Source organism: Rhipicephalus sanguineus, chromosome 1 (genome assembly GCF_013339695.2).
Source record: "Rhipicephalus sanguineus isolate Rsan-2018 chromosome 1, BIME_Rsan_1.4, whole genome shotgun sequence".
Lineage (NCBI taxonomy): Eukaryota > Metazoa > Arthropoda > Arachnida > Ixodida > Ixodidae > Rhipicephalus > Rhipicephalus sanguineus.
In genome coordinates this window covers 279,837,910-279,909,998 of record NC_051176.1, presented here as the reverse complement: position 1 = coordinate 279,909,998, position 72,089 = coordinate 279,837,910, and the positions used below count along the sequence as shown (strand labels likewise).

General features: G+C 45.9%; 2 protein-coding genes and 1 non-coding gene across 3 annotated transcripts; all 3 read left to right on the top strand.

Moving 5' to 3' along the window:
• Positions 1-705: 705 nt before the first annotated feature.
• Positions 706-1,424, top strand: LOC119382999 (homeobox protein not2). Its single transcript, XM_037650956.2, has one exon. The coding sequence runs from the start codon at positions 771-773 to the stop codon at positions 1,254-1,256; it is 486 nt and encodes a 161-aa protein (XP_037506884.1). The 5' UTR covers positions 706-770; the 3' UTR covers positions 1,257-1,424.
• Positions 1,425-45,544: 44,120 nt separating this feature from the next.
• Positions 45,545-64,340, top strand: LOC119379087 (grpE protein homolog 1, mitochondrial). Its single transcript, XM_037648258.2, has 3 exons — positions 45,545-45,700; positions 50,803-50,944; positions 63,348-64,340. The coding sequence occupies exons 1-3, from the start codon at positions 45,603-45,605 to the stop codon at positions 63,774-63,776; spliced, it is 669 nt and encodes a 222-aa protein (XP_037504186.1). The 5' UTR covers positions 45,545-45,602; the 3' UTR covers positions 63,777-64,340.
• On the top strand, positions 52,700-52,772 carry Trnak-cuu (transfer RNA lysine (anticodon CUU)). Its single transcript has one exon. It is a non-coding gene; the product is annotated as a tRNA-Lys (tRNA).
• Positions 64,341-72,089: the final 7,749 nt, after the last annotated feature.

Genomic DNA, 72,089 nt, shown 5'->3' with positions numbered 1-72,089 from the left:
CCTTGGCTTCGTCTGGTTACTTAATATCGAGTCGCCATAGGTTCCGCTGTTCTTCTCGCTCACACGTAATGCTCACGGGGCTCTTTCGTCGACATTAATGCCTAGGATTATTTCCCCAGCTGTAGCATATTCGAGTGTCCCCAACAGACATCTAACGCCTTACCCGCAGTTCGAGCGTTTCTCTTTTTCGGCCCTCAGGGCACCGTGACGGTTAAGTGGGAACAGCGGGTCAAAAAACTGCTTTCTCTGGAAGCAAAGGGGTCACGAGCACTCCCTCATCGCTGTAAAAAAGCACTCACCCAAATGACCCTAGCCCGCTTGCCGCATTAGGCGGCTTCCCTTTTTTGCGTTCCCGTAATGGAGCCAGCTGATGGGGTTCTCATTTAGCGGCCCAGGTAAACGGGTTGTCCCCTGTAGGCGAAGCCAAGGTCGCTTTGGTCGTGGTACGTCTTTGAGGTGCCGCGAGAAGCGCTCAGGTGCGGCGTTCTGAGGCCCCATTTCCTTGTGCAGTGCTCGTTTAACCGGCTTCTGCTCATTAGTCGATGTCCAAGATAGAGAAGACGAGCGGAGGGCCTCTCCGCGACGCCATCAAGGCCCACCAGCCGGGCAGGGTGCCCCGTCGGGTCGCGAAGGGAGCGCACGCGCGCGCCGCTCGATGGGCGGAGCTTGATCACGTGACTCAAGCGCCGCCCGCCATTGGTCGGCGGTCGGGTCCCCGAGCGTCAGAAAAACGTGCCGGTCGCTAGAGGTGGCCGCAGAGAGCTCGGAATATGCACAGCGAGACGCCCGCAACGACCGCCCTGCCGCCGGCTCCGTCCGACCAGGGCCCGCTCAGCGCGGGCCTGACGCCCCGCGGGGCCGCCTTCAGCATCGAGGCCCTGCTGGGCCTGGGACCCGCATCACCCGATTCCTCAACGCCCGCTCCGTCTTCCTGCTCCGAGAGCTGCGTCGGCGCCGAGGGCCGCCGACGACCCGACACCTGCAACGGCGGCGGTGGCGGCCGCCGCCAAGGCTCGGAGCCGCGGCCAAAGCGCGTGCGCACCATCTTCAGCGCCGAACAGTTGGAAAGACTCGAGGCCGAATTCCAGCAGCAGCAGTACATGGTGGGACCCGAGCGATTGTACTTGGCCGCTTCGCTGCGGCTTACGGAAGCCCAGGTCAAAGTGTGGTTCCAGAACAGGCGGATCAAGTGGCGCAAGCAACATCTCGACATGCAGAGGATCGCCCACGCCGCCTCCAAGCTCCCACCGCTGTGACCCCCACCCGAGTGAGAGAGATAGAGACTCAGCCTGTATATAAGATGTGCCTATATCTCCAGAGTGCGCCCAAGAGACGCTGTTTTATATATGAGCGGCCGCTGACCCTTGCCTTCCCTTCCTGTGTGTAAATACGCCCGGCCCAAATAAACCACGCTGATAAATGCACCTGCCCCGGTTCGTGTGCTCAGGTGATGCTGCGCCCAGCTGGCGTCCACGGTTCGCCGCGTCGATGCTTCCTGGGCGCAGCCGCCTCCTCTTCGCGATTCCGGGGCGCCTTCTCCGCAACGCTCGGCTGTTAATAGGCGCAGAACCCTTCTCGCACCGGCGTTGACTCGAGGAGGCGCCCCGAGACATACCTATATACGTAAGCTACTTATGCGTTACTATGCACTGTTGCGTTCACTATAGACAGCGGATGCTGCACTGTCGTCTTTATTTGCTTTAAACTGATTGTCTGCAACTATTTTAATCCGGTATCGATGAACGTATATTTGCGGTGTCTGCTGGAAGTTGAGCATTTCACGGGTCCCGCTCTGCTGATCTATCACCGATATCTATCGTTTAAGGGCAGACGCAAATAGCTCCCAGAAGTTTTATGAAGCATTTAAGCTAAGAAACATAAGCTTGAACTCTTCGTTGCGTGTGCGACAAATTTGCGCAGGGAAGCCCACCGCATTGATCGCACTTGAAAAGTTCAATTGTCGTTGTTCGCTGCACAGCTGCAGAATGCGAAGACAAGTGTCTCGGTCGCGACATCCTTGCTGGAAAAGAGCCGTGACCAGAAAAAGAAACCACTGTGCTCAAAATAAACGGGCCAAGGTGCTGTACTTCACATAACTGCGGTGTAACAATGCAGTTACTGCGGTTTTATGGACGCGCTCGAAATCACCGCAGCTTCGCATCTTAAGTACCGTGATCCGTTTATCTCTTTCGGTTGAAGTAGCTTAATTTGCAACACGCATTGTCGGATATTTTGTGCTGCGAACGCCTGTTATGACAACTACAAGTTCAAGGGACAAGCTTTCCCCATGTGAAAGCTTTTCCTTTTGGTTCCATGGTAAAAATGTAAAACAGCGCTTACTTCGTCTTGTGTTTAAGTAAGCGCTGTTTTACATTTTTACCATGGAACCTCACCAACTCGCCCAACTTGCGTGTCTTCTTCAGTTTATTTCCTTCTGGTTGCCTTGGCATTCACTTTTTGCTTTATTTCAGAATTCGATACCCCAAGTTAGCGTACATTTAGCACGCAGTCAGCGCTGGTCCTGTCTGGTCTTTCTTGTCGTCGTTTCATTTCGCTGTTTTTTGCTATGATCACGTACCAGCAAGCTCAATTTCATATGCTTTTAAAGCCAAGGAAGGTCCTCGTTTTGTTTCGACCAGAGAGAGAGAAGGGTGGCAAACTAGCCTGTAAGGACTTTTGATGACAGACGAGGTCGGGCGACCCGAATTTCAGGCAGAAATTGCGGTCGTCCGACATCATGGACGTAGTAGTCGTGCACACGAAGAGAAAAAGTTGATAATCCCCTTCCCCCCTATTTAATTCGTTTGGTGACTAGTATTTATGTGTAAAATGTGTAAAAAGAAAACATCCTATGTGAGGAAGAGCAAGCATACACATGGTGCTTTTCTCATAGTATACTTTCGATTCTACGCAAACGAGTGGATATTACGTGACCACGCTGCGCTAATTATGCGGAGATCCACTTAGAATCGCTCGGGACTTCATTTGTGCGTAGAATGCGTATTTATGTAAAGGCATGTCTTGTTTGTTAACCATGGTTACCTGTCACGAGCTCTCGATGCTTTGTGCATGCAACAAAGAATCGAGAAGCATGCACAGTTTAAGTATGTTTTCATTAAAGTTTCCATTGATAGTCAGCGCTTATGTTGTTCCTATGTCGCCTTCCTTCGTTTCCATTTTCAGCGCACTGCTTTTTATTAGCCGAGTCCATAGTTCACCACAGCTTGAAGAATCCACATTTCAGTCCCAAATGCGACCAGCCACCAACACCAACCAATTTCTTGGGTTCATTATGCCATCACCATGGCAGCGGGATACGTCAAAAAAAAAAAAAAAAAAGAACACCGTGCACTGTGCAGGTACTCATAATATTATGCGGATGTTTTCTTTTATCGTTAACAATATTTTAAGAAAGTCAAAAGTACCGTGTGGCATCTAGCGCAAGTTTACTCACTTAGTGGGATTACTTGAAGAATAGGACATTAGTTGCACAGTAAAGCGGAATGCTTAGTTGAATAATCAGGAAATTTTTCTTAATCGACTTTCAACTAATTACTCTAGCCTAGATATCGATATCCACGAAATGAAGCAAGTGATTTAAAAAACCGCATTCACTTGAAACGAATTTTGAAACTGTGGTACCAATTTTTAGGTAAAAGTGCTGTCAAATTTGCGGTAAAAATGTCCTGTTGTTCCGGTTATTTGATAAACAAAACTTCTTTTACAGCAGAGCTGTTTGCAGGTTTGCCGTGTGTCGTAGATAAAAAAATGTCATCATAATGAACCGGCACGCGCTCTCTTCGTCCTCTTCCTCTTCTGCTTCGCTTCCAGAACACGTGCGCCGATTTGTCCGGTATGGGATTCAATTACTCTGATGGGCGAGACAACGAGTAGATAGATAGATAGATAGATAGATAGATAGATAGATAGATAGATAGATAGATAGATAGATAGATAGATAGATAGGTTCTTGCGAAAAAATTCTAGGCGAGGCGAAATTCGAACCCGCGTCGCCACAATCCCAAGGCGAGTGTCGTAACCACTGGGCTATCCAGGCACGTTAGCAGAGCATAGCATAGCCGTGTATAGTATAGCATAGCAAGGGGGTGGTAAAGGGAAGTGGGGTGAGGAGGAGGGAAAGGAGGAAGGGAAAACGAGTTCAGAGAGAGAGGAATAAATAAATAAAAAAGAGATAGACATAAAGAGAAGCGGAGAAAAATTGATAGAAAGAAAGGGAAGAAAGAGAAAAAAAGAAAGAAACAGAGAAAGAGATAGAGAGACACAGATACAAGAAAAAAAAGACCGAAAAATATAGCAAGCATTGCCATGTATAGTATAGTATAGCAAGTAGTGGGAAAGAGAGAGGTGACAGGGTAAAAGCCAAGCCAATCCAGGACCAGCTACGTGGTGCCCGCCAGCTCTGCTGTGACCCAGCCTTGCGCGACTTAGTTCGAGCTGCGCTAATTTTTTTGTACACTCTGTAGCTCAAAAGTGAAACACCAGTGCATTCCGTCAGAAATTTTGGGAAGTCCTATCTCGAAACTGGTGGCATCCTAAGAATTCGCTCCTAATGGATGATTCTTTCAAAGTCACCGCGGTTGTTTCGTAAACAGCAATATGGGCTTTGAAGTAATAGTATAAACGCTAACTACCGAGACGTAGTTAATTGGTTAAGTACTCACTTCGGTTTTGTCGTAGAAATGATGTATTAATTTAGCTCAATAAAATATTGACACATGCCCCGTGTTATACGACAAAAAAAAAAGATGCATCGGGCATATGTCGACAAAACCCGAATAAACATGAAACATGTGGTTCCTCCAGTAACATTCAGTCTCAGAAAATCTGTTATATCATATCAGATATATCATATATATATATATATATATATATATATATGTGTGTGTGTGTGTGTGTGTGTGTGTGTGTGTGTCTGAAAATGGTATACAGGGAAACATTTGTGCATTTGTGAGGGTGGTTTATAGAAGGAACAGTCAAAATGATTGCGAATTGCGGTTACTGGCCTAAAGAGTCGGTGTCTCGCACAATGAAAAGACAGCTGCACTGATGAACTGATGACTGATCTAGCAAATAAAAGTTTTTTGTTTTTTTTTACCATAACTTCACTTCCACCTTCTAGACCCTTATCTCTACAGACTATGCAGTCACTATAAACATGAAAAGATATTCAGCGGGGGCACTAACGGGAGCTCAGATAAACAGCTGAGCATCCCCCCCCCTCCTCGACAGAGAAGTTCTGGCGCTGCCTTGAAAGGAATGGCGCAGTGAGCAACACAAATTAATTTCCCTTTAGAAATTAGAGCGAATATGTCTACTTCCTGCGTACTTTTTGGCATAACAAAATGATTTTCTTGTGCTCTCTTATACTCCGTGTACTAACGTAAGTGCCTTAAGAAAGCGCAGGTATAATAGGAACTGATTACTTGAATGCGTCTAAATATGGGAAAGACTGTGGAAGCATACAATTGTGGTCTACTCAATCGTATATGAAGGCATTCGGTGCAAAAAGAAATAAACGCATTGAAAGAGCCCCTTATGGCGCTTTGCAAACAATATCCTGCCATTGGGCCCCCGTATAGAAACTTTCTTTTTTCCCCATGCCTCTTGCTCCTTGATTCCTTACAGAACTGGCTGCGATCGGTCGGAATTTTATTTCCATTGCAATGTTGTTGGGGCACGATCCATCCTGAGGAAATCTACCCCAACACTCTAAACTTCTTTTACCAAACTTCACATAATGGAGGCTATTTGGATATAACAGCAGGTATTTTTCCAGATCTCCCATCCAATGATGTAGTGCTTCGTTGGACGCGCCATTAATCTCGATGATTCTCAATTTCATACCAAGCAGGTTATTCACTTTTTCATGCAGAGCTACAAGCGTGCATTGAACAGACGCGTTAGCTGGCCGAATGTTAACGTATCTGACGCGGGGGAGCTGTGACGATACTTATAATAGGGAGCATTCGTACGAATCTTGTTTTAAAGCGACGATGTTGGCCCCTTTTGAGGACTGTTCCTGACGGGGTATTGTCGCGTTATAGCTGCAGCGTGATTCCGAATGATTAGTTGGTTTCACTGTAAAATTGTTATAATTTAATTACCTCGTTTTCTGACATGTTAACGCAGAGCATGTTGACTGTCACGATAAGCAGCTTTCTGTACGATAATCGGCGAATAAAACATACAAATTTTACCAAAGGAGAGGTGCATACATTTTGAATGGTCGCTTGGTTGAGACGGGTTCACAGATGTCGCTGCCTTCGTCCTGACGAGTACCGTTTATTTGTCGTGGATAAATAGAAAGAGAGAGAGAAAAAAAAAGACTTGGACGTGGGCGTGTAGACAAAAGTGTGATCATACTTATTCGGTGATCAATTTTCGCGAACGGAGGGAGGGCGTGCGCCGTCGACAATCCAATTACGATACCACATTTCCGCACTTTCGGTCAACCTCAAGGTCTGTCTTGTCTGTTTTATTGAGAGTTTAGGGTCAGTGCTTGTACGAAGCTATCCATCATTGTGGCTGTTTGATCTACATCACTTTTGAGGGGGATGTGACTAGAAGAAGTACGGCATAACTCAACCTCGAGGTCCCGAGGCAACTTTTCTTTTGTTTTGCCCCTCCTTTTCGCCCTTCCCTTCTTCTCTGTCCCTCTAAGATTTATGAGCATTTAGCTGACTGTTCGTTCCGTGTGCTTTCTTCTGGTGTTCAGCTGCGTGATTATACTTTCTTGAGATATCGCAGATGAACCCAGTTCAGACACCGAGAAGCCGCCTCTCTTCTGCGTGCTCAGATATGACTTGAGCTATGAACCAAGCTATGATTCCAAGAGAAAGCAAACGCGCGAGGGGGAGACAGAAAGTTAGGCGGGCAGATGAGATTAAGCAGTTTGCGGCTATAACATGGCAGCAGCAAGCGCAGGACCGGGTTGATTGCCGGAACATGGGAGAGGCCTTTGCCCTGCAGTCAGGCTGATGGTGATGATGATGATGATGAATAGGCATTCGGGGCTATCTGCAGGTGAAGTCTCGAAGTGTCACATATAGATGAAGCAAATGTGCCGTACAATCAGTACAACATCACTTGGATACTGGGGAAATTACATTCTGGGGCCTTTACCGACTAGCAAATCGGTGTAGCACACATAATACGGTTGCACAGCGATATACAATAACTTTGAATCTGAGTTGCAAGGTATTGATGCCCGTACTGAATTTGAAAATGGCAAGAACGAATGATATTCATGGATCAAGCAATCAAATACACCATATATGTTGTTAGCTTTTACACTGCAGTCAGGGTACGCGACGTTTGGCTGAGGAGTCGCCGCAGTGCCATGAATAGGTAGTGTAAAAAAGTGAGATTGGGATCCGAAATGCCATCTAGCACATTTATTTTAATTTGCTCATCCATAAACTGTGTGCTGAGGGACACTAATCTAGCATAGAACAGCTGGATCTCTGCTCGCGTGTAGGCTCATAGGCTCAGCTACTATTTAAAGTATGGTTGAATAACAAAATCGAAAACCGCATCGACACAGGGTGAAAGATCTCGCGTTGTCCGCCATTTCACTTCAGGAACATCAAAATCCCCCGCGATTATTAATCAGGATCCCAAAGTATCACGTTCAGCGGGAACGTGGGTTTCGCGAGCCGCGTTGATTGTTTTTTGGAACCGCAATTTTCTTCTTATATTTAGAACGCGGGACGAAAGAAATTGCCGCTCATCCCATCTGACATGACTGGCCAGCGAAGCTCCTGAACACCATGGCAAACTCTTTCTTGCTCAACAACTGCTGCGTCTTCCGCTCAGCTTCTTGGGCACGATCGTCGTCTGTGGTGTGACGGCCACCAGGCCGGTGTTGAGCGATTCGATTTCGTTCCCTTCGCCGCTCATCATATCCATGTTGCTCTTCAGCAGGAGTCAAGTTTTTCTGGGCTGCGCATGGCCACACTGAAACAACAGTGATTTGGCTTACTATATATAGGCGGGTTTCCTTTTATATAAGCAAGTGTAGAGGTGTACTGTCTGGTGACGTCGTTCCCTGCTCCGTACGCGACGTGTCCTGTTCCGGAGCCACTCGTGCAGCCTTGACCTTTTCCGGAAAGCGCATGCAGTTGAAAGGTACGTGTCTCTCATTCGCAGGGTCATGCGATTTGATACATGTGTTGTGCTTGTTCATTAAAATTAAGCCTCTGATTTGTATGTGCGCTTGATTCCAAAGGAACTGCGGAAGGAAGTGCGCTTCTGTCGGCTTAAGTTTCTGCCGGCCGCTCGCGCACGCAATGGGCTTAAAAACTGCGAATTCTAGCCCTATATTGGGTGAAAAAGTCAATATGTGGCCGCAGTCAGCCCGTTATTGCAGTATTCCACGGAAAGGCCCACATTTTGTCATAATTTGCGACGACGCGAAATATTGCCTGCCGTGTTAGCTGAGAAGGTAAGGTGCGTGTCGCGTTGCTAAGCTTGAGGACGCGGGTTTGATGCCCGGCCATGGCCGAATTTCGAGGTGAGCAAAATGTAAGAACACCCACTTGTAAAATTTAGGCTTTAGGGGAACTTTTTGTTGGGCAAGTTGGTGAACATTCATAATTGATTTTTAAGGCGCAAAGGAGGACATACACAAGATAGGACACGGGACGGAGCGCCACTAACAACTGATTTTTATTAGCAGAAATTCACATACATATATGTCGTCCTCAACGCGTGCGCACAAAAATGTAATGCCATCAATGGGGCTGTTCTGGCTATTTGATAAACAAAACTTCTTTTTGTACACTCTATATATCTCAAAAGTAAGAGAAACACCAGTGCATTCCGTCAGAAATTTTGGGAAGCCATATCTCGGAACTGGTGGCACCCCCAGAATTAGTTCCTGTAATGGATTATACTTTCGAAGTCACCGCACTTGTTTCGTAAAGAGCAGTGTCGGCTGTAATTAATAGTATGAAGGTTAATTACCGAAACTTGGTTAATTGGTCAAGTATTCATTTTGATTTGTCGTAAATATAATGTGTTCTTCAGAGATTAGTTTAGCTCAATAGGTAAAATTTTGTCACATGCCACGTATTACGAAAAAGAAAAATGCATCGGGCATATGTCGACAGAACCCGAATGAACACGAAACTTTTGGTTTCTCCAATAACACTGTCTCAGCAAAACTGTTTTCACTCGAACACGCGCCGTTGCACGACAAAAATAGAAGTGCTCTCTTGAGGCCTCGTGTAGATTTTGCTCGTTCCGAGAGGCAAGGATATATATATATATATATATATATATATATATATATATATATATATATATATATATATATATATATAATATATATATCCATTGTATAACGATGTTTTTATTTGCAGTAAAGGACATGCTCTTGTTGGTCTTACATTTGCGCGCGCATTGAGTGAGGTCTTGTACTTGATAGTTGCCATTTACTGCTTATTTCCTAGCTTATTTTCTTTCTTTTATTTTTGCCTAATCAATACTATAAATAAGACCACTATACTACACTATATATGACCAGTTCGTTCGAAAGATTTGTTGCTTGCGGTCATAGTGTGCTGACTACAACTACTGCAAACTCATCAACATTCACTCCATGTTCTTCTCCTTGAATTTTTTGTATAACCCCCTTCACATAATGTTCTAATTGGAACCTGTGTTTTTTTTTTATTTTATGATGCTCCCGTGCTTGAGTGTGTGTGCGTTTTAGAGCGAAAGCTGTTATAAGATCACAACAAGGGCCGTTTTTGGCGCCGTAGTTGTCCGCCGCCGCCGCCGCCGGTGTCCGTAACCACTATCGCGCGAAATAAAAAAAAAAACTTAATAAGAGAAAGTATCCGAACGAGGTTCGAACCTAGGCCCTCTGCGTGAGAGCCCAGTATTTTACCTCCGAGCCATGCCGGTGCTTGAAACTGCCTTGCGAAAAGACCCTATACAGGCTTCATCTCGTGAAGGAACCACATTTACCTATGTAATGTAGTGTGGTAGAAGAGCAAAATAACAGGGGCGTAGCCAGAAATTTTTTTCGGGGTGGGTTCAACCATACTTTTTGTATGTTCGTGCGTGCGTTTGTATGTGTGCGTGCCTATATAAGCAAGCAAAATTGAAAAATTTCGGGGGGGGGGGGGGTTGAACCCCCAACCCCTTGGCTACGCCCCTGCAAAATAACAAGCAGGCGTCACACAACGCGAATTCTGTAACCTAGCGTCACACAATGCGAATTACGCAACGAGGGGGTTGTTGAATGCTTCCAACCCATTACAAAGGTCTCTGCCATAATTCTCCATCGTCATCAGCCACAGCATCAACAAAGTGCACATAGTGCCTTACAGGTGTTTAGCGGGTACCGCGGTTCTCCGCAGAATGACGAAAAATTGCATGGTGGCTGCTTCCCTACTTAACAAAATTATGATGATTTATAGCTTAGTGGGTTCCCAGCAAGTGCACTTCTAATGGTTGCTAAGGTAGCCCATAAGGCTCCCATGATCCATTTCCTCAGGGTCTCAATAAAGTTAATTCCCTCTCTATCTCTCTTTCTCACGTTAACGTATGTTAATGACAAGGCGTCACACAATGCGAATTACGTAACTTGTCGGTCGTTTAAAGCTTTCTTCTGGTTAACCTCCCTGCCTTTCACTTAACCTTTCTCTCTCTCTCTCTCTCTTTGTAACCTGTGATGTACTCAAGTGAATAAATGAAGAAATAAATAAACAGATAAAACCACCTCTGACGATGTGTACGCCGTACCATTAGTAGGTTAGTATGGTATGCTTGATGCATGATAACTTGTTAGCCAAACTTATATGATAAAATAAAAAAAAAGTACGTGTGATGCCCATAATTTGTGGGTGCTGCGTGTGTGTCGTTAATTTTAGCAAGTTCAATGTCTCGCTAACTAGTCACTGAGCTCAAAGTGCTGTCAAGCATGCAGCAGTCTGCATATCGATAACCCGTCCATAATACATATCGAAAATCATGTGCATCAGAACTTTCGTTCCTAGCGACTCGATCCTGGTTTTCTGGCTTCACTCTGTGTACGAGTCTCGCCAAGTTGCACCAGCCGTTACGTCGCCTGTGATGTGTTATATATAAATATGTGTCGGCAGCCCACCGAGCAGGCAGTTGCGCTTGCGCCTGCACAACTTTCGTCGCCCACTCATTTCTTTAGAAATCACGAGTGATGCAGGGACTAGCGGCACAGCATGTTTTGTTTCGTTACTGTTAACCGCGCTGGGCTCTTCTGCAACATGAGTCGTGACTACATTACACGGCAGGAGCGATGTTGTATATGCCGCTACAATTGACTGTGTCGAACATTAAGGTTTGGCGCTGCAGCGTTTCCGTATGATTACGGTGATTTTTCTCCTTGCATCTGCTCCGTTTTCTCGGGGCAGAATGAGATAGCGTGCGGTGAGGCACATCTCGGTACTCTAGTTGGATAACTCAGCTTCCTTAATTTCATGCGCAACGGCAGCGCTTGACAGTATCAGATTTAATCGACTGTGGCATTCGAGGCGTGCGATATAAAATCGATAATCGATATAGCGTATATATTTCGCCGCAGTGTGGCAAAATGCGCAGAGCAATGGGAATGTGGCTGTCGAAGTCGACCTTAGGAGTTGATTAGTGAATGTTAATTTGCTCATTGGTGATTGTCACGTGGTATATATATATATATATATATATATATATATATATATATATATATATATATATATATATATATATATATGTGTGTGTGTGTGTGTGTGTGTGTGTGTGTGTGTGTGTGTGTGTGTGTGTGTGTGTGTGTGTGCATTGTAGACGGTAATGGAGAAATGGGATCAGCGTAAGTTGCCTACATGCTAGCGCGTCGCCACAGGCTGAAACATTATGCGCAGGTGTTGCCAATGGATCTCGTACTACTTCACCTCTCTCTTTCTGCTTCCTGGATGCCCGAAGAATGCCTACCGAAAGGGTATCCTGACATCATGTGTTGCTTTGTGATCTTGCTCACTCACGGCCGGTCTGGAGGCGCGCGCGAGGGAGCGAGCGCGCGCCTCCAGACCGGCCGTGGCTCACTTTTAACTGCTTGGCGAGATACGAATGCCACTATTATTTTCTTCTCGTTGTGTTCACAAGCAAGAACAAAAGTGTTCTTCACGTACTTTGTCGCCGTCCCATTTGGCGTGTGCTGAAAGAAACCTCAGAGGGATGATGTACACTCGCCCTTCTCTCTCGTATGGAGAAACGTTGCCTCATACAGGTGTGTGTTTATTTTGGTGGTGTTGTCAAAGCTGTCGTGCAGCTCGCAGCGCGCCGAAACCACCTTTCGCCGTCCCGGCGCGCGGGTCTTGCCCGAGTGGCCGACCCTGCGCCCGCGCTCCCGAGTTTTGGGGAAGTAGGAGAAGGCATGGAGAATCGGCAACGACAGCGCGGGGACAACATAGCGGCGGGCGCGGTGACACGTGTACCCGCGACGACCTAGGCTGCCAGAGGGGTCGAGTGGGACTTGAACCCGCGCTCGCAATTACAGCGCCCGGGGTCCGCCCGCCATGAATCAGGTGGCTCACGCGGCTGGCATGCGCGTAGCCGCATTCCGGCGCGGCCCGTTATTGCAGCCCCGCAGACAGGGACGCTGCGAGTGGGGGAACAAAAGCGGCGGCCGTCCGACATGAGCTAATCCAATAACCGGGGATCATCTGCCGCAGCGGACGTCGCGCGCCATCCCCCTCTTCCAGTTGTGAAGCGAACATCAGGCGCGGGGAGGCAGAACGCAACGCGTGCCCCCAAGCGGCCTGTTTCTGGTGGCTTCCTCCCCCCCCTCCCCCCCTCCCTCCCCCCCAGCCGCTGACAGCACTCGAGTGTACGCCTCGTCACGCTCGCGATGGAGAGGTCGATTATGCGCACGTGCTCGGGGTGCGCGGGCGCTTCGCTGTTGTGCGCACTCGCGCGAAGTGCGTGCAAAACGGCTCGCCGATCGGTGAATAGATTCGCGGGCAAAAATGGGGTGCTCGCTTTCCGCATGCGGGCCAGTTTGCAGTGTCGGAAGCAAAAGCACGGAGCTACTTAACGGCGCCTACGGCCCGGTGTTTATTATCCGCATTGCTCTAATGGGCTTACCTGAGATAGCGTCGCTGTAGAAACCACGAGAGAGCGGCGACACTCGTGCGTCTTGAGAAAGTTACGCACCATAGCTTACGTTCTAATTAAGGCAAAAAAATTAAGCATTATTCGACCTTCAGGTGACCAGGTGCTTTCACCGCGAGACGTCCGAACCGTCCGCTCTCAGTCAGGTCTCGATATCGTTATAGTATAACACCGTGGTACATCGGCAGATTTGTTCCCGTGATGTCTCGTGGAAAAACTTGCAGAATATAATTACGCAGGCTTTACGAACTTGACGACTTGCAGCGATATCGTTTCTTGTTTGGCCGAGAATTGAGGTCAAGATCGTTCTAGTGCGCTGGCATCAGAAAAGGTAGTTCACGAATGCACAATTTTCCTGCCGCAACTGCCTCGCGCCGTAAGCTCCCGCTGGAAACCCCGTACAGATTTTACCCCATGTCATCAATCATCGTTCCGTGCTCTTCTAATGTGTTTTTTTTTTTTTTTTTAGCGCTAACTGTTCGCATTAAATCTTTTCTCTAGGACGTTGTCTTACGGGTTATTATAACTGGCACGGAAAACGACAAGAACCTTTTAGGTTTCTGAAAAGAACCATGAACTTTATTAAGCTAGCTCATCGAACGGGTTTTGTATTCAGTAGCTGCCACCAACCTAGCTTGATGCCTATCTTATGCTAACTACAATATAACAAGTGGCATCCTGAGCATTAATATGGTTACTAGAGCCAATTTCCGTCCGACAAGTTATGTTAGAGTAGGAAAGAGTATACGCGCAGGTGGGCACGTTACTGACGGTGCACCTTTTATACATGCAGACTCAGACTCGCCTGATCGGAAGGGAGTGGACAGTTTATATACAGTAAAACCTCGGTGATACGATCACGGCTCGTACGAATTTCGGGGTGATACGAATTTTTCTGTGGTCCCGGCCAAGGCCAATTAGCCTGCAATGTATTAAAGTACGGTTGTTGCGAACCGATTTGCACCCCCCGACGTTTGTTACGAACGTACGCTAGGGCACAGGTACGAACAGGTGCGGCCCGCGCTGTCGCGGAAGACGCGGCCGTCACGCGCGGGCGCGGGCATGCGCGCTGCGCGACCATCAACGGTGCGTCGTTGCCTCCGAGATAGTGCGCGCGAATATTGGAGGCCTTTAGGCGCCTTCGCGTTTAGGTTACAGATGACGTTGACGTCGCGCTTTTTTTTTTTCGACGCGTTGAGGCGTGCTCCTGTGCTCGAGGCAACAGCGTCTTTGTACTGTGTTAAGACATGCCTGCCACGTCGATGCAAGCCATGTCCCCGCAATCAGACGTTATATGAAACAAGACTGAAACTTGGGCTACGGGTCCGCCATTAAAGTTGGACGACGACCTCAAGAGACGAAGCGGACGGTCTTGGCAAAGGAGCTTGGCCTCCATCTATCGTGTGCAAAGCGCTTCTTAAGTCACTTTCGCCGCAGTACTTTGGTGTCATGTAGAAAGGAGGCGTAGTAAGGTTAGGAAGGGGCTACTAGCGGTCACGGGGCACAACACATCTGGTTCATTATTTACACACACGCGCATGCACCTTATATACAAGTACAAGTATGATCTTTGTCGTTTACAAACTTTACTGGCAATCATTCAGAGCTGCTCATAACGTCGCTGCGGCCCTGAGAAACACTGAATAAAAACATATGCCAACTTTCTTTAGTCGAATACTAATCTTCCATGTTTTCTGGTGATACGAATTTTGGATGATACGAATATTTTTGGTAACCCCGCGAGATTCGTATCACCGAGGTTTCACTGTATGTCGTTGGCCACATGTGCATGTCAGTGAAAGCACGCCATGCCGCACAGTTATTTATGATATGGATTGTCAGAGCGCAGTCTAAAGACATCGGCGCGGCGTTGTAAGGATGAAAGCGCGCAATCGTCGATGTCATGCCGACTGAACGTGTCTAGAAAAGCTGCGGCGAATTTCGTGTAGTGAAATGGGCACATTGAAAACGAGAGGCGAGAAAGGGAGTTGGCTAGCCGTTGTCAACGGACACAAGTGCGTGCCATAAAAAAACTGAGTCTCCCCACTCCACTTGACTCGGGCACGCTGTCAGGAAGCTGAAGAAATGCTTTGCAAAAATTATTGACAAATCGCCATCTGCTTCCTCATTCACTTTTCCCGCTCATCGTCAACTATCGATACGGCTTCAAGGGACCGGTCGAACAATAAAATAAAATTGTCGTTTGTAATAATTAAATACATTTTTTACACTGCGACGTTCAGTGTGCGCGAAATATATTATCGACAACTATTTCGCGTGCAAGCAAGCCGAATTACGAGCGAGTTCGGTGCGCGCAGCGCCTGGCAATCGAAGCTTCCTCAACGTGCACGTGAGAAGCGAGCACTTGTCGCCCTGACCAGCGAGAGCGCTTCTTTCGGGCGTCGAAGAAAACGCGTGGGTGTCGCCGCCCTGGTGTCGTCTCCGTAGCGCGGGGTGTTCAATTTGCCCTCGTCATTGTGGGCCGCCGCGGGACGGTCTTGTCCGACACGACCGACACCCCGCGGCGTCGGCGGTGAGTCCTCCGGGGCCCTGCGGTCCAGCGGAGAGGTCCCGCGCGGCCGCAGCGGGGGCGCGCACTGTCGCCCGTAATTGGGGGACGCCTCACGGTTACGGCTCTCCTCGCCCCGTGGCTTTTCCCCGGAGAACCAAGAAAGCGTTGCGAGAAAAAAAAAAAAAAAAGACTAAACTAAAGCGCCCAAACGCTGCGTGCCGTACGAGTGAGCCGTTTCTTCTGAGATGCTGTGTTGGCGTGTTTGCAAGGCTTGGAAAGCCGGTCACCCAGCTGCCGACGGAGCGGTCTTCTCTGTTGTGGCCGGCGGCGCAGGGAGACTGTGGCGAAGGCGTCTGTACACTACGCGCGACGGCGATGCTGGTCTCCGAATGCTTTGTCTGGCGTGGGAAAGGGCCCGTAAATGGCGATTGTGGACAGCCCGTAGATAAGCGACAATTAGGCCAGCGCTGCAGCTTGCCCCGCTTGGGAAATGTGAAAGCCTCTTTTTCTCTCTCCTTCGCCCAAAGCCAGAATGGTGCTGGTGACACAGAAACATTCTGCGATAATGACACACTTTTGCGCTGTTACTTTCTTTGCCCTTTCCTTCACTCCCCCTTCCCCTCTTCTGTGATTTTTTTGCTCGCTCCATCTTGTAGAAAGCATCGCGGTACCCGACCTCAGTCAAGCGGTCTGTGCCCATGACCTTGGGATGAAGTGTTATATATAGGAAGGCAGCGATTAGTGGTGATATAGGCGTCCACATGCAATGATCGAGATAGCAGTTCATCGCACGTTGTGTTATGCCAGTCCGAAATATTCGCTACGAGTTGCGTGCCATCTGGTAATGTTAATAAGATATAAACGAAAGTAAAATGCAAGAGAAAACGCGGCCACCAATGTACAAGGTGGTTAGGTGATATTCTGGAGGATACAGGAAAACGTCTAGATGAGCTTAAAGAACTTGTAATAAATAGGTCTCACTGTCGGATGCTCATAGTGTAAACAGGAGTCGCCAGCGACTCGACGGTAATAACACCAACAAACCAAACCTATCGGTCCTACGCTCTTGAAATGAAAAAAGTAATGAAATGAAAAATTTAGTGAACCGCGGTGTACTTTGAACGCATGCGTGTTTGTTAAGCAAAAGAAAATATAATCGCGGCCTCACCGCGTTCTATTGGTCTGAACTAAAGGAAGGGCCAAAATACCGCGTGATCTATAGAATATAAGTTGAAATGTGAGCACGGGAAAGGTAAACACGGAGTGAATGCCCCGCCCGCCACGGTGGTCCAGTGGTTATGGTGCTCGACTGCTGAACCGAAGGCCGCGGGATCGAATCCCGGCCGCATTTTCGATGGAGGTGAAATGCTTGATGGCCGTGTACCTAGATTTAGGTGCACGTTAAAGAATACCAGATGGTCAAAATTTCCGAAACCCTCCACAATGCCGTCCCTAATAATCATATCGTGATGTTGGGACGTAAAACTCTAACAATTAGGAGTGAATGCCCCAACTGCGAATGTATATCGCTTGTCGCGCAATAACTTCCGCTCGTTTATTGTGTCACGCAAGAAAACGCGCATTTACGCAAGGATAAGGTTGGTATGCGCTCCTTCAGTACAGTTCCCTATATAGCACTAAACGAAGCTAGAGCTCAACTTATTATTAGTTCTGTTACGTTCCGATGAAAATAGGTTACCTTGGCTGTCTCAATATATATAAAAGTAAGTCAGTATCAGGTTAATAGTCCAAACGACGGCGATATCTCCTTGGCTGTGGTGTGGTGTTGCGCTGCTGAGTTCAAGGTCGCGGGTTCGATTCAAGACCGCGGCGGCCACATTTTGATATGCAGCAAAATGCAAGAACACTCGTGTGTTCATATTTAGGTGCACGTTAAAAACCCCGGGTGAGCAAAATCGTTAATTTTAACGTAAAGCACGAACGGAATGACGGAGCAAGAAAACAGGACGAGCGCACTGAAAACCGAAATGTTTAATTAAAACAAGCTGTTTATATAAGATATTCTGCAGATTGCGCATTTCAGATGAACAGCTCACAGCAGGATGAGTGGTTACAATTAAGAGAACATAGAACAAAATTATCTACAGGAACGCAGAAAATGGTCTCCGGAAATCTAGCTCACAACTCTGCACGCACTGACACTTTGCACATGTCCCTGTTATGCTCTCTGTAAAAGGCCTCAACAATTTCTCGTTCTAATTGATCCGCATATATGAAAAGAATCTTGGGGAGCATCCGCATTGCTGGCAATGTCTTGGCAGATTTGAGATGGATGTTCCCTTTAATGAGTTGCGGTACGGTGTTGCTTTAAGCGAATTCATTCAGGCACCGACCAATCAGACCGATATTTCTATAATGTCGCACGTCAAGGAATTATCATGTACAACACTTTCTTCTTCTTCTTTTTTTTTTTTTTTGCAGATTGTGAACCTTATGACGTGATTAACGTCGCAAACACCAGACCTGCTGAATTTTTCCACTTGTACACTTGAACACATTGTTTCCAGCTATATACTTTCACTCATCGGCCGAGGCGGAAGATCTATGCGGTGACTCAGCTCTTCACTTTTATAGCGCGAACAAGGACGGAAAAAGAACGACGCGGACGCAGCGCTCTTTTCCGTCCTTGTTTGTTTAGTGCGCTATAAATGTGAACATGATTTACCAACACGCCCAACGCGCTTTCAAATGACCCAGCGTCGTGTAGAAATGAGAAGGAAAGTTAAGTATCCTTGTAAAGCATAGGCCTACAGTGGCTGCATTGTTCCCCCTTTTCACATAAACTTTCCATGAACAACCGCGTTGTAGAGAAATGATAGTCATGGCGCAAACAGCGCAAGCCTTGTTATGAGTGTATACGCTCCAACGACATTGTGTCCGGAAGTATAGTCACGATATTGAGCTTCCCTTGAGGAACCTGTACATCTCGGAGGAAGCTAAATTTAGCAAAGTGCCGCCACTGTAGGTAATCGGATTTGTTTCCGAGAACACTAAGTGCCTCTGGTCCGGCGTATATAGTCGCATCGTGCTGACCACTCGCAATGTCGGCAACGCTGCGACCTGAACCTTCACCGCGAGAAAGCCGATTGTTGATGCGCCACTGATCACGGATAAGCACTGTCATGATGGGGTGCGGATGCGCCACTAAGCTTCCTGTGAAGTCGAAGCGATGCCCACGCTGGTATTAGCCCCGAGAACGAACACTGGCGGCGCGACAGTCGCGGCGATGTGACGTCACGGCAAGGACTCGCTTGCTCCGCGGCCGAGGATCGCCTTTTTCTGCGCCCGCCGCGTACCCGCTCTTTCGCGATAGTGTGGTGATTACTGCTCATTCTTGAGATAAAAATCTCCCAAGTGAGAAGATAGAAGTTTACACAGCTAGCGAATGTTAAGTAAGCTGTAGAAAGTTTGGATAATATAGCTTATAATGGGCAAATTCCCGTCCGAACGGAAGATTCACTGTGAAAATGGTGATGCACGAGAGCATTCGTTGTTTTCACCGCGTACTCCAAGACATCTGTGCTAAAAATTTATGCTAATAGTTCTAACTTCATTACAACTTGGCGTAGACTCCATGGTTAGAACACGCGTCCCGAAGATTACAAATTAAATTAGGACGTTTCCTATTCACTAACTACATTGCGCCTTATCGTACAAGTTATGTCTGCCTTTGCAGACTATCTAGGTGATTTGACAGAATTGCACTTTCTGCTACAGAAGACTTTAGATGAATCTGTCTATCGTAAAGAATCACTTAATACATCCGGGAAATTAAACAAAATAATCCTGCCACGCACACAATGGTTTCGAAAATTCTGAGGTGTTAGTATACGTGGATTATGTAAACATTTCTTCTCAACACTCGTCTGGGATTATGTAGCCGTGTACCGTGATTTGCATGCACTCGTATGGGTTAGAGATCGTCTTTATTGCTGAAAATGAAGCATCTATCTATCTATCTATCTATCTATCTATCTATCTATCTATCTATCTATCTATCTATCTATCTATCTATCTATCTATCTATCTATCTATCTATCTATCTATCTATCTATCTATCTATCTATCTATCTATCTATCTATCTATCTATCTATCTATCTATCTATCTATCTATCTATCTATCTATCTATCTATCTATCTATCTATCTATCTATCTATCTATCTATCTATCTATCTATCTATCTATCCTACGCCTTAGTAATGTCGTGGTCCTTTCATTACCTTGGTTATTATACCTAAGATTGTGCATAGATTGAGATAATTGGATGACAAAGGCGAATGGCGTCATGTCCACCAAGACTCAAGCGTTATTTATGACTCACATTTGATGTAGGCCATGACATAAATTGCATAACTGACAAGATGCCGTCGGGATGCCACGGTGGTCGTTTCATACCGTGGTATATGCCAGAATGTGCATTCTTGTCATGACGTGCGTCTATTGTAAACAGGAATGTAAACTGGAATATAGATGAGATGACATGAGTGTTATGCATGTCAAGAAAATAATGCATATGAATGACATATGATGCCGTTGTGGTCGTTCCTTTAACTGAATAACATAATATGGGACGTGTATGGATATATAGTATAAAATAACTGATGCATGACAAACATCTCCTGACATGAACTGCATCAATCACACGATTTATGCAATTCATGTCGTAGCCGTTTTTATTCCTTACATGCTTTGTTTTGGTGGAATACGCCAGAAACTCACCGAGAGGAGCCACAATGAAAGATGTATAATCAGCCTCGCCTCAATTTAGAGAGCTTGCATATACAAAGGACGTGCACCTCCTTGGACTAATGTGGCTTTAAGTTACGAGTAGCTATGGAGCTATAAGTTGTTAAACGTGTCTGTCAAAAGGCATGATTCGCCTTTCGTGATGCGGCGAGCTCTGTCAATACAGGGCGACTCATTTTTTTTTGCAAGAAAAACAACCTATCTGTTGCACGATACACGCATGAATGAATAGTGAGACCACAACTCAGAGAATGAAATGGTTCTTGAAGCTTTGACAATTTGCTGCCGTAACCATCACGACATGCGTGTGCCCGGCGACTGGAGGCGAGCGAGTCGACAATGAGGCGATAAGTAGAGCACCGGAGAATCTCTGATCCCATCGACTTTCTCAAGAATCACGAGTCAGGAAGGAAGATGGCTTTTGAAGGGCTCGTTTTTCTTTGTTAGACACAATATTCTCAATTAATATGTTCTCATTAATATTGGCATTAATAATGTTCTCATTAATATTGGCTATAATGTATTCATTCGTAAGAGTTCGTTGTCGTTGGACATGCTGCCTTTGCTAATGACATATTCGCTATAACGATTAGGTAACTTTTCCCGGGGATACAGAGAATACGAGGCGCTTTGTGCATGTGAGGCATGCGTTCTGAACTAAAAAAAAACTGCATAAAAATGCCGCGCAGTGTTCACCGGCGCATGCCCGCCGTTCAATGGCAACAACGCTGCCTGGGAACAGAAAGTTTGCGAATGATTCGCGAACTGTTAAACGGAATCTACAGCAAAGCTGTTCCTTCATGTCTATATGTTTCAGGGTGAATGATTTCACAGCGCACTGAAATCGGAATTCACGCCCATTCGGAAAATCTGTGGGTTCCTTGAAGTGTACATAATACGGCGAAGCACATTAATAAGGAGGCTGACAAAAAACGCATAAAAAATGATTGAAAGAGAGCTGCGGCAAACCGAGGTGTATCCAGTCCGCTGAATAGTCGTTCGTATACATATGCATAACAGCGTATAAGTTATTAGGCTACGATTATATCGAATAACGAGGTGATAGCGGCGGCGTCAGAGAACCGCGGCCAAAAAACACAGATGATAACGTGTATACAAACGAAAACCTTTATGACAAAAGCCCTTAATTCAGACCATGGCGACACGTTGCTTGTGAATTTGCGTAACACGTGTAGGTAAGCATTGTGGGAATATGGCATTATTTACCCGTGAACAAGGAAAGAGGAGGCTGACTTCACAACCAAGTTTTTCGTTTGTGAGAGCTGTTATTCACTGTTCGTCAGCACTACGTATACGCTATTAATATCTCCAACAACGTAATTGTTCCACACCTGCTCTTATAATCAGTTCCATAGAGTAAAAAAAAAAAAGCTTTTTTTGCTAGTTATGGCTAATATCATAAGAAATAAAAGCATTCATTTTCTCTTGTATATCACTTTGAACAGCGCATGTGTCATCCAAGCCCAGTGGTGTAGCCACGTGTGGCATACCAGGCACGTGCCCCTCCTGAAATTGCTTTCTCCCACTCGACCACACTTGCCCGCCCGGCCCTCGCTTCAAGTCAAGGACGTGCCCCACGGAAACACATTTCTGCCTACGCTACTGCCAAGCCGCATTGATTTCGTTGCTGTTTTTTGTCGTTTCGAGGGTATAGGATGCATCAGTCAACAAGTTCGACATAAAGCTTCATAATGTATTGAAAGTGAAATGTGACATACGGAGCTCGAGTGCAATTGGAAAAAAAAAAAAAAAGAAAGATCGTCGACTTGCCAGGAGAGATTAAATGTTTGCGATTATGTGGCCGCGTTATCCAAAGCACGTATCCTTGCAAAGTTCATTGTATGCTATCCGTATTTGTTTTTTCCAACATGTCAGTGTCGTATTCGTTAGCTCCTCCCCCCCCCCCTCCTCCGCCCCAATTTTTAGTCGTTGAATTTTGTGTTTGAGAACCACCCGCCTAAGTATTAAAAACATAATAATAATAAACTCACAGGCACTCATACAAAGAGCGCGCAAACGATTCAGTAACAGAACAACGTCTGCAACTGAAACATTCATCTTATATACTTAGACATTTTTGTTGGCCGGCGTTAGAATTCCCGTCAGCCGTGGTTGCGATATGTGTGCGAGAACGAGACCATCCAAATGCCTGATCGCGGAGAAAGGTTTCGTAAGGAAATTTTCGTTAATACAAAAGAACTCCTGACCATTCTTCCGATTGACGGCACGAAATTAGACGCAAGTCTACAGCGTGCACTTGAGGCGGGGCACGCTTATTGACGCGTGCCGTCAGCGCGAGCTGATCGAGCTGCAGTGCATATCGGGGCGCCTTCATTTTGCTCCCGCTCCGGTTCTCACGAGAATCTGTTCAGGAGGCAGGCAGCGTCGGGATTGGGCGACCACCCAGCTCCCTTCCCCATCTGGATCGATGGCGCGCCGCATCCTCCAAGAAGGAGGCGGCCATGGCGGCGGCGTGGGAACCCCGGGCCTGGAGCGGCGACGGGGCAATCAGCGCTGCGGTCGCGGCCTAAACAGCCGGCTGATTGCCCCCCATAAAAAGGCGCTGGGGGTCTGCCCTTCTGCGCCGGCTAATTGTCCCGCCAAGGACCCACAAAAGGGGGCCCTCGGTGGCGCACGCTCGGGGGGTCTCACCCTGCCGGCCGCCCAAGGTGCCGCCTCGCGCCCCCCGCGTGCTCGGCTCCCTCCTCGCCCCGGGACTCCCCGCGCCCCGCCTGCTTCTCTCCGAGATGGCTCTCTCTCGCACAGCGGCTCACAACGCTCCGGAGTCCGGGAAGTCCGAGAGCGCACGCTCGCTTGGCTCGCCGGCGATTTTCGAAGGGGCCCTCGAGAAACGCGATCCCCGGGAATCAATTAACGCGGGTCACTCAATACGCGACGAAAAATGGGTTCCCGCTGCTTTTGTCTCTCAGTCTCGATTCTGCCGTTTTCGCCCTCTCCCCTGGATCCTTGAGCCGTCAACGCTGCTGTCAACCACCGGCTAGGCCCCCGCTGCGGCTTTTTTCTTCTGAAGAGCATCCGGGGCGCGTCCTCCTGAAGTGCGGCTTGTGTTGCTCGGAAGAGCCCAGCTCGGCCCCGAACCAGAGCGCCACCCGCAGCATTTGGGGAGAGGAGCGCGCTGAAAGCGATATTGCCTGCCTGAAAGGCGCGCGGTTAAATCGTCGGTGTTGTGATCCCATTTGTAACGGGTGTAATTGGTCGAGCGAGTGTACACACGAGGCGCACTCCGCGGTCAAGAGGCCTTTTAGTTTCGCGGCGGGCGCTCTCCACGCGGTCTTCTCCCTCCTGCGCGCACAGCGGGCCACCTCAGCAGTGCACGGACAGCCGCGGAAAGCCAGAGAAAGAGTTGTCGCCATGGCGGTTGTCAAATGCCGTTGTCTGCCGCGCACTTAGCTGTGGCCATTTGGCCCACTCACCGACACGCATTCTCACGGTGACTTTTTGACTTGTGAGCGCACCACTTTACCTGGTTCAAGCGTTTCTTTTTCCCGAGCGAAAAACTCTAGTGCATTTGCGCACTGCTTGGAACGAAAACATAAACGGCGGTGAGGTGTACTATACAGTGTGTAGTTATTGTGTGCGCACGCATTCCGACACACATGCTGTTGGCCCTTTATACTTCTGGTTCGTGGATAATTTTTGTGCACTACGGAGAATACACTATTGAGACTTCTAGACCATTCCTATTACGACAAACTTCTGATAAGATGGAAAGAGAGAGAGAGGTACAAATGAGAGAAAGGCTGGTATGTTAACCGCAATTGAAACTTCTCGTTTGCTGCCAAATACACTAGGGTGGGAAGTTAAAGGGGAAAGAAAGACGACAAGAGGAGCAAAGAAATAAACCAGGCACGCAAAAAAAAAAGGAAAGGAAAGGGAGTTATATATTGAAAGAATTTATTCGTTTATTTTATTTACACAAATACTGCAGGCCACGCTGCCCAAGAATGAGGTGCAGTTCACGAGCACGATAAACAACAATGAACAACAAAATAAAAAAAGCGATAATGATAACATGATTCTAAATGACAAGTTGATACAAGCGTGCCCTCCAAAGCAAAACAAAACAATAAAGGGTCCTGCAAGTAAGGGCGAAGTTAAGACATTTTGAAGTGAATTAGAATACAAATAATTCTCATTATATAATGGGGAAAAATGAGTACAGAGCAATGTAGAAACGAGAAAATAATAGTCCCTCTAAAAAGCCACTGCCACAAAAAAATATTCACTGAAGCCTTGATCGTCTTCCGGCGGGATGACCGTTTAGGTCCGACTGTTTAGACGAATAGATATTCACGCTCCCTTCTGGTTTATCGGAACTGGAATATATACTGTCCGTATACCCAAAGTAAGTATGCATATAGTGCTTACAAGTCAGGTACTACAGCTATCAAAGTAAAACGTCCAATCCACGGACTCGCGTAAAAAATCACAAAACTGCTATTGCTACATACAGCGCGCGGGTGCGATGCTCAGGGGCCTTGAGTAGCCTTCGGGGCTCACGGCGACAGCAGCGGGCATCTTGAGCACCACTGCGATTCCGCACAAAAGGTGGGCGGTTGCGTGTTGAGAGAACAGTCTCAAAAAGGAAGGGCCAGGACCGCTTTCAAGCATTTCCTGTAAATTTGCAGTGAATGCCATTCTAGATAATGGGCTTTGCGCACCTTTCTGATAAAAAGTTCTTGGAACACCAATGTGGCAGAGCTGTGAAGAGGACATCCTGTCGAATTCACGCGCAGTGGGAATCATTGTTGCGCGAAGCATTTTATAATGATCTAATTGTTGGGGTTTTACGACCCAAAACCACGATATGATTATGTGGGGCGCCGTAATGGAGGGCTCCGGAAATTTCGACCACCTGCAGGGGGTTCTTTAACGTGCACCTGAATCCAAGCACACGGGATTCTAGCATTCTTCGGGCCAGCAGTCGAGCACTGTAACCACTAGACTATCGTGGCGGGTACACGAAGCATTTTACAGACAGCTTTATTCATTCAACATCCTTTGGCGTCATGGCTGTTCGCGCAGCCAAGAGCAGACGAACGGACAAGTGGAAAAAAGACACACATGGGTGATGCGGTGACGTGTTTAACTGATATGTAACGAGCGCTTCTTGGTTTCCGCTATTTCTTTTTTCTCTTTGGTCGTTTTTCCTTTCTTTCTCTCTTCTACTCATGTCGTACGTAAATAAGTGTCTGGTATGGAAATACATAATTCAGTTCTTAGCACGCGCATCCCCCCGTGTCGTGTGTGTCTTTTTTCCACTTTTTTCCCCTTGTCCTTTCGAGTGGCGTAAATCCGGAAAAATCTCGAGGGGGGACACACATCTTGATGCCATGGCGGCCATTTGGTTTTTCATTAATATACATTTTATACTTAACTATATAAAAATAAAAATAGCGTTTTCAAATCAATTGAAAACATTATTGAAAATAGCAGCCAATAGTTGGCAAGGTTCGTTTCTAAGTGTGACTCGTAGGTATGGCTCTAGCATACTTCTGGCTAATGATGTCATTCGGGTTAAACCATCAAATGAAAATGCTAGCACTTTGTTCGTTTGTTTCTTCTAACGCGTGTTTATATTCACCGGGGATTTTTTAAAATAACGCAACTATTTTGAGCAACTGCATTCCTATTTTATTGTCAATGGCTTCCACCAAATCGCCTACATAAATAAATAACGGTAGATGATCAGGTGTTCTTTACTTCGCGCTTCGAAGGCCAGCATAATAAACATTTGCGGCGCGTCAGAAGTCACCCGTCGCATTTCAGCAAGCGCGACCTCTGCAGTGCCTTTTGAAAACAAAAACAGCTTTCTCTTTTGTGCTCCGTTTCTACTCATTGGAAGGGCTTCAGATTAAAGAGTTGATTTTAAGGAGCGTGCGCTATGCTTAACTGTCGAGCAATTCAAATATGATGTTTGAAAGGTAAACCTCAAGGGGGACACAGTTGCAAGGGGTGTCCCCCCCTCCAGCCTGAATACAAGGGGCGTGACCCCCCTGACCCCCTCATGTTTTACGCCACTGGTTCGTCAGTTCTTGGCACCGCGAGCAGTCACACCAACTAGTCCTCATAGCAGCTCTGTTTGCACTCTTCGGTGAGTTGTCAAATCACTGTGTTTGCGTAAAGAAGTGTGTAAAGAAGTGCGTAAAGCAGTGTGTTTGCGTAAAGTGTGTGTGTATATATGCCTATGTGTGCGCATAGGCGTGCGCACGAAGGGGGCAGGTGGGGGCGCCCCCCTCCCCCCCCCTAATCACCTGAGGGGGGCGCGAAGTCTGCCCCATACGTTTACTCAAACGGACCTGTCCCTTCATTGTTTAAAGTGCAAGATTAGGACCATGCAGGGTTTTGACGATAATGGCGGCCGAGGACCACCGATGTTGCCAGTGGCGTACCAACTTGTTCACGAGTGGGGGGGGGGGGGGCAGTCTCTCTCTCTCTCCATATATATATATATATATATATATATGGATAGGGAGAGAGAGAACTTCATTCGCACTCAATTTGATGTGATTTTTCATATACAGAGATAGAATTTGGTTAGCAGTGTTTAATAACATTATAGGGAAAGTACAGTTAGTTCTAGGGAGCATAAACTGGGACAAACATACATGTACGTGTTATGCATGAAATAATATTGCAAGCAACATTTTTTATACATTACCCACACAACTTTATGCATGAATGCAATTATGTCGATGGCGGCCTCCCCAGTAGTGTAGATTTGCATCATTCAATGAAATTTCGATAACGTCTAGAAGCTGCTCACTAATAATTGCGTTTTTTAATCTAGGTAGCAGTGACTGCACCTTTTCTTTTCCCTAATTAGTACTACACTTTCTTGCAGATATTCAGGTTTGCGTATCTTATGTTTTGTCTTGCTTGCTCCTAGTCGAAATAGTGTTTCTAACACATTGTTAATTATTATTAGTACTATTATTATATTACTATTATTGTTAACTTGTCAAACCCAAGTTCTTTTCAAGTAAGAATTTGTGGTATTAGGGCTGTACATTATTTATACTCATCGTATTTGTATTTGCGACTTTGCTTGGAGTGTGCGAACTTCATAGTAGAAAACAGCGCAATATAATGAAGACAAGAAAGACCAAACAGGACCAGCGCTAGTCTTGTTTGGTCTTTCTTGTCTTCGTTATACTGCGATGTTTTCTACTTTGCCCCACCCCCCCCCTGGCCCCTCGAAGTAAATACGCCTATGCAAACGGTGTAAGCAAAAATTTTCTTTGAAATGTGGGTGATCACAACATTAAACTACCCGCATTCTTTCCTTTCGAATTGGTCATTAGCTGTTTATGATCGGTCGAAATTTTCTGGGTCATACACACAGCACCTGCTCGTAACGCGATGCAACAAATGACCCCAAAATGATCCATCACGTAATGAACACTCATGCACGACTACATAAAAATAAGAGAATACACTATTTTCAATACGGCATATTTTTGGTCACTGGTTCTTCGCCATTCGTCAAACATTTTCTTGAACATGCAGCTATAAATCTCGGCACACGGGTGTCCTTCGCATTTCGCCGCTATCTAAATGCGGCCGCCATGGCCGGGAATCGAAGATGCGCCCTCGAGCGTCTGATCGGTTCATAAAACGTTCACTGGTTCCCGTCCGTATTTGCATCATCGATTATGTAAGTTTTAGGCCAGGCAGATCAGAATAAAATAATGACAGAGTGCTTAAGAGCCCCTACTCAGCGGTAGCCTTCTCTGCAATGCTGTATCGCAAAGCGCGAAAGCGTCGCACAGGCGGCCTGCGTCGCAGAGAACCTGCAGTGTGTGGTCATGAGACACGGGAGACGACCTCCACAGCAGAATAGCAGGACAAATTTCATTATGTAATTAAGTGATTGCTGTGTAGAAGTGAAACTTCGCCTCAGTTGATGACAAGAGTTGTTTACTTCACAGTTGGGGGAAGGGGGGGGGGGGGGGGCTAGCGCCCTCTTTGACCCCCCAGCAAGGGCGTAGGCAGAAATTTTTTTCGGGGCGGGGGGCACCTCCTTGACCTGTAGTGGGGGCCGGGCAGGCAGATGTGGTCGAGTGTCATTTTCTGCTCTGTATGCTATGGCAAAAAAAAATTTCGGGGGGAATGGGGGACACGGGCCCGGTGTGCCCCCCCCCCCCCCACCTGGCTACGCCACTGCCCCCCGGTAGACAGCCTATGGATGTTGCATTCCAAGATTTGTTTACTTCCTATTTTTGCCTTTGGAAAGCCGGGGACCAAAGGCAGGCCGTTGTGGAAAGCACGTCATCGCTTCATTTTCATTTTCGCGTCCGCTGCAAAGCTTGTTGTCCTTCAAACTCGACCAGGGGAGGAGGGGGGCGTGCGCTGCGGTGGCCCCCCTAATGGGGAACTCTGCGCACGCCTATGTGTGTGCGCTTGCATGTGTATGTGTGACGACAGAAGCAAGACGGCGGCGATGACGACGTGTATCACGGTGACGAGTTCTATTTTTACTCCAGTGTGTGCACGCGCTCTCGTTCGTCCTCTTTGTTAAGACCCTAAATTGAGGGTTGACGATATTAATAAATAAAAATCTACAGAAATCTTATAATCCAATCTCTTAGACGGTGGCTCGATCACCAAGGTCGTGTGACGTCGTGTAACGTCTTTGTATAGCGTTACTACGAGGAAAGGACCGGGGAATGTGTGCCAATCGTACAAGCGACGTTGATTAACACAGCGCGATGTCAAAGTGCTGCGGCATGGCGAGGGAATGCGGCGGCGGGAAGGCGACACCTGGCGCGAACGCTCGAATCTGGCTACTCAACACTCAAATTTTGGCTTTGACAAGGAAGAAATACGTATACGCGCGTGATCATGACCGAGAGAGCATCAGGAACGGGCTGCATGTGTCGGAAGACAGAAGAGCATTCTTTTTTCAACGTGCAAGAATATTAAATGCGAAGCACTTCTTAGCGAAGCAAAGGCACTTTTTACCGTTTCTAAATATCTGTCTATCGACGACGCTCTCGACGACGTCCTCTTCACTTGGCATATGTGGACATGAGTGCCCGACCAACATACAGGTCAAGACATGCATAACATGACATACCCGTCAACTACATCATGAACGTCAGCTGTGGTGGTGATGCTTGCCTAACGTAAGTTGTGACCGCAGTTCTTATAAACACGAAGCAATACATATGCACTCATACGACTCGGCAAGATATATAGTCAAGCACTGCCGCAAGCATGCGCGGACGAACGCTGCTATATTATGCACGTCAGCGCACCACAGCGTACCCTTCGTTTCGATAAAGCTGACATCTGTGCTGTAACATGAGTGTCGAAGTTACATCGGAGCATAAGCTACCCTTTGCACGCCAGTGTAGACGACGTGCCTGGTAAGCCCGCGACATGCCCACTACTCGCTTTACACGAACACCTCGATCCACCTCGTTGCGCTTTGCTCAAAATGAAAAAAAGAAGAAAGAAAGTGGTATAAGCAGCTTATCGCTGACCGCTTCGCATGCAATCGATTCCCACAATGCGTGGGATCTGCCGGATTTTTTGTCTCCTTACATAATAAAAAAAGAGACAAGATCCCGCTTATTTCTGATTGAAGCTCTCCTCCTAACGCTTGCCTTATGCGGACGGCATACGTACTTGTGCATTTTGATGAGGAGCCGGCATGCATATGCATCTCGCTTTTCAAACCTGCACATATAGCGTGACAGCGAGATTGCATATAAGTCGGCGACATCACGGATGGCCAAAGCACGCGAAATTGGTGGCAGCACATAAAAAAGCAACACTTATGACATCGAAAAAATAAATAGGCCCCAAACAAATAGTTCTGGAGCCAATGCAACGACTCTCCTAACTTGGATGGTTGGCTGGCAAAATGGTTCAACCCATTACGAGGTGTAAACCAAGTATCAGGCTGTTGTAGGGGGGGATGAAAAATACAAATAGGGAACCCCGTAAACAGAAAAAAAATGTTAAAGTGATAATCGCATCCATTATTTAATGTTCGCTTTCAATGAGTTTATTTCGCTGAACTCTGTTAATATGAATTTAGGTATACATTAAAAAAACAAGTTTTATTATTATTGTCGGCAACTGATGCGAAAGAAAAACTAAATATGCATTACTTAGGTTACCATACTATGTATACTGCAGCAACCCAGTGCTGACGCCCTTTGTGTATCATAACGCCTTACCCAAGCCTGCGAGGAGGAATTACCATCTTTGAGTTCTTTGAGGAACTATCTTTGAGTTCTTCCCTGAGCTCACTCGTTTTATAAGAGGCGCCTCTCTCTCTCTTTCTTTTTCGCAAGGACAAGGCAGATAAATATATTATTCTCAGATTGGCGAAACAGGTGGCCATCTGCATGCTGAAAATGGAAATGCCCTCTACGTAACCACAATTTTTAGTCGCTGCAGTTTTTAGTGTTGAGCCGGTTGTGAAACGTTCGATGTGCTGGTACGTTCGACATTTCGATGCGGCCTGGCGAACGCGCGCAGTTGTTACGGCGGCTTTCTTGTGCACGTGGCGATGTGCCTGTCAAGTGTCAACTGCTATATTTGCGCTGTAATAGCAGTACACACAGGAGAACACGAAGCTCTGTAATTCTGGTGACCTTAGTAGTAGCTGTACGATATGATAAAGCAGTTTGCCCCATGTGTTATGGTTAATAAAGATTACGTCGAGCTGTTTAAATCAAAGTGACAAGGGCGCCAGCTTACGGGAACGCCGCAAACACTGGCGTAGACAGGTAAGAGGGGGGGGTGTCTGAACACATGCATACAACCGCATGCGCAGACATACATAGACGGTGGTCGAACCACCCCCGAAAAAAGAGCTCACAGGGTCCCTTATGCATTCGCCTAAGATAAGCACCGGACATTTGAGAAGACATCATTTTTCCTGAAGGGCCCGCGCCAACGAGGAGGAGCGTGCAACGAATTTTGCTGGTGTTCCTGCGAGACACTGGGTTGTCCAACACGTGGTGACAGACACTTAAATTCAGGAGATGCTCAGGCGGAACAATTGCCGGCCATGCAGCCAGGCTAACCCCGCCTGCTGCAACGTCACTACCACCACCACCACTCGAAGACGAAAGCCCCTTCTTTTACTTCTCAATCGATGTACTGGCCCTCCCCCAGCCCCCCCCGAAAGCTTTCTGCACCTAACGTGGTTTAGCACTGCCTTCAGGATCGGAGGAACTGCAAGCTTTCTGCACTTCACCTGGGTTTGCACTTCCTCCGTGATCGGCCCGCCTTTGACCAAGCGACGATGTGATGGGATGTCGTCATAATGTGACGTTAGTTATGTGATGTCATGATGACGTCGAAAATATCTACGATTTGCGGCGTCATGGTGAAGTCATACGGTGACGTCATCACGTGGTTATGATATTGCAGATCACTCGATCGCTGGCGCCGCCGACGCGGGACGCCGAAGCCGACGTTCAATTTTCGCGTTTTATGAGGCACCTAAGGCCTTCGCCTTAAAATTTCTGGCTACGCCTCTGGCCGCAAGCAACTGCCGTGCAAAACAAAAGTTCTCGAGCCATATCTGCCCGCGCACGCAACTGAGTATTTTTTTTTTCTTTGTACGCAGGTCAAGCAGTTGCGGCTTTTGCCTCAAGTTTAAAAAATAAACCTGACCTTGCATTCACTTTTGTACAAAACATATCCCTTGGTCGGAAACCAATTATGCCTGCAAGCCCTTTACGTTACATATTGCATCCGCAAAACTGATCCATTATCGAAGTCTGAAAAGTGGAACAGCACGACGATACATGGAACAGCGGTATACCACAAGAGGCGTTTTGCAAAGGTAAGCAATGAATTGTTTTCCATAAGCCGCCGCACCAAATGCACGACTGAAGCAGGCCTTACATATATCTGGGGTCGAATCCACGAAGCTTTTATTTCGTAACTGCTCTTGCACTTCGCCGGCCACCTTCGCTAATCGTATGCCGGCCCAGTCCAACAATTCTGACGCAAGAGGTTCTTGAGAATACGGTATGGATCCTGTTGTTATATATCGGTAGCGTATAGGTATATAGATGTAAGGGTTACGGTAAGGGAAGGGGTGAAAGCAGGAGCAAGGGCATAAGCCATGCGCTGTGGTCATATAATGGAAACCTAAAGCGCTGCATCGATATCGATATTTAGGCGAATCGATTGGGATCCATTATATATTAATGGCCACGTGGCAGTCGAATGCGAACAAAGACACTGCAAGAACTTACGTGCTCTCAATTCGATTTCGTCATCAAACACCGTTTTATAACATGAAGCGAACGTATTACCAAATGCGCAAGCGCGAAAACTCAATTAAGGTGGACCAGTCCGCTCTGGTAAATTTACTGCGCGGTAATGTCGCCGAGAGTATGCTCCCGCATAATTCGAAAGGTTTTCGGATACAGTCAAACCCGCATATATCAAAATCGCAAAAAATATGAGAATTAGTTCGATGTATCGTAAATTCGATATATTCGATGCGAATTTCGTTGCGCATGTTTGCTTCACGGCACTGATCCACAATTTTGCAAAGAAGCCAGCTTCACGGCAATATGTATTTTTTTTCTTTTACGTTCTTTTGTTTTTGCGCGCTTTGCAGTTGGGGGTGCTGGTTATATGCAGGGGCGAATTATACGGGAGAAAGTACGGTATCGGATGTAAACAGCGCCTCAAGATCTGTGTACGCGTCTGTGCGTACTCGTCGGGCGCCGGAAGCCTCTACTAGTCTGCCTCGGCCCTGATGTCGGCCTCGTTCTTCAAAATCGTACTCGGCGTGCGTCTTGGGATGCTGTACGCAGCAGCGATGTCAGGCGTCTTTTCTCCGCGTTCGACTGTGCTGATCATCGCCAGCTTTGCGGAGAACTGAAGGTTCTTCCGTTTCACGGCAGCCATCGCGTTAAAAAGAGGGAGCGGAGAATCGCAGCGAAGCCAACGGCGACCACGCACAACGGGCCGATCGACGCGACAACGAGGAATCATAGGAGAAAACACGCGATGGCAAGCAGTAGTTTCTGATGATGATGATGATGATGATGATGATACGTGTGGCCAATTACCCTTTGTACCGGGGTGGACTTGTGGCGACCACTGCGCACAGACCTACGCAGCCTCCGTCTCGTCACTGATTAGCCCGGCGTGACACAGCTACTTGCTGCAACACGCTTTGGTTAGAGCGATGGAACGTGCAGTCACGGCCACAATCCACGCCTCTCGGCTAACTTCTTCGACGTTGCGAAAAGCATACGTGTACATTCTTTTCGGTATTCATGTTTTGATCGTGCTGATCGAACCTGCAACATGCGAGTGAAGTGAATTGCACACTGCTAGAGTCTCGACATGGCTGTGACACAAGCGCTACTGAATGTGATGTTAAATGCTTGTGTTCCGTTGAAGACGTAACTCCGCGTTCCCGACTGTGCAAGTAATGACGACGGCGTAATATGTTTGCAAACCATCACCACGTTAAACTTGCGGTCCCGTGCAGCAGCGATGGTGCTACTCGCTGGTGGCCTACTACTGCGGCAAATCCGTCAGGCAGACTCGGTACGTACTACCTCGGAGTGCCGTTCAGCTCATACATAAATTCTAGTTCATTCAGTTGTATGTAGCACGCACAGGATTTTGCAAAGCATCGTTATGCACGGTAACGGAGCTGAAATATAACCTTTCACACCGCAGCAAATAATTAGATGGCGAGTACTTAGCACTTTCCATAGTTTGGGAAAATATTTTAGTCTCATATCCATTTCAGCACAGCTCATGACTTCATCCGGTGAAAGTGGCACGGGCCGTACGTCCGTCGTCCTATCTGCTCCTATGCTAACAAACGGGTTGACCCTCCTCCTGGCGCCATCTTGAAAAGCACGGCGCGCCACCTATAGTTCGTGGGCATTGCGAATATCGCACCGCTAGCATGCGAGAATGTAGCCTTCCGTGAGCAAAAGGAACGTTCATGTGAGGGAAAGCCAACTTCTTGGGGAGTTTCGCGCGGTCTGATGTTCGATGTATTAAGAGTTCCGACTATTTTTGTTCGATATAGCCGTATATTTTCCTATGCATTGACCTAAAGCATTGTCGTGTTCGAAAATAGTGCTATATAAAGGATAATTTGATTTATCCGAGTTCGACATTGTCGGCTGTGACTGTATATGTATATGCACGCACGCACCGAAGTACTTAATGCACGTACAAAAAGAAATATCATAACAAACATAGGCGGACATTCTCAGAATTTCTCATGGAAGGTGCTCTCATCAAGATGCCTATCAGCTTTCCTTAGGATTCGCACCAACTTGAACTTTGTTGACTTAACTTATTTGCATTTACAGCAGCACATTTTGTCATACAATACCGAAAGATAGCTCGAGGTCGCGGGTCATCCCGATCAAAGCGGCCCCGCCATGGTATCATGCAGGCGAGGTGTCGCGCTGCTAAGTTCGGGGGTGCAGGTTCGATTCCCTGGCATAGCGGCCGCATTTTTATGTTTCGATGGGAGCGAAATGCAAAGAACACCGGTGTGCTTCGATTTAGGTGCCCGTTATAAAGAACTATAGGAATCATTATCATCGATGCGAAATACAAAAACACAGTGGCGTACCAACGCGTTCGCGAGTGGGAAGGGGGGGGGGGGGGGGGCAAACGCTGCTCACTCTGTCCGCCGTGTGTATATCAGGCCCGTAGCCAGGGGGGGGGGGGGCAGGCCCCCCCCCCCCCGAAATTTTTATGATACATAGTGTTTTACCGAAAATAAATAATGAAGATAGGTGTTTTTCTCAAATTGTCAAGGCTTTCAGCAAGTGCCCCCCCCCCCCGAAAAAAATTCCTGGCTACGGGCCTGGTGTATCTATCTATCTATCTATCTATCTATCTATCTATCTATCTATCTATCTATCTATCTATCTATCTATCTATCTATCTATCTATCTATCTATCTATCTATCTATCTATATATATATATATATATATATATATATATATATATATATATATATATATAGAGAGAGAGAGAGAGAGAGAGAGAGAGAGAGAGAGAGAGGGAGAGAGAACTACATTTGCTCTCATTTTCACGTGATTTTTATATACAGAGAAATAATTTGCTTTTCAAGAAAGTCGTCTGAAATCAAGCAAGAAGCTGCACAAACAAATTTTGCAGGCTGGGCGGCCCTATACCACTACAACACAGCAGTGTTTATTAGTATTATGAAAAGAAAAGTGGTTATGGGACGTTAAACCCCAACAATTATTAGCATTATGGAAAAAGTTACCGTCAATTTTAAAAAGTTCAGCCACATTTAACCTGTTCTTCACCTGAACATTCCATCTGCAAACTTCACAGTCTCAGTTTGGCGTTGTAAATACGATAAGTATGTAGAACCTGCTATGACTCTCGTACCTTAAATTCTCACTTATAAAACAAAACATGCGGCTGACGAAGCAGGGCACTGCGCAGAAGTCTTCAGAATAAGCCGAGTGCCAATTTCTTTACTCTTAGAGCCCTCTAATATAAAGTCTTTCTAAAGAAGAAGATCAAGTTCAGTTGATTAATATTTATGGAAACCACATTGAGCTGGTTGTGTATAGTTATGAGATTATAAATGACTAGGAATTTATATACTAGGTGTCGTTCCTTGCCCTCCTACTTTTCCCTGCTTGGACGGGGGGTGGAGAGAAAAGCGGTGAAACGTGGCCCTTTACTACCGCCCTCCGGCTCCTCCAAGTAAATACGCCTACGTAAACTGTGTAAGCTCCAATTATCCTTGAAAAAATGTGGGCGATTATAGCGTTAAACTACCCCGCATTGTTTCTTTCCATATAGGTCATTAGCTGTTAATGATTGGCTTAAATTTTCTGGGTCTTGCTCACAGCACCTGCTCGTAATACGACGCAAGAAATGACGCGTAAGTGATCCACCGCGTCATGACCAGTTACGCACGACCATGTCAAAGAAAGAAAAAAGAAGAATAAGCTATATGCAATACGGCATAGTGTTGGCCATTGGTTCCTCGCTATTAGTAAAAAATTTTCGGCGTGCCATGAAATCGCCTCCTTGTTACGACGTGACGTCACACGTCTGCGAAAACTCTGGCGTTAAAATGAATTGTGCACAATAAACAGCGCATTACTATGCTGAACAATAACTAAACTTTTTTTGGAATAGCCACACTGTGTCTAATTCTGAACGTAATTCAAGAGGTCTGCCCGCCAATCACATTGGCAGCGGCTACTTATAGCAGCTGGCGAGATGGATTCATATGCCTACTCAGTGTTGGCGGTGACGCGTTACAAGTAACGGCGTTACCGGCAACGCGTTACTTTTTCCAGTAACTTAGTAACGTACTCGTTACTCTTTCGGAACTGTAACGGTTAACGTACTTTCGTTACTATTTTTCGGTAACGTGAGGTTTCACGTTACTCGTTACTTTTCGTTCCAATTATCCTCGAAGTATTACACAAAATTCATTCGTCTTGTAGGAGCTCCTTTCTCAGAGCTCACCCCGACGTTATTTTGTCGCTGCGGCGGTCTACTGTCGGCTCGCTAAGCGTTGACAAAGCGACCCCGTACGGGTTCTTTTTTTGCGCGTGGGAAATTGCAATGGGGAGCAAATTGCCGAAATCTTTTAAATGAATCTCCTCCAGTTTCAGCTTCCTTGCTGTCGAGGTTCAAGTTGTCGTTGATTGTCGATGAAGCGAAGTGTAATGCGGTCCTCGTAACCGTCAAAAGCGAGCTGTCGAGGCCTGCTCGACTTGTGGAGATCAAGACTCTGTGTGAGCTCCAGCGCAAAAGAGGATGACTTCTTCGGAGATGCCTTCTGAAAGTAATCGCCAACTGAAGATGAGCGACTGTCTCGGTACCTTTGATGACGCATGGCATCGCCATGAGCGGGCTCAAGGAAAACTTTCCGCGCGTTCACCAGCTCTTCCTTAAAGTGAATACAGGAGTACCATTTAGTGCGTCCGTCGAGAGCCTATTTAGCGTAGATGCGGACGTGTTCGCGAATAAGCGAGTCAAGCTGTCCAATTAAAGCTTCGAAACGCAGCTGTTGCTTATATTCAGCCGTCTGTAGTTACATCAGGAAGCTATTCCTGCACTACTATAGCACTGTTTATAAACTTAGGATGCAACATTAGTTTTGCTTCTAGCAATTTGCTATTTGCAACTCCGCCTACGTTTCTGGTTATTGAACTCCTGAGCAAGCGAGGATGACCTTGAACACTTTCACATACGCAGTCGCCATATTTGCGGCAATTATACAGGTCAAATTCAAAAAAAAAAAAAGAACTTGTTTATGTGCGCAAATAATCTTCCTCAGATTTATGCCATTTAAGCACTCCTTTATTGCTACAAAGGTTGCGCATTTATTTTGGTAGTAGAAGCGCGCTGTTATAATTACTGCAAGTTTGTTCAGAGATGTTTTCATTGCGGAGAGCGTTTATGATGGAATCGACCAGTTTGTGTTCAATGACCCATTCCGAGAAATAGCTTCCCCATGTGCCACAGAGTTAGAAGCCATCACATGTAACAACTATACAGGCAACTTTAGGCCACTGTAATACTGCGAAGATTCGGCAGATTTGAGCAAATTGTTCTCTTTTGATCAGTATTTCGGGAAACTTTTTTTGTTTGGGCAACAACTTTAATGTGACATATAAATATGAGTTTTATAAAGTTGCTACTGTAGGTTCTTGAGTCGAGGACGCACTGATTAAGATTTCTGACTATGGGGTAACGGCAGAAGTAACGTCCGTTACTTTTTTTCGGTAAAGGTAACGGTGACGCATTAGCTTTTTTTTTTTTATGGGTAACGCAGGGCGGTAACGCGTTCCTTTTTCTTTAGCGTAACGAGTAACGTATTTAGTTACTTTTTTTTCAGTTACGCCTATAATAGATACTTTCAGTTGTAGTATAATGATCTTGGGCTGTTTTTGCGCGCATACAACTCTCTGTGAACTCATCGTCGCTGACAGAGAGGTAGAGAGAGAAATAAACATTATTAGGAACAGCGGGTGGGCAGTCTTCTTAGTCCAGAAAACAGTGGACGCTGATCATCTCCCTCGTCATGTAGATCAAGTTACGGGTAAAACTTGAAGGCTGGGCTTCTCAACGTGCTCGAGTCCACTGCCTTATTTATCGCCTTGTTACAAGCCGCCGCGATCGCTGCAGGCTACCTTATGATAAGCAAGGGGAAGCAGGTTAATCAGAAACTAAAGCAAGAACTTTTTTCAGTTCTCCTGGCTCGGCACAACTAAAATACTCATTCTAAAAAAAACAGGGCGTGAAAACACGGCCACAAAAAAAAGTCTGGACACCACAAAGGCCGGCGTTTGTGGTGTCCTGACTTTTTTTTTCTTGTGTCCGTGTTTGCACGCCCTGTTTTTTCAGAATGAATACTTACCAACTAGCAGGCACGTAGCCAGGATTTTTTTTCGGGGGGGGGGGGGGGGGGGCCAAGGCCTAATTGTTCGAAAGAAAGTATTTCCATGGCAAAAATAAAACAAAAGTTGCCCGGGAATATAGAAGGCCGGACGAATTTCGGGGGGGGGGGGGGCGGGCCCCCCGCCCCCCCCCCCCCCCCCCTTGCCTACGTGCCTGCCAACTAGCTCAGCTCTCTGTTATTCTAAACTAAAATACTCGACACTTCTGCGCACTCATCAACTCACAGCAGCTTGGATATGGAGCAGCGGCGATGCTATTTGTTTTAAAAGAAAGAAACTAAATTTCCTGAAACAGGAAGAGCGTTTGATCGGGCGTTTACTGGTTCCTGCCCATATTTGCGTCACCGATTACGTAAATTTCAGGCCAGGCAGAACAAAATGAAATCATGACAGATTGATCTAACGTTATAGACCCCCAGCTAAGCGACAGCCTCCTCTGCAATGCTCGAACGCAAGGTGCAAAAGCGTCGCATAGGAAGTCCGCACCGCAGAGAGCCTACAGTGCGTGGTCATGAGACACGGAGGACAGTCGTCACAGCTTAATCATAGGACAAATTTTATTGCATAATTACGTGATTGCTGCGTTCAAGCAAAACTTTCCTGACTTGTTAGTTGCCCAGTCTGCAGCCGACAATGAACATTGTAGAAAGGGGGGGGGGGGGAGGGGGGGGGGAGGGGGCCCGGTAGATACGCCTATATGCAAAAACACCTTTGTACCACGCTTCATGTGCAAGAACCTAAGGTGGCCAAAATTTTCCCGGGATCTTCCACTAAGGCGTAGCTGCTAGCGCAGTGTCAGAATGTTAAACAACAAAATAAAACTTCACTACAATTTCTTTCAAAATGAAGCTTGCTTTTCCAAACAATGTGTTAGTGCACACGGATTAGACATTTCTATACTTTTTTTTTTCTCAAGACACTTTTCAATATAATTTCATTACATACCCTGTGGTATGGTTCTGCCCCATGGTATTTTTCGAATGGAACGCAGTCTCGTTTTACATTTTGCTCCTAATCATTACCTGTTTCTGTGCTCACCATTCTAAGTTGTCACGCTAACGGCTCAATGTATGTCACACTAAAGCTGAAATGACCCGTTGAACATAACAAAACTACAACAAAATGCAGTGCAGCACTCAGCCTATATATGTTACAGAAAGGAGCAAGGTTTATAAACAGCAACGTGTCTTCTGGCTTCATTGATCAAGAAAGTCGCAGTTTCACTTAGAAGGAGAAGTAGAGAGAGCGAAACAACGCGTTAGCCATTTAATTACACGAAATAAGTTGTGTAATTTTATCGGCCGTATACACTGCAGTAAACATTCTTTCACGGATTAAACAGGAATGGTGTCATGTGCGGTCAGACAAACATGAACACGTCTCACTCGATGACTGCGAAAACTCGCTGTCAACCCTGGAGTGATGAGGAGGATCACGCGAGCAGAGAGTGAACGCTTCGTGCTGTCGCTCGCTCCACCGCATCTCCAAAACTTCGGTTTGTCACCGTTAAATTCTAAATGCACTGGAAGACAGCACGGATGACACCGAAAGCGGCTCGCCCTTCCACTGCGGATGACCTACGACGTATACGGCGTGCGAACAAGGTTGCCGTTGGTTGCATTTGAAAATGAGCCAGAAAAAGGAGTCATGCTGAAAGTATATAGCCGAAGTAGCCATCTCATTTAATTTTGTCGCCAAATTTGAATCCAAAAAGAACATAAGCGGCATTATGGTTAGAGTTTTTATCACTGAACAATAAATAATACCATATACTAAATAAGCCAGACCATTGAAATAAGCGCATATTTTATTCCTCTTGAGGGGTCTTCAAGCCACAGATAAGTTGCAAATAAATCAATATATTAGAATAAATTCACTGCCCCTGCGTATAGTTTATGTACAATATAGAGTTCTTGCCAGACACAGAGCAATTTTGGAACATTCCAGCCAACAGGCCAGCATGAACATTAAAAACAGTTTTTCCTTGAAGACGCACAGCGAATTTGTTCAGTAGGGTTTTCAGTAGGGGTGTGCGAATATCAAATTTTTCGAATACGAATCGAATACGAATATCCACTTTCGAATATCGAATCGAATATCGAATATCAAAGGAAAAATGCCTCCACAGTAACAATATTTTATTTAACATGTAGCTATTTAAAAAAAAAAAACGATAACAGCCTGACGGGCAACACAACATACACTGTTATCTCCGGAACACAATGTCCAGGCTAGCACAATGCACATCACAACAGAAGCAAATATCATGGCACAATGAAAGTAATGACTAGACGTTATCATGAAGAAATATGAGTTGCTCTGCATGATCAGGCAGCAGGCGCTCCCTTCTAACAGAGACAACCCCCCCCCCCTGCCACTGAAAAGGCACGCTCGCTTGGAACAAAAGTGGCTGGTATAGGGAGTTACATGGGGCAAAGCTTTGCCAGACTGGGGTATCTGAAGGTGCCTACAGTCCGCCACCAGTCACATGGGTCACTGTCTTTCTTCAGAAGTGGTCCCGCATAGTGAACGAGTGGTAGTGCGGCACGTTACGGCCGCATAATATTAATGTACGGTTACATGATCGCCAACAGCGCCGCACGTCGGAGATGCACCAGCAATAAATCATACGTATTGGGGCGCTCGTCGCAGGCAGATATCGTGCCTCCGTGTACTTACGATGTTTATCGCTCCTCTCGGCAACGTTTTTAGCTATACGAACGCAGCAGAAATGTGGAAGACGAGTTATTTTATGCATGATGATCGAATCGCATATTCGAATTTTTCAAATATTCGAAGTTATCGAATAATCGAAACTTTTCGAATACACGATTTTCGAATCGAATACGAATATTTCGAATGTAATATTCGACGAATATTCGCACACCCCTAGTTTTCAGATAGCGAAATCTGGTTCGAAAAAATTAACAGCCCAGCTTCGTTTTGTTCCGGATCTCTGTGAGAACAAGTATTAGCACAAGCATAGGCGTGCGCACGGGGGGGGGGGGGACTAGTCGCCTAAGAGGGGGGGGGGATTTGCCCATGCATTGACTTAGTAAGGGGGGGCTGCGATGAACCTTCGCCCCCCCCCCCCCTCCAGATGGGGAACCCTGCGCACGCCTATTAGCACAAGTATCTAATTTAGCGCAAGTATGGTATTGTTTGGGCTGATTTCAATACTTGTTTTAAAGTTTTGCGGTGTTCGAATGCTTCGAATAGTAAAGGTGTCTTGCGAATGAAATAGTATACCTAACTATTCGAATCGAATATTTGAAGTTTCGAATGTTCGCACACATATTTCCGGAGAAAATTGTCAGTGTACATGGAACTAATCTGGACAGTGCTGCGTTTTATAGACGTATCACTGGTGTGAATAAGGTATGCCACTCTGCGTATTACACGAACCACACGCTATTGCAACAGCGCCAGCTTGTTAATATTTTCGTCGTTGTTCTCCAAACAAGCAATCTAAATTTTATACAGGCAGAAAAGCGTATTATAGAGAAGCGAATAGGAGATGTAGGGCAATAGAGAAATTTGGCGGTTAATACCAATCGTTTGAGAGAGTTTAATAATCATACGGTTAAGTGATTATCCCACGTTATGAGCTCAACAGAAGCTCAACAAAGTAGATTCACAGTGTCTTCAGCGCGTTGATTAATGGTGCTAGCTGTAGTTCTAGGTCATTTAGCTGAACTTGCGCAAGCTTGGCAATGTAGTTTCGTTGTCGAAGCGCCGTCGGATATCACCTTAGTTTTATTAATGCTAATTTTTAGTGGCTCTGATTAGCCAAAATAATTACAATACTTAGTGCCTTATTATGTCTTGTTACTGTAAGTCTGGACCCTATTTCCTACAAAAATTAACTGGTGCAATCTGAATAGGTTGTAAGTTTAGCTTTGTTATGAATACATGAGATCACGTTAATGTATTGCGTAAACAGAAAAGGTTGCAAAACGCATCGACCTCCTCGGAGGTGCCACATTTAACCGGTTTTACATTCGAGCACTCATCTGCAATCATCTCAATCTGAGTTCGTTGTTCAGGGGCGTAGCCAGAAATTTTTTTCGGGGGGGGGGGGCGAGGGGGGGGTTTCGACCATACTTTATGTATGTTCGTGCGTGCGTTTGTATGTGTGCGTGTATATATACGCAAGCAAAACTGAAAACTTTCGGGGGGGGGGGGTTGAACCCCCCTAACCCATGAGATTAAAGAGTGTACCTACTATATGCCTTTATTACTACAACATTTGAACTTTTTAAAAAGAAAACGTAGTGGTTGACGAGCGAAAATGCTTCGGAGAAGTCTAAATACAAGCAAAGTTCCATTGCTCCCCTTTGAAAGTTTTCTAATATAAACTTCCTGTTACTGACCCGCAGGTCGTGGGATCGAATACCGGCCGCGGCGGTCGCATTTTCGATGGAGGCGAAAATGCTAGAGGGCCGTGTACTTAGATTTAGGTGCACGTTAAAGAACCCCCAGGTGGTCGAAATTTCCGGAGCCCTCCACTACGGCGTCTCTCATAATCATATCGTGGTTTTGGGACGTTAAACCCCAACAATTATCATTAGGGGTGTGCGAATATTCGAGTTTCGAATTCGAATCGAATAGTTCCTTATCGAATAATTCGATTCGACTTTCGAATAGCTAGTATTCGAAGTTTCGAATAATTCGACAGGACGAATATCTAAGACGTGACTAAAGGCGAATGGTGCAACTTGGTTAGGGTACGGTGGCTAAAACTAATGCTAACGACGCCGTTCGTTAAACTTTCACTGACATCCTGGTTCAAAAGCAAGCGCATGTTGATCTTAACAGAGATTATGTCATTCCCGCACGTAAAAAAGCACATGAGAAAACTGTGCAGTCCATCACAACTTCGCTCCCGAAACGAATTCAGGCACGGACTTCTTGCGTAGTTCGGTCGCGTATGCCGCAAGCTCCATAAAACGACCTGACTTTGGCCTGCGAAACCATCGGTGATTGGCTTTGCATGTAAATATTTGTTCACGCTGGGCAGTTGCCACTGCCGCATCGCACCACTAGTTCAGACTCCCATCGTTCCGGCGTGCAATTAAAACACTGCTGTGAACGGGCGCTCGGAGCACCCATGGCGATGAAGCACATTAGCGTTTTCAGATTAGCCTTAGTGCTCCACCATGGGGAAAGAAAACTACCTATTGTACCCCCATCTGTTAGGAGGTGAGGAGTGCCGCTGAAAGAAAAGCCACTCCCGAACAAGTGCTGTCAGCACGCCGTATCGTCCGTGATTATTCCTTTGTGTTGCCGTAACTGACGGTACACATTTCGGGTAAATATGCTATTCGATATTTTTGGCCACTATTCGGCACTATTCGATTCGAGATTAAATTTCACTATTCGCACACCCCTAATTATCATGAACTTCCTCTTAGCAAGACGGGCAACTTCAGTCGATTTCCCTCTACGGGAACCGCATTGAGCGGGATGTATAAGACTGCGAAGGTCTACGAATTCAGTGATGTACCCTAGGTGTCATATATATATACTTTGGCTTCCTACTTTTCACAGCGGAGAGAAAAGGACTCCGAGGTGTTGCTTTATTCCTTATCCGCTATTTGTTGTTTATGATTGGTGTAGAAATTTGGCGGTGGAGTGGTTAGAGCGTCCGTCTGGCGATATGCTCTGGGTTTGATTCCCGTGCCGCCGGGCACTCAGCGGTTTTTCTAATGGGGAGAGAGGTACGCCGACACGGCCATCAGTGCCTGTGTGGGCTCATATCTCAAGAAGGTGGCATCTCCATTTTGCCGTCTTCTTAAACTCTCCTTACTCCTCCCCCAAAGACGCTGCACCGCGTTCTCCAATCGCTACTGCTACTACTACGCTATTAAAGGGAAAGGCTTATGCCACTGTAGCTTATGCACACTCATATTCCCAGTGCCGCCAGGCACCCACCGGTTTTTCTAATAAGGAGAGAGCAGTAGCGTGGTTTAGACAGTTTAGGTGTAAGGTCCCTCAGGGGCTTTACACTGGTACGTGCGATCGAAGTTGCCGTAAATGAAACCAACGACATATCATCTGCCGTCATGTGAGGCTCGTTAGGGTATTCTTTACATAAGATCATTGTGCAAAAATTTTAATATTCATTATACAACCAAGTGTGCTTCATTACGTTTTAGAGGGCATTCTAAAATGAGCGATCAATTTTTTTGTGGCGACGTACGTACATGCTGTGCGGTGATCTTTTTCCGGCGTTTAAAGAATGCCCGCGAAATATGAAATAAAACCATGCGCGCGGACCGTCAACCTATCCGGCGCTTCTTTGCCGCGTGCCGCCGTCAAAAATGCTGACGTGCTGTGAAGCTGATGCCTAGTGCCGCGTCCGGTCGCTTTGCCATGGTCCGGCTCTACGGTGGAAGCGCAGAGCTACTTTCGTCTTTCGCTCGAGTAGGCGTGCGTTAGAGCACAGTCACAGAACTGGCAGAAATTAGAACACCTAGCACAGTGTAGTTGGAGCTGGTTGGAGCGTTGGAGCACCCTTGGAGCACTCGTGATCTAGTCTCGCCATCTAGACGAGGATTGCGCATCCAATTTGCTTTAGTTTTTGGGCGTGGCGCTTGATGGCGCGACGGTGCGCAGCGATGCGATAGCGCAAGTCTCGCGCGATTCGAGATTTCCTCATTACGTCACGGACGTCACTATTCGGCAAGATGGCGTCCCACGCTGCCATGTGTTCTCCCATGCTTCGGCAAATATTTCGGTTTAGCTCCTATGTTTCCCCAAAATCATACGCGCCGTTCTCTACAAGGTGAGTTGGGAGATATAATTTTGCAGCGTGCACAGAGTGCATTGTCAAAGAGCTGGTAATTTGTTTATTTTAACGCCGCGATGTGCACGCTGATGCAATTGACTTGGTTCGTGCCGCGACCAACGCCGGGCGACTTTGTAGGAGGAGCGAAGTTTTCATCTCTTAGCGTGTATTACAGATTGCCGGGGTGGCGAATATCGCTTAGTTATTAAATGTGAAGTTACCGTACCTCTTTGCGGTGGCAGCACACATAGCCGTAGCATGTTCAGTCACGTGCTGGAAGTTATCGTTTTTAATCGGTTCACTGGTCTGCTAGGTTGCTCGTATTGGCGTGGCACTAAGAGCACGCCTTGCATTTATCATTGCGCTCTTATTGGGATAAGTTGAAGCGTCCGTTTGCCAGACGACGCACCACGATATAGCCGTCTAATCGTGAATGTGGACACTTGCGTCGTCTTGCAAAACGTGCGGTAGCTTTCGACAACGGACATCCTTGGAGCGATCCATAACTAACTACGCCGTGAAAAGTCCGGGTGGTTACTGCAGCTGTGGTGTTAGTATTGACTCATAATCGGCGCGTTCACTGGATTTAGTTATGATGCTACAGGGCTACGATTTAAGGGCACAGTAACTCCAGCAGTGGATGTGTCCCGTTATACTTACAGCTTTTGGTACTTATCAAAGAAAACAAAACTTTTTATTTGAACTTTCCAGACAGCCATGAAAAAACAACGGGGTAATAGTCAATTGCCAACCTTCATTTATGTGTTCTGGAAAAGTAATACTACATGAAAGCTGTACATTAATTTCGAATTGCCAAATGTAGTGTCACATGTGATAAATCAAGTGGAGAAAGTTTTGTGAAATTCAGTTGTGAGCAGACTGTGGTCAGATTCTTTGCATGCAACTTTTATGTGAATGTATGAAAGTACCCTGTTGCCTAAAATAATTAAAATCAGGATACCATTAACCCAAGTGCAGAGCAAATGACAGTGCTTTTAAATCTCATCACGTATGTCATGTTCTTATAAAGTTGGGTGTAAGACAGTTGAAATTATTTTGAGCTAGAGAAAAAAAAATAAATGCCTACCTATGGGAATTTTACACATGCTGTCTGCACACTATGCATTGCTTTGTGAATGTGTTAACACAGAGCTCCAAGTTGCTGCTTGCTGCTCAGGGCTCAGTGTGTACTGCAACTTACAATGTAAATCTCATGACAAGTTTCTCTATGGTCTGATTTTATCCTTTTTGTGATCCACATGTTTAGAAATATCCCTGCGGCAATTAGTTGGACGGCCAAAAGCCACTATCATGCACTGCTGTGTAGAGCGTGCGAGCTTCCTGCTTCACTCTGCTGAGCAATGCCTTGAGGGCAGTGGCTAGGACCAAGATATTGCTCCCAGGTGTATGTGTGGTTAAAAAGCATGTAGACTTGATTGCATTGCTTTAAACTAGCAGTGATGTTGCTGAGCACCTTTTTTTGCTGGGTGGGTCTGTGGCCTGGGGGCGCTGTCTCACGCTGTGAGGTTATGGAATCGTGCACGGAGGCCGATAATGCACATGATTAGTCTTGTAATCAGATATGAGAAGAACATGTCTGGTTCCTTTGGCAATTTCTTCAATCCAACATTAACAAGGTTCTGGATTGGTGTAACACCACTTGGAGTATGAAGCTAAACCTTAATAAGTGCAAGCACATGCGCATTTCTCGCAATTCAAATGAACCTTCTACTTACCACATTAACAACGTTGCTCTTGAAACTGTGTCCTCTTATAAGTACCTCGGTGTTCACATTTCTTCTAACCTGTCCTGGAAAACTCACATCGATCATATCATAAATAACGCCAATCGCATGCTTGGGTATCTTCGCAGGAACTTTTCTCATTCATCCAGTTCAATAAAATTACTGCTTTATAAAACACTGGTTCGCTCGAAATTAGAGTATTCTGCATCAGTCTGGAGCCCTGGCATTGATTCACTCATTTCAGACTTGGAAGGTGTGCAAAACCGTGCCTGTCGTTTCATAAATTCTAACTATCACCGAGCAAGTAGCGTAACCGCCATGAAATTAAGTTTGTCCTTCCCTCCTCTCTCTCATCGCAGGTCTGTAGCTTCATTGTCTTTTTCATAAAATTTATTACAACTATCTGAAAAACAAATTACTCACAAGGCCCTCGTACACATCAGCTCTCATTGATCACCGCAGTAAAGTTGGAATTCCATCTTGTCACACTAAATGTTTTCATGACTCATTCGTACCCAGAACTTGTGTCAGTTGGAATGCCCTTCCCCATGACATCGCTGACATAACAGATATTAATATGTTTCATAAAACAATTGCTATCTTGTGAATATTTTTATGCTTGTTACTCTTTGTATAATTTTTTCTCTTATTATCAGAATTGTTCTCGCATATTCCCGTTGCTATTTTTCCTTTTTTGTCTTGTTGTGGGTTTTCGCCAGCCACTTTGTACTTTTACTCTTTATTTCCTTTATGATTTGCTGTTTATTGTATTCTTTATGTATCCCCACTCGCCTCTGTAATGCCTTCGGGCCCTGAGGGTACAATAAATAAATAACTAAATGTCAACAGCCCGAGGGTTAGAATTCCTACTTTTGTCTTACCTCCTCAACTGACAATGTAATAAGAATTTCATCTCTCCCTCTCAATAAGCACATGCCGTTAATTGCGAAAGGAGCGGGCGTGCGTTAACAATCCATACATGTCAATCTATTTCTGCATGGTGCAGCAGGAGGAGTGCCACAAAATGTATGTTAGATTAAATGAAGGCACCTATCAACGTCACCGCATGTGATAAGCAGTTCTGCATTCTGCATTGTCTGTGACGCTGCGCATGCTCCTCGATGGGCAATCTTGAGCACTGTAGCTACCAATAGGCATTGCCCCATAAAGCAGAGCAGGCCACTCGCACATTCTACACAGCGGTGGATGACATTGTACAAGGGTATCTTGAAGGGCCAGTTGGTGCATGTTGCTGCGATGACAACAGTGAGAAAACAGGAGGGACGGAGGGTGTTGTTTGATTCGTACTCTCTGTCCTGTTTTCACATAGTGGCATTGCACACTCCCCCGCAATATTGTGGGGCATGCAAACAGATGACTGCGCTCCATTGAAGGAAACCACACGTGCAGCGATGCCCTGAGGTGTGGCATCATCTCTTTCTTTTCTTGTTTGCTGCAGTATTTGGGCACACCGATGGAAATGTTTACTGTAGTGATGCTGTGTACTGGGTGGTATAACTACTATCTGTTTTTATGCGGAACACAAATGCAAGATATCCTTGCCATAACAGCAGTTCGCTGCTGCAAGCAAATTGCATTTTATTGCATGAGGATGCAGGCTAGGTTGGCCCAAAGAAAGTAACAGACATGAAGCCATACCTGTTAAACACTGCTGCTGCGTGTATTTGCTTCAATGTTTGGCCACAACAGTGCCATGCAATCGTGTGCCCTGAAAAATTTTGTCGAAGGCTGTGCAACATTAGTTTCTTTGTGTGTGGTGAATACGTTACAACAATAGTGTGGATGCTTGGATTTGATAAACAGTGTAGTTTAAAGGGTCCCTCACCAGGTTTGAAAAGAAGTAAGCACATTGAAAACCAGTATTGAAAAGAAATAACCGTGGTGTGTAGGTCGTTCTGTGGCAAATGTATGGAAAATGTTAAATGCCGGTGTGGTGCAAAAGTGATTGAAATGTAAAACGGGGTGCCGAGCGCCTTCCCTTTCGTGAGAGCTGTACTTTCAGAGAGAGTGAAAGGTAATGTGCATTCATACCTACGTCACAGGCACCCCTTGGAATGTCCACAGCCGGTCCGTAGTAGCGTGCATTTGTCCAGACCGGCTGTGGTAGATCACTGACCATGACATGTGACTTTGGCTCTTGATCCAATGCAAAGCACACGATGCCGCTACTGCAAGTGTGCCGAAAAGCAAAATAGCGAAGGAAAAAAAGAAGGAGGCAAGGTTTGACCTATCAACATGACGTGCTCCGTTTCCTCGAGCACTTTCGACAATGCAAAGGAGTATCACTGCTTGCGAACGCTAGCCAAACAAAAGGGAGAGAGTGTTCGCTTTGGCAATGACACTCGCCTCCTGGTAATGGGACAGTTTAATTTCTTTTAACATGTGCAATAATGAACCAGTTTGAAAAATTCTTTTGGTAAATACTCCCGAGGTGGTAACCGACAACTTATAAGAGTTTTACCAAAATTTGCAGTGGGACCTGTTGACAGGCCCTATAAAGCCCAAAAGTAACTCTGGGGCTATTGAAATGCCTTCATGGAGGATTCCGAATATTGTGGGTTTAGTGCATAGTGGTCACGTTAAGTGCCATTGAATTGCTGGCAACTCCTGGTGACACCATAAGCAAATGACATACGCCAGTGAGACGTGTTCAATACAAGTCCTTTAAAGGGACACTAAAGAGAAACAATGAATTGGTTTAGATTGATAAAGTGTGCTAGGAGAACTCTTGTGTAGTTTATTTCACCACCATAGGTTTATTATTAGAGGAGAAAACCAAGTTCAAAGTTTCATTTTTAAATTTCGCGCCGAACTTTGTAATTCGTGACGTAAAAGATTTCCAAGAGCATTTAACGTATTTTGGCGCCACTGGCTCAACGAAATTTCCACAAACTCGTTATGTAAAGTCTCTGGCCCCCACAGAGGACAATGTACTTCGATTTAACCGATTAGGAACTACGTAGGCCCAAGCAGGCGCCGTCAAAAATATGTGATGTCGCGGCAAATGGTGCGGGAATTCCAAGGTGGCGTCGCCACCTGTATTTTCTTTTTGCGCGTTTTCTCGCTTATTAAGTGTCTTCTTGCAGCAAGCGTGGTGTTTTTGGTACCGTGGAAGACTGCTTTACTAATGCGAGAAAAATCGTTTTGCTCTTTAGTGTCCCTTTAAGCTCATCTAGGCGTTTCCCTGAGGCCTGCAGAATATCATCTAACCACCTTGTGCATGGGCGGGCTTGTTTTCTCTTGCCTTCCACTTTGGCTAGCATTAAATTTCAATTCATTGAACTGGTAGCTCGCATGGTCATGCACTGATGCGAATACTGGTTTCCTTTTCAGACTTCTCTTTTCAACAGCCACTACAGCACCTCCCAATGAACAGGAGGCTGAGCCCAAAGAAGAGAAACCTGCAGCTGATCCTAGTTTACTTGCTTGCCAAGAAGAAAATCGCAAACTTCTCGAGCAGATCAAGACAGTTGATGTAAGTTTGGGCTTATGCTGACATAGTACCACAAACACATTTCTTACTGCCTTGCTGGCCGTCTTAGCATGTCCTACGGGTACAAACCGAAACAAAATATGTATGACTGGCTTTACTGTAGCCATTTGGCAAAGTATAGTATTTTTTCAGCTCAAATTGTGATGTATGAGTCTGTTGCTGTTTGTCCCTTTGTGGAAATCAGGGTTATGGTAAACGAAGAATAAAAACAGCGCTAAACACAGGACGAGAAGAGGACACATACACGGCGCCGTGTATGTGTCCTCTTCTCGTCCTGTGTTTAGCGCTGCTTTTATTCTTCGTTTACCGTGCAGCAGCACCAATCAGCCAAATCAAGCACATTGTTAAAGTTTATATCAGGGTTATGCATAGGCGTGCGCACAGGGGGGGCAGGGGGGGGCAGCCGCCCCCCCTAATCACCTAAGAGGGGGGGCGCAAAATCTGCTCCATACATTGACCCTTCTAGTCACCGAAGAGGGGGGGGGGGGCGCAAAATCTGCCCCATACATTGACTTAGAAGGGTGGGGGGGCGCTGCGACGAACCTTTGCCCCCTCTAATGGGGAACCCTGTGCACGCCTATGGGGTTATGGCTGTAGCATGAACTTATGCGTGTCATTTTTACAAAACTTAATTCTTTATGTGCATAGCTTAAACGGCCTGTAAATGAGCAGCCATGAAGGGTTCATGTCTATTTTCGAGGGAAGTGGTGGCTATGTAAAGAACCTTGGTTTTGTTAACTCCATTCTCGGGGTTTATGGCGTTGCTGCTGTTGGTGAGTATCTTGCAATTTCAGTATGCATTCCACTTCATTCACATGCAAAATGTGCACACCTTGCAAACATATCTTTTAGGGGACTTACGAATGGCATATCTTAATGTATACATATGCCATGAAACACTAACGTGTGCATTATCATACCTTCCAGTGGGACTGGTAGGCAAAGGGCACTTGCTGGCTGAGCCATTCGGTTTTTGGAGATATTTGTTAGTAGTGTGTTTGTGTGCAGTTGTTCCCCTAATGGTGCTGTGAGTGCACATTGTAAAATCTTAATGCAAAGGCAATTACATATTGCTTGCCAAGAACAGATGTTTAACGTGAAAATGCTAATGGAAGGGAGTGAAGTGCACAAGCATGCCTGTTGTGATGATTGATGACATGCAAAAGAACTGACTCTGGAAATTTCACTCGATAACTTGCCACGAATGTTGGTTGTGTCAGTATGCATGTGTCAGCGATGTCAATAAGGGCCTGTTTATCCTCAAGCCGCATGGCTGGGCCGCAAATGGTGGATGGTTTTCCGTCCCTCTCTCACTGGCTGCTCCCAGTGAGAGAGGGGTGAGAGGTCAGTGAGAGACTGCCGCTCTCGGCCAGTTGACCTGCCTCCTTTTGCGAGGCGGCAGTCTGGCATGAGGATGAACAGGCCCTAAGGGAAAACAACTCACCAGCAAGCATGCCCAGCCCTTCGCATTGCCAAGGCCAAACTGCACACCGTCATCATAGACCAGTGGTTCATGTTCACACCACTGGTTCGATGTGTATGCAGGCAGTATTGCTCCTCCATTTATGCCACTTTCTGTGACTCAAAATTTTGTGGGGTCTGAGAATTTAAAGCCGCCAACGCTCTCGGAACATACGGAGACAGTTCACGCGGTCGTGTAACAAACACAAAATGTGCAGCAGACAGCCAGCCGCGGGTTACAACTCCCACTGCGTACACTCTCGAAAGAACGGTGCAGCCCGGCTAGCTCAGTCGGTAGAGCATGAGACTCTTAATCTCAGGGTCGTGGGTTCGTGCCCCACGTTGGGCGCCAGTGTGGGGTCTGAGAATATAAAGCCGCCGACGCTCTCGGAACACACGGAGACAGTTCACGCGGTCGTGTAACAAACACGTAGACATTTATTAAACACTTCTTTACATACGGCGAGCTCGCGAACCGAATCCTATTAGTAACAAGTGACACGCTAAAACTTATACGATGACAATGAATACTGGGAAAACATGACACACGCTCAAGACAACATAAGACATACAATACACCACGGAGGCGGCGCCGCCGATGCACGACTCACCACGAGGGCCCGAGGGAAGCGAGCTGCGGTGTCGTCGGTATCGTCTCCCCCCCCGGACCCACTCGGCAGACGTCCATCCACGCACGCCGCCACACCCCAAAAGAGACTCCTTGCTGTTTCTATGCGCCGGCCTAACTTCTCTGCGGCGGCGCGGCCGGTGAACTCGAGTTACAGCCAGCGCATCCCTGACCTTGGCCGATCGTCTCTGTTTACGCGCCAAGCACGTGCGTTGCAAACACAGCGGCCGCACCCAAGTTATGGCAGTCGCCTCTACAGGGGGTTGATAGCACCCCCACAATTGTTATTTTCGTATTTAGGGTCACTGGTTTCTTCACCAAAAAATGGTGCTTGGTGAAGCCTGCTAACCAGCTGAATATTGTGAAGGTTCAATAGCCTGGTGAGGGAACAGAAGTTCATGATCGCAACCAGACCCTAGAATCTACACTAGTGTGTATATCGAGGTCAATTACTAACTGGGAAGTCTGCTCGCATAAAGGATATTCGTCGAAGAAGGATTGGTGGGAGCACGTATGGCAGGCATTCCCAAATCACGGCCAGCAACTTGCCGCTGTCCCTAAAGTGAAAAGTGTATGATTATTGCATTTTGACAGGGCTAACAAGAGGGGCAGAAACTTGGAGAATCAAAAAAATACAAAAAAAACTGATGAAGTTGAGGGTTACACAGTGTGTGATGGAATGGAAAATAGTAGGCTTAACATTACGAGGTAGCAAGACAGCAAGTAGATCATACCCCTGTCACGTGGGCGCCCACAAACTCCCTTACGATAATGGGACACAAGGCTTCCTAACGGAGTTCTGCTGCGAGGGAGTTGTGGCATTGTCACACAGCATTTAAAGGTTATAAGAGCAGCTGCTAGGGGCTCATTCGATGCTATTTGGTCTTTGTACAAGTACTATGATTTCACTTCTAGTTACGCTTTTGTGCATTTTCGTTAAGCGACTTTTGCAGTAAAGTATTACTGAATTTATTGAATACCTGTGATGCAAGAAAAAAATCAAATTGTTTGGAGTAAAAATGCATTTGATAAACATGGCCATGTTGACATCCACACTGGTCACATTGTGCCTTATGTTCATTTCTGCAACCATTGAAACAGGCGGATACGATGCAACATTGTTACCAGTTACCACTCATTATTCTCATGGTGACACGGGACAAACGCACACATGGCAGCAGCAACCACACACACGGACAAGTTCAAAATGGTGAGGCACGGTGAAGGACAAGGGCATTGACATGGAGAGTAGGCGCACTCTCGCGGGCGTAAATATTTTTAGAGAACCGCGCATTATGAATGATTCATTCAACAAAAACAATTTAATATTGCTAAAATGTATTATTTTATTGACTGTGGCACCTTAGTGCTTGCAATTTCTTTCGTACCTACACATTACCGGGGACGAGAGTATTCCATTCTATCGTTAATGGAGATCGTCGAACTCTATAGGCGTCTGCAGGGGGTTGCAAAAGGGGCACTTGCCGTCCCCCCTCCAGCCTCACCAGCACCCCCCCCCCCCTCTCCTCATCGCCATGCAACACTGCTCTGCACCCTCCTTGACAAAATCCTGCTGAGGCCCATGCTGAACTCCCTTTGCGAAAAGCTTCATTTAGCTTCCTTGGCATAAGGGAGACTGTGTGACACAGAGCACATCTCTCTCATAAGGACATAAAGATGGAATTAAATGGAGTTCGGCCGCGGCGGCTGCATTTTCGATGGAGGCGAAAATGTCTGAGGCCCGTGTACTTAGATTTAGGTGCACGTTAAAGAACCCCAGGTGGTCGAAATTTCCGGAGCCCTCCACTACGGCGTCTCTCATAATCATATCGTGGTTTTGGGACGTTAAACCCCAGATATTATTATAATTAAATGGAGTTTGCTGGTGTCCGTGTGACAGGGGTATCGGAGAACAAACGAGTAGCTGCTATCCTAGTTGACATGAAAAATAAAAATGGACCTGGGCAGGCTACATAAGGCATAGAACAGATAAACTGGTGGACAGAGCAATGGAACGGATACAAAGGGATAGGAAATGCTGCCGAGGATGGCAGAGAGTTAGGTAGGGTGATGAAAATTAAAAATTTGCAGCCATAAAATGGAATTGCCGCTCACATGGCAGGGTAAATTTGAGATTATTTTGAGAGGCCTTCATCCTGCATTGGACATAAACTAGACTACTACTGCTGCTAGTCATGATGATGAAGTATAATCTGGGTTGTGATTGTCTTGTTCTCTCCACTAAGGTTCTTTGCTCCTCTTGACTCTTAACCATGCCATGCGATATTATTGCCAATCTGTGGCTTCTTAGAGCTGTGGACACTTGGACTTGCTGTTAGTGTTAGACTTCGCAGTCACGGACACATGGACAGGCAGTAATGGATTAGCACACAAGTGCTAACTGCCGAGAAAGAGCTTTTTTTTTCAATGTCCTGGTTTAATTGCTACTATTTGATGTGCGTGAATGACTTCATTAATAGCGCCATTTTTTTTTTATTCGGGTGGTTAAGTGTAGATGTTCCCTCTACAAGCACCAGTCTTCAATATTGGGTCTAGTTGTATCGGTATTCAGAGTTTTGATGCATGAGTGCTTCAGTTCCTGAAGTTATACCGTGCGCAATAACATAACAATGATTCCATAGGCAGATTCATCACACACAAGGAAGTTGTGGATTGGGAATGGAAGTTACCATATTCACTCTAATCTAACACACACCCAATTTTTGAATGTTCAGAATAAAAATGCACTTGAATGTATGCACCTTGTCAGTGAAGGCTCCCTAGGAGCCGCAGTAATCCCCTCTGGGCTGTTGTTAATATGTGTGAGCCCCCCCCCCCCTAAGAAACGCACTGCTGAGGTTGTGACATCGGCTTTTGTACTCCTGTCCAATAATCCAGAAAGGAGGGGATCCTTCTTGTTGAAAAGGTATATTGTTGCCAGATTAAAAAAAAAAAACAGGACACGTCTATGCTGACAGTTAGGTGCAAGGGGGAGATGAGCACACTTCACCTTCATAAAATGGGAAACTTATTCTCCTGGCACTTTTCTTCTGCAGTCCAGTTTTGCTGTCTTTAAGGTCTCTTCTGGTACACCACAATCATGTGCCAATAGAAGGGTCATTAGCTTGACAAGCTCAGTCTACACAGAGTTCCTTCAGGAGGTCTGCAAGCTGGTATTCGAGGTCAGCATAGTTTCCTGTTTTCAATCTGTCGAAACTTTTTGTTTGCGCTACTCCCAGTTGCAGGCTTCGGGTAGGCAAAAAAGACTCAGCACAGGGATCTTTAGCGTGCAAAACAACTTTCCTTTGACGCGAGTTTTCATAATAAAAGCGGCGCGTCACCATTTGGGCTTCATTGGGAGCAGCTATGATGTACAGGTCGCAGTCTCACATGAAATGAACCTATATGAACTTGCAACAAAATGTGCTTCGTCGCCATTTTGTGATGGCGATGACACTGCATTTGACCCCTGTGACCCCGTAAGAGCGGAGTTACACGCGTTTGATGATCGAAAGGCTGCCATCGCTCATTTCACTCTTTCCTTCGCTACCCTCCGCTCGTCTGCTGGTCTCCTCTCCCAAAGCCGCTTTGCCCTCCTCGCCGAGTGCCCCTCTCAATCTCACGCGACATACCGTCATCACTGACGCGCTCTTCGAAACAGCGAGCACTTCCGGTTGCCGCGACTCCATGAACTCTGGGCCTCTCGGCTAACCGCTGTTGTTGCCGTGCCGGCCCGTGCTCGTACGAATTGTGCTGGTATGGACCCTGTGTTGCGCGCACGCCTTCAAAGGATCGCCAACATGATTTACCCGTACGGTGACACGTGTCGCGTCTGTTCATTTTTCCAGGTGGTGCTTTGCAGCCAAGCACTGGTGCGTGAAAGTCATCGCAAAATACTGTCGGATTCAGTCTGCGCAGCTTATCAGACCGCTAGGCGTGACTGTGCTGGTACGCTAGCGATTTGGCAGTTGCGTTATGGGCTGCAGTTGCCGATTCGCAAACGTGCACACGTGAGCAACACGACGAAGAACAGCAAGGCGCGCGATTAGCTGTTTGCAGACTAATCGGGTGTCGTAGGTTCTTGTTCGACCATTCGCAGCATCGCCTGCATACCGCAGCACGGATTCAACACGCTGACGTCACACGCGTCACAGGCAGACTAGAAGGGCCCAGAGAGGAGAAGAAATTGTTTCTTGTAATTTGTGGCATGCCCACGGCTTGTAGCGCTGCCACTTGTGGCATCGTTGATGGTGACGGCATTCTGCACACGATGCGTGTGTTTACTTGAAATGTTTGAAAAAATGTCGGAGGTGGTTTAGGGGCCCTTTAAATTGCTACAGGAATGCATGTCCACCTTGGTGATTGTGAAAAACACTTGACTCTCAAATGAAAAAGGGAAAGGGGCTATGGATGGTAACTACAAGGTAAATTTAAGCCTGTGCGAATATTTGAGCACCTAGAACATAGGTCGGCAAAAAACGTGGAGCTCACTCAGACTCGCTCATGAAATATATTTTGGTCTTCGGACTCACTCGGACACAGACTCACCAAAGTTTTCCTCAACTGGACTCACTCGGACTCAGACTCGCAAAACTTTTTCTGAACTGGTCTCACTCGTACTCGCTCAGACTAACGGCTAGATCATAGCCTGAGTGAGTTGACTCATGAGTGAGCTTGCCGACCTATGACCTAGAATATTCGAATTAGCCTCGACAAGAGTTTAATATTTCCGAAATTTCTTAAAAGGACTGACAACCGATTTTTGTTGACCCAGTTTTTTTTACGACACGAACAGCTCACGCTTCGTAGTATTTGTAGCTGCAGTGGTTGATCCCAAAGTGCGTGGTTATTTTATAAACAGTAGTTTTCGATCTGGAAAGCCTGTAAAGTGGACAAAGGCATCCTCCAGCAATGCTCTGAAGCGATAGCGATGCTGATAGCCCTCCTCGCATTACGCTCAGATTCTGCTTTCACAGGAGTGAGTGAAACTGTGGTTAACCACCTTCATATTGACATTTTAAACCGTTTGTGAATATATAAAAGTCAAGTAGAATAAGTTTTCAGAATGCTCGTCGTCACGTGAAGTCCCTTTACCGCCTCGCGAGCCTGGCGCTTGTGGCCTTCGCAGTTAGCTATGGGAACGTGTCACCGGATCTAATCGTAGAGGCCGTGAGGCACTCTTCGTACTTCTCCAACTCCTCGGTAGATGTCACTAGGCCCTCGGCTAAAAATGTTCATGCTGCTGCTCATGAGCACTGAATCATACGTCAAGCGAAAGCGGTGCCGCTGTTCTGCTCAGTACAAATGAAGGCATATCTGCACGTTTTAAGTTAGGAAAGATTAGAATAAAAAGTGTGTTTTATTTCAACGCTAATATAGAGACATTTAACCAGCGTACACCAGAAAAAGGTCGCGGGATCGTCAACAAGTGCATCTTTTCTTGCCTTTCTTGCCGTGACAGGTGCCAAATTAATTTTCAGTGAAGAAATAAAAATATAAATCTGTGTTTAACGAGAAAAACAGGGTTCGTTTTAGACAGTACAATAGACAATCTTTCTATTAGTGTGGTTATCTTGATTCGTGTTCTGAGTGGTTGTCTGTCCCTTTCATAGACATATTTTACAGCATGCAACCCACCTGCCAAGGTGCTTTCACTGCAGCATGGGTCACTATGCCGTGAAACCGCCTACTCAGGGGAAACCTGCATTGCCGCGAAGCCTCACTTTTTAGTTAGGTGTGCACATTACCTGCACTCCGGTGAAATTTTTTTTCTTAAGTTTAAAAGTGTGTTATACTGGCTTATATCAGCTAAGTATCGTGCATATTAAAACGGAACATATTTTACTGCCTTCAACTTGCACCCTGCTACTGTGCAAATTTGCCTGGAATTGATGCTAATTACCATTCATGTCTCGCAAGCCTGGGTAAAGGAAGGATAAGCTGTTTCTAATAAGACGATTCTGGATTTTGTTGTTTATTACATGAAGAGGAATATTGAAATGGAGGTGGAAAATATTAAATAATGCATTGTTCTATTATATTTTTGACTGGCTATGATATGGCTGTACCACTTTTAGTGGCATTGTGGTGGTGGAGTTTGGCATATATACAGGGTTTTTTTTTTATTTTTTTATTTTTTGAAACAAAACGGATATGATCAGAACCGCAGTGAATAACACTGGTTCTCATATTTGCCTGATGGCCTGGAAGGGAGCAGTGTAAGCAAGCTTTCAGAACTTAACATGACAGGCATTTTAAGGACATTTGGTGACGTAAAGGAACCCTTGTCTATTACCGAGCTGGTGCTTGACGTCTGTATAACATCCTCAGGCTGATTCAAACGAGTGGCACAAAAATCAAAGAAAGGCTCGAGTGCCAAATAATGTCTATTTAAAGGGGTGCTGACACAAAAATTTTGGCCTGGCGTTTTTTTGCTGCAATGTGTTGCTCGAGGCTTGTTAGTCATAACACGGCACATCGTTTGCTGCAGCGCACGACAAATCATTAGTTACAGGCTCCTCATTACCGATCGGTGTCAGTTTCAGTTACCCAGGCTTCGGGTGCAACTATCAGCACCTAGCGGGTGCAGCGCTCGATCACGTCAGCGCACAGAACTGTGAAACACTTCTGCGCGGTTCACGAGCAGCCGTTGAGAAGTTGGCTGCTGGAGTGAACGCGGCAAAAAAAAAAAAAAGACGGCTATGACGTCATCATCACTTGTTGCAGCGTGGTCACGTGAGGGAAGTAGGGGTGTCATCGAGGGTCAGTTTTGAGGGTGTCAATAGCGCGAGCGTGTCGACCGCTCATGCATACTTCAAAATTCATTTAAAATACCTTCCATGCTATATTCGCTGTTGATGTTTTGCGGATGATATACACATGTTCACGGGAATCGATCCTGCAGGCTATCTCGGCTGCGAAATTTTGTGTCAGTACCCCTTTAATATGGTATTCTTGTTGTCTCATATTCTCACAAAACAATTCTTGTTGGAACAAGATTCCACAGGCGACTTTGCTGTTCCCATGGAATGTTGCATGAACTGGTCCACGTTTTCCTGGACCGAGATCTCTGCATTTGTGCAGTGTTCGATGGCGGTGGAATGCAGAAACACCTCTGTACTTCAGGGATGGAATTCCGGCTCCATTTTCACCATGCAGTGCAATTTGAGTTTTGCTGTGCCATCCTGTCATTTTTGCACACAAACTACACGTCGAGTGGAAATGCCTTGCTGCAGCCAAAATTATATTGAATTAATAAACAAAAGCTTGTTAATTAACTGCTTAGTTATTGACCTTAGGGCAGTTGTTTCTATTAGGTGTTTGTAGTCTGTAACAATTTATGGCATACCAATATTTTTAGAAATCACGAAAATTGCACGTAATTTGAGATATTCATCACTGAATTTTAATGGTAATATTTAAACTGGGTGCGCCCGGTGTACAGGAAACGCAGCCTCTCTGTTATGTCAGACCGGAACTTCCCGTGACAAGGAAGGGACGCAATTTGAATTCACATTAAGGTCGTATCTTGTCGCGAAAAGCGGCAAGTCATTGAATTTGCACCAGTGGATTGCCTTCCTTTGTGTGTGATATTTGGTGCTTATGTGTTTCTTTTGGGCTGTGCACAAGAAAACTGCAATTATCACCTTTTCTTTCACAATGCAGCGTAAAATTAAGGAGCAGCCACTGCGATGCTTCTTAGAGACAGGCGAAAGTTTTTTTTTTGCCTGTTTATAGTTTGAGAAAGAAACATATAAGCACCGCACATCGCACTGATGCCAATTCTCCAGTTCATCACCCTTACTGCGCGTTGTGGGATTTTGTAGGACAGATTTGCCATATTCAAACTCCTTTTGAATGTCACAAATTCACAGCAATGTCAGCAGGCAAGCTTTTGTACCAGAGTGCTGTACTTCTTATTCCTCAGCAAATGCCAATTTAAGTGACCAAATTACTCTACATTGGGCCATATTTCAGTCTTGCAACAATATTGCCGGCTTTGAAAGGACTTGTAAATATTTTGTGGTGTCAAAGATTAAGGGGACACTAAAGTGAAACAATAAATTAGTTGGGGCTGATGAATTATACCCTATTGTCATGAATTTCACCACCGTAGGTATATTAATAGATGAGAAAATCAATGTCAAAAGTTTCACTTTTAAATTTCCTACCGTAATCTCTGATGGTGATGTCATGGATATTTTTTTTTTTCGTAATTTGGCCTCATTGACTCAACGAAATTTCCTGAAACTTGGTATGTTAAGACTCTGGCTCCCTCAGAAGACAATGTATTTAATTTTTACCAATTAGGAACTACTAGGCCCTAGTAGATGCCGTCAAAGTCATGGCAACAGTTGTCGGTGCTTCAAGGTGGCGTCGCCGCAAGCGTGGTGTTAAACACCACAAATTTCTTGCCTCATAAGCACACTTGAAGCACACTAGTTTCCTTCGCTGCCTCGGCCGCCTTTGCAACAGGAGCGCTGTTCAAACTGAGAGTATCCATTGGCAAGCCTCACTTCGTATAGCATTAGTTTCTTGCTATCGCATTCATTGCTTCACCCTTGCGGCGAAACTGACTTTTTTCGTCCCAGTGTTTATCTTGGACATCCACGTACATCGAAAGCATGTCTTCAATAGTCTTGTTTAGGCGCTCTGTTAATCCGTTCGTTTGCGGGTGGTAGGCAGTGGTCTTACGATGAGTCGTGCCACTTAACATCAATACATGGTCTAAAAGAGCTGCCGTAAATGCGGTTCCACGGTCTGTAATCACGACAGCTGGGGCGCCATGTCGCAGTACATTTTCGATGAAAAATCTCGCGACCTCCGCCGCTGTGCTTCTTTGGATAGCCTTTGTTTCGGCGTACCGGGTCAGATAATCCATTGCGACGATAACCCAGCGGTTCCCTGCAGTAGAAGTAGGAAGTGGACCCTAAATATCCATTCCGATATGGGCAAATGGTGTTCGTGGGACTTGAACAGGTTGCAGCAGGCCGGCTGGTTTCGTCGGAGGCGACTTGCGTCGCTGGCAGTCGAGGCAAGTACGAATGTGGTGCTTCACGGCTGTGGTGAGCCTTAGCCAGTAGTATCCTTGCCGAACTCTTGCCAATGTGCGCATGTAGCCTAAGTGACCAGAAGTCACCTCGTTGTGACATGCTTGAAGCACTTCATTACGAAGGGTTGCAGGAATGACGAGCAAATAGGGAGGTCCAATCGACGAAAAGTTTCTTTTGTAAAGGACACTGTTCCGTAAACAAAACGACGGCAATACTCGTGCAAAAACTCTGGATGCACTCTGCGATTGTCCGTCTAAGTAATTAAACCAAGCAACTCGGTGTCATCGCGTTGTTGTTGGGCGATCGTGGACGTGTAGAGGACACCAAGGAATGCAGTTTCATCCTCATCGGGTAGAGAAGCCGACTGTATTGGTGATCGGGACAGGCAGTCGGCGTCCATATGTCACTTCCCCGACTTGTGTACGACAGTCATATCAAATTCTTGCATCCTCAGACTCCAACGCGCTAATCAGCCGGTGGAATCTTTAAGATTAGTCAACCAACAAAGTGAATGATGGTCGCTAATAACTTTGAAGGGGCGGCCATACAAATATGGGCGAAATTTCATAACTGCCCATACCACGGCGAGGCATTCTTGCTCTATTGTTTTATAATTAGCCTCTGCGCGTGTTAGCGTTCTGCTTGCGTAGGCGATGACTCTTTCCAAGTCCTCTTGCCACTGATGCTAGCAATGTCGAGTGACACGTGTATATACATAAACGACGATGACGATGGCAAGGTTTCACAGACTCCGGCTAGTGGGACAGTAGGTTTCGGAGTGAAAGACGAGAAAGACGCTTTTCTATTCAACTGATTTGAACACGCTGCTTCTTTGTCGGAAGTTGTCCTTCTCGTTTGTTCGCGTTGCACCGCGACAATATAGATGCATGGATGTACTAAGGTAGTCCTTTCTGTGAGCAATTGGCACATTACGTTGCGGACAAACTAGGCTTATCTATACGTGGTAAGAGATTAATATATTGTGTTACCATGTATTTTGGTATAAAGAATTTACAAGAATGACTTCATGGATTGCGCTTATGTGGGATGGTTAAGTTCTGTTTATGTAAGGTCTGTTCTTACATTGTGTTGTTGCCCCTGTATCATGTTTCTCTTGTGGTCCCTGCACAACATTGCATAGTTTTTCGGCCTATGCAAAATACTTGTGTTGTTCAAGGGTTTGGTCTTTCATTGTCTTTTGCAGTGGCAGATGGTGTACATATGGTTTCTTTTTCTTATGCAGGACAAGTACAAGCGCTCACTGGCAGAGAATGAGAACTTGCGCGTGCGGATGCAGAAACAGATTGAAGAGGCCCGTGTATTTGGCATTCAGAAGTTCTGCAAGGACCTGCTAGATGTTGCCGACGTGCTGAGTAGTGCCCTTTCAAGTGTTCCCAAGGAAGCCGTGACCCCTGACAACCCACACTTGCAAAGCCTTTACACTGGCCTTGAAATGACACAGGCGCAACTGCAGACAGTGTTCCGGCGCCATGGACTAACACAACTCAATCCTATTGGAATGAAGTTTGATCCCAATGAGCATCAGGCCGTATTTGTGCACCGTGACGAAAGCAAAGAGCCTGGTACAGTAGCTGTAGTTTCTAAAATTGGCTACAAGCTCAAAGATCGCACCATTCGTCCAGCCATGGTTGGTGTGGTTGAGCGAACCTGATGGAACTGGACTTGCAAATTTAGTCCGGCACTGACATGTAGCTTGGGCTGCAATCTTCTTGGCCATTGAGCTCAGGTTAGGAAAGGAGCAGCCACGTTCTAATGCCACTGAAAAATGGCAAAAGTATGAAAGGCAGGCTGTGGTTCTTGGACTTGACTTTGATCATTCCAATTGTGAGGGCATTTTATATACAAGCAGGGACCCTATAAGGTGGCCACTTTCGGGGGCTTGCTGTAGTTGTGGGTGTCTTCAAGGCCTTGTAGACAAAGGCAAGAGCCAGCCTGTGTTCAACACAGGTAGTTATTGAAAGGTGAAGAATGACTATTGTGTGGATCGTTCATAAGTGGTTTTTAACCCTGCTGCTTTTCGCAGTTGTGGGCCATTCAGGACAGGCAAAAGGAAGTTGCTGACGAATTTGGTATGTTGCCAAGAAGCTTGCAGCCCTACTCGTAGCCAGGCATGTGTATAATAGCGTGCTTGTTTTAGAAATTGGGGTGCAGTCTGCAGACTGTTAAGTGACTGTGGCACTGAAGTGCGGCTGGAATAAATTTAACTTTGTTACTAGCTTCTCTGCTACAAGTGTTTGCATTTTATTTACAGTGCTTTGCATTTATTTAACTCACCAATCTGTGCATTGTGAACATATGAAACCTTAGGATAGGTGGGTTTATAACATGAAAATTTTGGAACGTGCGCTGCACAGTGGTGTAGGCACAGGGAGAGGTTTGAGGAGGTCTGAACCCTCTCCCAACCATTGCCAAAAGATCAGAAAACTTTAGCAAGTGGCCTGGAAAGGAGTGGAGAGGCGTTATAGAGACTTAGTGAAAGGGGAAGGTTTAATGTCGAAGCAAATCAAAGACTCGCCACGGTGATCTAGTGGTTATAGTGCTCGACTGATCACCTAAAGGGGGGGGGGGTCGCGGGATGTCATTTTCTCACTTGAAGCACAGCTCCTTCAAAATGGAGAGTGCGGTTTCACTCTTGCTTGAAGCATGGCTTTTACGAAATGAAATGTGTGCATCAATTGAGAGTTTAATCTGTTTTCATGCCACACAGCCATTGCAGACACGATCACCTAGGTGCTATCTACACGCCCGCAGCACTTGATTGTTTGAAATCCCCTAACCTGCTAAGAGGCCCTCCAATATTATGCCTATTGTTTTTGTTTCAATACTCATCATGCAGCTCTTAACTTAAGCCTTCTTTTGTTATCCTCCATTACATTAGTATGGCAGAATGCTATGGTTTTGCACTTTTCATGGATAGTGATAAGCTACTGGCCATGACTTGGTAAAGCCTTCCACATGCGCTGGAGCCCATTTTTATTCTTCTGTAAATCTTTCTTGTGTTCAGGTTTCCCTGTGACTAATTGGCCTAGCCAGGCAGGTAAACATACTCTTGCACAGATTCAGAGCTCATTCGTCATCATCATCAGTCTCTCTTATGTCCAATGCAGTATGAAGGCCTCTCCCAGTGAAACCACCCTGTCCTGCGTGAGCCGATTCCATTTTGCGTCTCCGAATTTCTTGATTTTGTCGCTCCACCTAACCCTTGGCCGTCCCTGTCCACTCTTCCCATAACGCGGTATCCATTCCAATGTTCTGACTATCTGTTCTCTGTCCTCATAATGTGGCCTGCCCAGGTCCATTTTTTCCTTTCGTTATCTACTAGGACGTTGGCTACCCCTGTTTGTTCTCTGATCCACTCTGCTGCATTCTTACCGCTTAGGGTTACACCTGTCATTTTTTGTTCCATCGCACGCTGTGTGGTCCTTAGCTTCTTCTCAAGTTTCTTTGTTATTCTCCAGGTTTCGGCTCCATATATTAGGACTGGCAAAATGCAGTGGTTGTATACTTTCTGCTTTAGTGACAGTGGTAAGTTACCTGTCATGAGTTTAGAATAAGCATCAACCCATCCTTATTCTTTGGTAGATTTTCTTAACATGAGTAGATTCCCCTGTTAATATTGGGCCTAGATATACATATTGTTCTACTGATTTAAAGGTTTGATTGTTTATCACGAATTGTTGCTCTTTCTCTGGATCACCTTATTGCCCCTTACTAATTATTCTTTCTGGGGCTCTTGAACATCCTGCTGAAAATAAATGTAATGGCGCACTAAAGAGAAAAATTATTTCTTTCGTCTTAGTAAATTACCCTTTTGTAATGCCAATAGCACCACCCTTGCCCTGAGAAGATTTTGGTCATCTGGAAGACACTTAGAAATAAAATGCAGGTAGCATGCTGCCTTGGGGGTCCCTAACTAATTGACGACATAAATTTTGACGGTGTCTGCGAGGGCCTTCACGATTCTTTGTCGGTAAAAGTGAATTACATTATGAGTGAGAAACTTAATACATAAAGTTTCATGAAACTTTACTGAGCCAGTGGAGCCAATATACCAATTTGAAATCTGCGACGTCACAGTGATGTCCAGGTGCTGAGGTTCAGGCACAAAGGTCAAAAATGAAACTTCAACCTTTATTTTGTCTTGTGATAATGTATCTGTGATGTCAAAATGACAATGAAGTTCTCAAAGAATAGTTTATTTGTCTAAACTGATTGTTCCACCTTGGTTTCCCTTTAAAACTTGCTCTTGCATCTGATTAGCTATGGTCCTCCATAACCTGTTGTAAGTTATCTCTGTCGTAGCTGTACAGGATGATGTCATCTTGCATACTCCCGGTTCCTCACTGCCCAGTCTAATTCTTCCCTAACAGGTTCTTAGTATGCAGTCAGTAGGATTAAGGCTGGTTCACACCGGCGACTAGCACCGGTCGCGCGACTAAGTTAGTCGCAAAGCGACTGGTCGCAAACGGTCGCAAATGGCCGTTTTGGTCGCAAAGCGACTGCTTTGGCTCAGTCGCTCGCTGCTCGATTTTTCAGTCGCGCGACTGCAGTCGCAAACCTCTGAACCAATCAGATGAGCAGGAACAGGACATCAGCCTATTTTACGGGGCAACGGCAATGCGAGCTGTATACGAGCAGACGTGAATTCTATATGGCGACGGTTATAAGTCGCACGCAGGTGTGAACATCGGTCGCTTTGAGTCGCTTTTTGACTTCCAGTCGCAAACGGTCGCGCGACCATTGCTAGTCGCCGGTGTGAATTAGCCTTTAGTCATTCTCTCTCTGCCTGTCCCTTTTTTAATTGGTAATTTTTCACTTTTCCTGTGAAAAGCTAGCGTGGTTGTGGAAACTTTCAGAGATATGATAACCCTGTATGCTCCCTGCACTCGCTGTTTGATTCCTACACGACTGCTAACAGCTAAGGAGTCGAATATCTTGTGAACCCTGAAAGCGATATAGAGAGACTGGTTGGGTTGTGCAGATTTCTCATTTACCTTCATGGTGGCATGGATGCAATCTATTGTAGAATAGATTGCAGCCTGTTCTCTGGATTGACTGAAGTAAAGTGTGGGCCTTCTTCTATTAGATATTAATCTTGAGTGTTTTGTACAGGACTGAAAGTAATCTAATAAGCATATTTCCAGTAGTTTAGCATCTCCTTTCTCTTTTGTACTAGTACGATGTTGGCACTCTTACAACTCTGGTATAGGAGAAATCCTGGGACATTGTGCATAAAGGGTCGAAAGCTTTTTTAGATTATTTATATGCCCTCCACGTTCGATCATATTGACTAATACCATCCTCTCCTGCTACTTTTTTCCTAGAGATATTTTGCAAGGCCCTTTAAAATTATCGCTATAGTATATACATGCAACTGTCCTTTCCTATTCGTCACAGCATTCAATCACTGTAATGTGGGTGCTCTGGGTACTGTTCAGTTCCATGCAGAATTGCTCTGCTGTCCTTGTATTACTCCAATTGCTAATGATCTTGTCCTGCTTAGTTTTCACAAGTGTACAACTATTTCTTTCCAATGATCAGTTGGCTTCTTACTGATTTCATGCTGGCACAACTTTTACAGCGAAACTGTATATGGCTAAGTGAAACCAAAATTCTTCTGTCCTATGTGCAAAAAACTCCTAGCGTGTATGCGCCACAGAAATTGGGCAAGCCCCACTACTCACCACTGCTCCACTGAAAATGATGAAGGGAACACAAGGGCGGTAAACACCATTTAAGATTTCTGGACAGATGGCACCAATAATTGAGAATGACTTTAACGAACCGTTGGGATTAACCCAGAGATAAACACCGAGCCCGCATGTGTCAGCTTTGCTGGTTAACCATCTGTACAGAGTGCTAGTGCAGTGTTTACTGTTCCCTCAGTCTTTTTATGGTATAACCTAGGATATTGTTTATCCTCTTCTTGTTTATCACCTTTGACCTGTGATTCTGTCCATTCTGTCAGATTTCACAAGTTAGACACCTTCACACTTTGCTAGGTCCTCTGTTATTTGCAATAGCTTTTCTGTTGACTTGGTGCGTTACCTCCAGCTTAAATAGTGATTACCAAAATTGGATTACTTGAGGTCACATTTATTATACTTATTTTCATCGTATTTTTCTATAGTCATTTGTTTGCAAGCACTTGCCTATCTAACTTCAAACTGAGAATTCCTTGGCCGTTTAGATTTATTTCTTGATAAATATTTTATTTGAGGATAAATGAGTTGCTCTAAGAGAGTGAATAAATTTTCTCTTTATCAAATTAAGTTTATTTCACACTAAACGCAGTCAGAGGGAAGTCCAGTAAAGCCCTTTTGGAGGATGCTTGGAAACGCTACCTGCTCCCTGGCATTTTTTTTTGTTGTTGCTCTCCTCCTTTAGTTGATTTTAAACTCCAAAGTTTCGTTACGTTCCTATGCGCTCCGTCTATGTTTGGGGTTAGAGGGCATTAAAGTGAACAAAAATGTGCTCAATTATTGCTCTGACTTGTCATAAACTGCAGTCACGCTTGCTGTCAAATTTTTTGGCTACCGATTCAGGAACAAGCACCCAGATTAAAAAAAAAAAATACGAACTCGAAAAATTTTGTTTTATTTTGTTCATACGAGAGTAACGCCCCCTTTCGATGCGTTCGCGAACTAAGCAGTTTTCAGTATCCTTTTCCTGTCGTAAGAGGGCGGCACCTGATCTCGATGCTGCTTGCCTCCGGCGCCTGAAACACCTCTCCGGTGAAAACATTAAACTACTCAATTGGGCGAAAGTATGTGAACCGAACTGACATGGGCGTGTTTAGTGGCAATTATCGCGCAGGGAGGACAAGCTGCATGGTCTTTGCTGTTTCCGTGCCATGGCGTGTTGATGAAAGGCGGAGGCACTGGTTCGGCGTCTCATATTGAAGAAGTGGTATTGATAACAGCTCGAAATCCTTCTATTTTAGCCCTCCTCGCTCTTCTCTCTCTCTCTCCACCCCCTCTCCTCTTTTAACGTGTTCGATGTGTTGAGCGTGGATGATTTCATTCTATAGCCGATTTTGTGCTCGCTCCACCTCTCAAAGTGCGGTATTCTCGCCGTTTTTCGATCCGCGCTACCTTGGGGTTCCTTTAGCGCTCACAGGCGCTCGTGATGGCGTGGGCGCTCAGGCCCCTTTTGACGAGGGGCGAGCGCTGTTTAATGATACGGATTTTTAATCTCGTTTCTAACCCGAAAGATTGCCATCGGAAGTCGCCTATCACCGTCGGAGCGAGTCTGGCTCGGCGGGGCCCGTCGGTGTGGAGGGGGAAGCCGAGTCGCCGAGTCCCGAGGGAGCACGGAACAGAACGGCTGGCGGATGGGCGCTTTTCCCCCCGCACTCCTCCCAACAGCGGCGAGCACTCTTCGCCGGGCTGCGAGAGCCGTGTTTTTCCTCGTTGGGCTCTGCTTCTTTTAGGGAGCCTCCCCATTGGGCTTTTTCATTCTGTGCCCTGCCGGGAATCCCCGCTCTTGCTTTTGTATGCTCGGGCCAGGGTCAAGAAAAGTAGGAACGAGACCGCAATATGAGAGCGCATTCAGCGGAAAATGGCTCGGTCTGGGGCCCGGCGGGAGCGCGCTCTCCACGATGGCGCCGCTGAATGTGCTGCTGGAGAGCTTTCAGCGCGAGATGACTGTATTGACCGCCGCCGATCTCGCGCTGCGCCCTACTTTTAAATGGCCGTAATGGACGTGTAACGTGATGACGAGAGCGTCCTTTGCGCATTTGGGCGGCGCGCTTTAATCACTGCCGCCTTAAATGGATTGGCTGTACTTAGCTCGGCGCGCAAAACTCCCCCGTTCCCTTTGAGAGTCGTCGGAGAGTGCGCTTCCGTTCGCTGGTGCAAACCGCTTTCTTGAGGGAGGCACTTCGCTCCTCGAGGAGAATCACGCAGCTCATCTCGTTTGTACCGCTTCTCTCTCCGGCTCGCTTGCGCGCGCGGCCTCAACGCGTCGGCGCCGAGCGTGGCAGCGCGACCTGCCCATGTTTTGATCGTACTAATCCTGCACGACTCGATCCATTATTTTGAATAGAGTGTACGGTTATGCTGGTGGAATATGCCTCTGATCTAGCTGACAAAGTTGTCAGCTGTGAGGCAGCAGATGATAAAAAGCTATGACTAGTGGTTTAGGCGGTGATAGCAAAAAGAAAAGAAAAGCGTCACTCCAAATGATTCCTAATACGCGTAAACTTGACAGAAACCATTGCACGGAGGCTACTCGAAGTATAGCGGCTGCTTTCTTCGTCATTAAGCGCTAAAAGCCAGTTCCAGTTGGTGGAATCCTAATAATGCAGGTCCCCCCTTGACTTGCATGCTTCTAGGTTTGCGACATTTGAAAGCCAGGGCCATTACGATTATTTTATCCGGTCATGCAGGCTGGATGGCGCCATATGAATCATAGGAAATCTAAAGCAATCACTCCGGACTCAATGGGGGTAAAGCATTTCCCATATTCAGCTCACAGAGTATCATGAGCCAGGTATATTGAGCGATAGTCGAGTGCTGTAACGAGGCACTTGCATCTTTTGCTGTAGAAGTTTGCGCTTTCCTGCACAAGAAAAAATGAGTGCGTATTGTGCTTCTGTGAAAATAATATCTGTGCCGTTTAAGCCGTTGATTTGTATTTATGTGCCGATTTTCTGGAAACTAAGTTATGAATTGATAGTTGCATGAACTATCAATTCATACAATAGGACTACAAGTTTCGGTCTAAGGTGCACATGCAAGATCACTAACACCATGCAGAGATGATTAAAGCGCACTTGTACCGGAGGCATTTCTGCCTTGGCAAAGCATGATACATACGTTGCTGCTCTAAATGATATAGCAGGGCGCACGTACAAGTGATCAGATGCGCTTGTCTGTGTTGAACGCTCGATATGTTTGAAGTTGCATTAGAAAATAATTGCAACTGCCTTATGTGGCTTGGGCATCACCCAAACGTCAATGAAAGTAATGGAGTACGCTCAAATAACTCATATTGTATCATGGGAAGCAACGTATGCACCCTAGAAAAAAAAAATACGTGTTTGCTGTTACTATTTTTGGTGATTCGTCACTTGTCACACATACAAGACCGTTTTTCGGAACGTTGGCTCCATTACACCCCATGTTCAAGAAGAATCTTTCATAGTTCCCAGAGTGTGTGACGAAATACACGGGCCTTCTGGGTTCAGTATACAAAGCGACGTTTAAAAAAAACGAAAAAAGAATAAAAAGGCAAGTGGAAGCATGGTTCATTTTTGCCGCAACTCTGTTGGCGCACATCTCGAAACCCGCGCAAGCGTCGTTATTCGTTCCAGGCGAATATGACTCGCATGCGGCTACTGCAGGTTCTGAGCCATGTCTGTCGTTCTGTCACTGTCCCGTGTCTACAGCGCTGTTTGTTCCCGTCTTAATGACTTGTATACACGCCGGCTACTATCCGCAAATTGCGAATTGGGCCGCAGAGTAATTAATGAGAAGTTTATTGGTAAATTTTTTTGATTAGCCGATTGTGCATCTTGGTTCCTCGTGCAAGTAAATCCACCGCTACGAGTAATCGAACTTTTGTTTTTATTCTTTATAAAGAATAAAAGACTGCAATCATGCTCTCCGCCAATGGTGATTTTTAGAAGTTCCGTATACGGCAAAAAAAAAAAAAGAAAAAAACGAAAAAAATCCGGCAGATCCCACGCGTTGGGGGGATCGGTTTCATGCGAAGCAGTCAGCGAGTACTTCTATGCTGTACTTTATGGCTTTGAGCCAAACGTCACGAGGTGGATCGACGTGTTTTTGTAAGTGCAGTAGCTATGTGCACATTGTGGGCTTACCAGGCACGTCGACAACACTGGCGTTTAAAGGGTAACTTATGGTGCAATGTAACGTCAGCCTTCGCGTTAGAGTACATACATCAGTATTATCGAAACTAAGTGCACTTTATGGTGTAATCATGTGAATATCACACGTAG

Excerpts from the sequence above, each read along its gene's own strand:
- LOC119379087 (XM_037648258.2), top strand. The coding sequence starts at position 45,603 with ATGGCGTCCCACGCTGCCATGTGTTCTCCCATGCTTCGGCAAATATTT. Across the intron at positions 45,701-50,802 it reads TACGCGCCGTTCTCTACAAG|ACTTCTCTTTTCAACAGCCA; the intron begins GTGAGTTGGGAG and ends TTTCCTTTTCAG. Across the intron at positions 50,945-63,347 it reads AGCAGATCAAGACAGTTGAT|GACAAGTACAAGCGCTCACT; the intron begins GTAAGTTTGGGC and ends TTTCTTATGCAG.
- LOC119382999 (XM_037650956.2), top strand. The coding sequence starts at position 771 with ATGCACAGCGAGACGCCCGCAACGACCGCCCTGCCGCCGGCTCCGTCC.